Raw genomic sequence first — 72,089 nt, forward strand, 5'->3', positions numbered from 1 at the left:
TTCTTCCTATACATTTGTTTCAGAAAAATCATCAGTGTTTAATTTCTTGGGAGGGATTTAAATGGTCTCAGAGCATGCAGCTGAAGGAAAATGAATCAAACTAAACATTTAGGGTCCCCTATTTGTTCTGCTGAATAATCTTCCTCTTAGTGCTATCAGAAAGAAATTAAGAAACATTTTTTAGTTTCACAACTAAAAGTAGAAATCAATTATTCAGAGTTCTAGTTCTGAGCTGTTTTGAAAAATCTACCTTTTTGATATGCTTGAGATCATTTAAAGATATTAAGAAATATGGATGCGTGCACCAAATTAAAGGAAACATCAAAATATCAGATGTAAAATAAAAGCTTTAAAACAAATCTCCATAACCATCAGTGAAAACATTTGACAATTATTTATATTTCAAATAAAACAGGTGATTTTTTCAATTAAAATGGAGATGTAATCTTTCTTAAAAGTAATGAAAATGCAAATACTCCGTACTAGATAAATTAGTCTGGGAAAATGCATATATACAGAAAATAGGTCATGTTGCCCTGAGTGAAAGAGGGAGGGAAAAGCAGAAAATTGAAGGGAAAAGGCAAATTGAACTCAAGTTCTTATTTCTCAACAGCATCCTTTAACAAAACCCACTCTTCATGTTTTCTCTACAAACATTGAACCAACAAGGTAAAGGTCACTGGGATCTGACCTCCCTTTAATAATACATTGGCAGTTTTTCCTTTAGAGGGAAAAACATTTTGTAAGAGCAAAGACAAATAATCCCAACTAGATTAATAAATTACTTAAAGGAGAGAGCTGAAAAAGAAAGCCCCACAAATCAGGACAGTCCTTCTGCTTTTATTTTAGTACCTTTTGTTTCAGCACCTTTTCTTAAAAAAAAAAAAAAAAAAAAAAAAAAAAAAGGAAGAAAGAAATAAAGAAAAAAAGCTGCATAAAACAATATTTGGAAATAATATTTGGAATACCACAGGGTGTTAGGGAAAACAGAGGAGCTGAGTCCCACTGGGCAGCCAAACAAGGAGGCACTGAAGAGGCAAAAACACTGCAGGGAGAAAAGCCACTTTCCTCCTCTCCTTCTTGTTTTCACCCCAGTCTCAGAGGTCACTGGTTCATTTATTTAATTAACCAAGTGGCACCTCCAGGGCTGCAGGGTTTGCTCCCCTCTTGGTCATCCCACAGGAGAAGAGCTGCAGGAACATTCCACTGTGGTGTTTTTTGAGACCCCCATCATTGGAGGGAATGATGAACCTGACTCCATGTTCTCAGAAGGCTAATTTATTATTTTATCATCTATATTATATTAAGAATACTATACTAAAGAATACACAAAGGATACAGACAGAATGCTTAAAGATAATAATGAATTTCGTGACTCATTCCAGAGTCCAACACAGCTTGGCCACAATTGGTCATTAAGTCAAAGTAATTCACATGAAACCAACGAAACAATCCCCTGTGGGTAAACAATGTCCAAACACATTCCAAAGCAGCAAAACACAGGAGAAGCAAATCAGATAATTATTGTTTTCCTTTTTCTCTGAGGCTTTTCAGCTTCCCAGAAAGAAGAGAAATCCTAGGCAAAGGGATTTTTCCGGAAAATGTGATGGTGACATTCCACAGCTCTGGAACCACAGGACATCACCCAGATCTGCCTTTCTGGCAGGGATGAGACCAAACTAAAATAAACCTTCAAGGTTTTATGTCATGTTTTTGGAGGGAAATGGAAGGAAAATCCAGGTCAGAAAAGGGCATTGCTGTCAGATGGGTCAGACATCCCTGGCACAGGGGCATGTCCTGGCATCCCAGGGCACATTGTGGCTCTGTGACCTGCACCATCAATCCTCCAGCAGTCTGAATGAGGCAACACTTCTCACTAAAACACCAAAAATCTCCATTTTCAGCAGCAGTTTCACTCCTCAGAGAGGAGCTCTGCCCCAGCAATGTCCATCCTGGTATACACCAGAAGCAAGAGGAGAATGGAACACTCTGAGCTCAAGGGAACAGATTTAACCACAGACATGAACCATGAGATGAACCAGGCACAAAACTCCAGGGACAAGTTTCACCCTGGTCCCAGGAGAGCTGATCCTGCCCTGAGGTGGAGGCTGCAGCACCTTTGGCATCCCCTCTTCTCTAATTTTGTGCCCTTGCTATGAGTGTTTTGAAAACAAACAAAAAAAGAAATCCCAACCAACCAAAATGCAGAAATGAATTCTCACTGAAATTCTTTTCGTGATTACTGTGTAAACAATATTCCAATAAAATGAGAGATGCAAATCTCCTTTAAGGCCTCATTCACCAGACTCCTGCTCTTGCCTTTCAAACCTCAGCATCAGCAGCTCAGTCTTTCGTCTCCCACCCATCAATTGATACTTAAATAATGCATAAAACTGTCTTATTAAATGCATGTTGAATATTTATTTGGAAGCTCATCACAAGTTGAAAGATAACCTTCATTTTCAATTCTCTTTGGGATAATCAGCTAATTGGGTATCAGCTGAAGCTCAGCCTCTTCAGATACTGACAGTCAGCATGGGAGCCTCTCCCAACAATGCCTCAGCAGCCCTTGAGGGGCTGTGGGGCTTTGTCCAACCCCAGCTAAGCCACCAGTTCCACCTAAAATCAAAGATAATTCACATGGTCACTTTCCAAGCTGAGCTAAGCCACCAGTTCCACCTAAAATCAAAGATAATTCACATGGTCACTTTCCAAGCTGAGCTAAGCCACCAGTTCCACCTAAAATCAAAGATAATTCACATGGTCACTTTCCAAGCTGAGCTAAGCCACCAGTTCCACCTAAAATCAAAGATAATTCACATGGTCACTGTCTAACCTGAGCTAAGCCACCAGTTCCACCAAAAATCAAAGATAATTCACATGGTCACTGTCTAACCTGAGCTGAGCCACAAGTTCCATATAAAATCAAAGATAATTCACATGGTCACTGTCACCCACACCTTCAGTGCTGCCTGTGCTTTGTGTTTGGGCCAGACCCAGGACAGAGATGACAATTTCCTCGAGGTCACTGCTTGAACCATGTCCTCAAATCAATTCTGTGGGATCTCCTGGCAGAAATGCAGCAAGAGCTCAGGCTTGTTTGGTCCTCACACAGTTTGCATTAAAGCATCTTGTGATAAATTCAGATTTCAGAATTGCTTTAATACAGCCTGGGCTGTTTCTGGTCTGACCAGAGTTGTTTCCTGTTCGTCACCATCAGGTAAATATTAAGGAAGTCAGGAGCAAAGGCAGAAACAAACACTATTTTCTGTTGGAGAATCCTCTGTCCTCTCTGAAGAGCACACTAAGGTTTGGAGGGCTGCTCCAGACCCCCTGCCTCAGCCTCACCAGTGAAAGGCTGCTGGTAAATTGCCATTTATTCTGTTTTGGTATACTTTATTTTATTTTGTTTTATTTTAATATTTTATTTAATTTTTATATTTTATTTCCTTTTGTTTTGTTTTATTTTAATATCTTATTTATTTTTACTTTTCTATTTTATTTTATTAATATTTTATTTTATTTTTTATTTTAATATTTTCTTTTTAATTTTTAAATTTAATATTTTCTTTTTGAAATTTCTTTTTCCCTTATTTTATTTTATTTTAAATTTTATATTCTATTTAATATTTCATTTTATTTTTATTTTAATATTTTATTACATCCCATGGGACACAGGAACCCTGCTCAGCATCACCAGCTCCTACAGGACACCCCATGGGACACAGGAATCCTGCTCACTTGAGAAAGTGAAAGCTCATCCTTCCCCATATTTTAACTTTTTCTAAACTGCTCTGAGGAACCATTTCTCCCAGGCAGGCCGCAGGTAGCCTTTGGCACGTTTGAAAAACTCAATGCCTCTATATTCCTAATTCTGTATTTCCAGCACCAAAAGTGTGAGCTGGTTTTAAATAAAGCTGAGCCTGCAGCAGCTCCCAATACATTTCACATCCCTGCAAAAGTCCTGTTGTTGGGAGCTGCTTTCATCCTTTCATTTGCAAGTTGCCTTCATTACTCCCTTCCTTTCCACCACAGCAAGGCTGCTGGTGATATCTCCCATGCACCAGGTGCAGAACTATAAACTCAGAGTAACTCCACTAAATTTAATGTGCTTAACGTGGCTACTCTGGATTTGTGCTGCTGCAAATGAGATCAGAGCCCTCCCAGGCACAGGAGCCAGAGGGAGGTCAAATGTTTGCCATGCATTAGCTCCCTGTCAGCATGCTAATGCTCTGCAAGCCTCAAACGCTTCTCCCCAGACACCACAGTTCCAGGAATGGCACTAAAAGCACTCTGAGCTCAAGGCAGAGCTTACACCAGGGCTGCTGAAGCCTCCAGCTTCAACAAACCTCGAGAGCTGAGAGAGGAAAAGATGCAGCAGCTTCCAAAAGATGGCAACAAACCCATGCTTGCTGATGCCACCACCACGGAATCATGGAATATTTGGGTTGGAAGGGACCTCAAAGATAATCTAGTGTCTCAGATATATTTTCTGAAAAATCCTTTTGCTAGGATTTTTTCTCCTGAGAAGCTGAGAAGCCTCAGAGGAAAAGAAAAACAATAATTGTCTGCTGCTGTGGGATGCAACAGGTACATCTTTGATTGGTCTCATGTGGTTGTTTTTAATTAATGGACAATCCCAGTCCAGCTGGCTTGGACTCTCTGGTCAGTCACAAGATTTTATTATCATTCCATTCCTTTTCCTTTCAAGCCTTCTGATGAAATCCTTTCTTCTATTCTTTTAGTAGAGTTTTAGTATATAATTTTCTTTTAATGTAATATTCATCATAAAATAATAAATCAGACTTCTGAACATGGAGTCAAGGTTCTCATCTCTTCCCTCATCCTGGGACCCCTGTGAACATCACCACAATCTAGGAAAGCAAAACAGGGCCAGAGGTTTGGTCAGTGCATCTCAGTCTGTTATATTTAAGGCAATGAACTGGTGATGAACACTAAAAATGGTACTGATGCCTCAGGTTTTGGCTTTTCTCTTTTTCAGATTCTGTGCTGCTTTAGTGTGTGGGTCTGGGTTCACATGAGGGGATGTGAGCTCTGTGCACAGAGCAGGGAGACAAAACAATTCCTGCTCCAGCTGGGCACCAAGGACAAATGACCCAAATCTCAGCCCCAAGAGCACAAACACCGTGGGCTGGAGAGAGAAAAGGATGGGACTGGATGGGCTAAAGCTGGAATGGGACAATGAACTGCAAGGTGCAAATGGAGCAGAACTGATCACAGTGAGAGAGCCCGTGACTGGTTGTGCATTTTGGGGCCGTTTTGGTTCATCTTGGGTGCAGCCCTGGCTGGGCTCTGGTGCTGCCCAAGGTGGATCCATTGAGGAGATGCTTTGAATCAATCCCTGCTTTATTCTGTAACTCTGCCCAGCCTCTGTTCCAGGTCAGCCTTTCAAGGCATCAATACAAAAAAACCTCACAATACTCCTCTGCTTTGCCTTCTTATTAGCAAACATAGCTGTGAGGCATGATTATGGGTGCTCATCATTTCCATTGTAATTATGAAGAATTATTTGTAACACCATTTCAAATTTGCCTCTCAGTAATTCACTGAAGAAAATTTGACTTCTGTTCACTTCATTATTGTGTTCCTGGTGTCAGAAAATAACAGAATTGGTTGTTTTAACCAGTTTAGCAGACCTATTTTTTTTTTTTTGTGGGGCAAAAGGATTGCAATGACTGCGAAAAAAAGAGCAAGAAACAATTAAGGTTTTCAAAATTCATTAGGTCCAATATTAATTACACAATTTGGATTTTTTTTTTTTTTTTAAGCACAGACAGTTTATCAGATAAAGCTGCCTCTCACCTCTGCTCCTCTGAACTTCCAGGATTTCACCAAAATGTGAAAGAAGTTTCTTCAGGTCAGTTATGGGACAGCTTTGCTTTTGCAATGAATCACAGAGCTCCAGATCTCAGAGGTCCAAAACAAATACATTCTGAATTTTAGCATATATCTGGCTTATTACATTCCTGAGAAAGAGTCCCAAGATGCTACTGACAGTGAACTGTGGAGAGCTTCTCAGGGGCAGTATAAATATCTGATTTATTCAGGCTATTCCCCTCTTACCACTTAATGCTTGACAAGATTCTGATAGGGTATTTGAAGAAAAAAATAGTTGGTAACCATGAAATGAAAGGCAATCATATCTACATTTACACAAGGCACTAACTTAAATTCTGGCTTGTTCAAATCATAAATTTTCTTAATATTGGTTAAAACTTTTTATTTTGATGTGATGTAATTGCCTGTGAATATCTGCAGTACAGGATCAAGTTTTAAAGCTGCTGAATGTTTCTTAGCCTCAGTTGTTTACACAGCTTTGCCAAACTTTAATGATTTGAGATGAGATTTTACAGGTGAACAATCTGCCTTCAGCAATATTTTCTCTTTAATTTATATCTAAAACGACCTGCCTCTTTCTTGGATGAGGATAGAAACAAAAATAACTTTAAGCTGAGTTAAACAGTTCAAGCAATTTTTTCCTTAAAAATTCTCCCCTGCCTTTTCCAATTTGGACCAGGCCTTTTATTGGGGATGTCCTTTAAAAAATATGGGCAACCTACAAGGTTTTGTAAAGTGAGGGTTGGCATGAGCTCAGAAAAAAGTGAGTTTTTTCTGAGCTCAAAAAACCCCAAATGGGCTGAGATTTTTGCAGAAAAATATTTCTTATATTATAAGAAATGCTATACTAAAACTATACTAAAGAAACAGAAGGGAGACATCAGAAGGCTTAAAAAGAATGAATAATAAAAACCTGTGACTGAATCAGAGAATCTGACACAGCTGGCTGTGATTGGCCATTAATTAAAAATAATTCACATGCGGGTAAAAAATTCTCAAAATCACATTGCAGAGGAGCAAAACATGGAGAAGCTGAAGCTTCCCAGCTTCCCAGGAGAAGAAATGCTGGCAAAGGGATTTTTCATAAAATATCATGGTGACACATTAGTGTATAATTCTGAACTTTATATAAAGTGTCAGCAAGGTCTCCTCACAGCTCAGGCACACAGAACAATCCTTTTCCAGCCCCAGAACCAAGGACACCGCTGCAGCTCCAGCCCCAAAAAGTGCAAACAACAGGGAATGGAGGAGAGCAACCTGGGAGGGTGGGACTGCATCCCCTGGAGCTGGGACTGGACACTGAACCCAGCATGGAAATGGACCAGAACTCATCAAAGGGTGAAAACTCCTGACTCTGAGTCCATCCTGGGTCCATCTTGGGTGCAGCCCTGGCTGGGCTCTTGCACTGCCCAAGGTAGATCCTTTGAAGGCTTTTTAATAAATCTCTACTTTATTCGGATACCTCAGGTTTTGGCTTTTCTGTTTTTCAGGTTCTGTGCTGCTTTAGTGTGTGGGTCTGGGTTCACATCAGGGGATGTGAGCTCTGTGCACAGAGCAGGGAGACAAAACAATTCCTGCTCCAGCTGGGCACCAAGGAAAAATGATCCAAATCTCAGCCCCAAGATCACAAACACCGTGGGCTGGAGAGAGAAAAACAAGGATGGGACTGGATGGGCTAAAGCTGGAATGGGACAATGAACTGCAAGATGCAAATGGAGCAGAACTGATCACAGTGAGAGAGCCCGTGACTGGTTGTGCATTTTGGGGCCGTTTTGGTTCATCTTGGGTGCAGCCCTGGCTGGGCTCTGGTGCTGCCCAAGGTGGATCCATTGAGGAGATCCTTTTCACAAATCCCTGCCTTATTCTTTATCTCTGTCCAGCCTCTGTTCTAGAAGCCTCCCAAGGCATCTCTGCTAACACAGAAGTTTCTGTGGCCCAGTCCTGCTCTGAAGGGCACCAAGGTCAGGTAAAAGATAAATCAGTGCTGCACATCACTGGACACAAGGAGGAAAGATCTTTATGAAACCTGCACCAAATGAACCCTCCTTGCTCATGCTAATGAGAAAACCCAGGAAATGATTTCCATTGGATGAGGACATGAACTGTGGAGCTTCCAGGCTGTGGTGGGTTCATGTTGGCTAATCACTAGAGTACCCATTAGAATGAATTTCTTGTTGTGATATAGGATTAGGAGAAAAGTAAAGCAGGCTCAAAACTTTAAAAGGGAGAAAAGAAAATTTATTACAGTAACTAAAAGAAAGAGTAATAAGAATTAGGATAAAACATTTAGGACACTTCTCTCTACAACCTTTTCTTTCTTACTGACGATGTAAAGAGTGAAAACTTAAACGCCAAAAGCACCCAAGCACAGCATGGCCAGGAGCAGGAGCTGAGATATTCCTGTCCTGAACCACCCACCTGAATCCCTCAGAGGGAGATCAGCAGCCTCAAGCCCAGGCACTTCCCATAAGTCAGCCCCACTGACTGTGTCAGGGGTTTGGCACTGACGAAATCAGAATGCCTGGCTCAGAAACCCAGCTCAGCAAAGCCAAAAAGAACAGACTGACCTATTAAACCTCCTCCAAAGTGCTCCTCCTTGCAGCACTGCAAGAGCCTTTCCAATCCCTGAACGTCTGGCAGACCTTGAGCAAGCACTGGAGTCAGGCTGGATCCTAGAATCTGGCAGAACTGGGGGGCTCCTCCAACTCTGCACACACCCACAAGGACTTCTCATGGTATCTGAGACCATGGTCACTGAAAATAAAGCACACAGAAGGAGCTGATGGACTGGAAAGCAGCTGGTTTTCTGTTGCAAGGGAAAGCACTGAAGCATTTTTCCTTTTTTCTTCTGCCTTCCCTCTGCTTTTTCATTCCCCAATTGCCTCTGTTCTCAACCCAAATCCCTTAATCTCAGCGCTGATAATTGTAATTACTCTAATACCTCGCCATCTGAGCAGCTCAGAAATGTCCATCCTGGGCTGGTCCGTTCTGTGGTGAGGAAGAATGAATATGAAAAGCACATGGGCTCCTCCAGAATTTTAATTTAAAACAAATATGGAGTCAAGTCCAGATTAATGACATTTCCACCAAAGGCTGCATTTTTGGGGGCTTTCTCAATCCACGTTGCTCTTTAATCAAAGAAGGAAAATGATGATGGGGGGTGACAGTTGGAAAAGCTGATGGAGAAAAGCTGGATTTTCTCCAGGATCTACTGTTCTGACCCACACCCAGAACTGTGGTTAACAAATCAGGGACACGATTCCCCCCTTCAGCTGCTGGACTTTGCTAAAATGTTCAAGGATTGTGGGTGGTCAGCACAGAAATCCCTGCACAGCCTCTTCCAGGGAGAAATGGCACACAAAAAAGGCAGCTCAAAAAGTGACACTGAGAGCAGGGGCTGTGGGGTGGAACCTTCTTTCCCAGGGCAAAAGAAACCTGTTTCATAAGCAGCAGAGGGATGATGGGCCTTGGGAGGAGCTGATGGGCTCATTAATGCTTGGATTGGGTCGAAACTTTGAAGTCTTTGTTGGGCAAGCCAGGATGGGAATTAAAAAGCAGCGATTGCAATTTGAATTTGTGCTGCTCCACACCTCAGCTCCACAGGACATTGGCTTTCCAGTCATGTACCCAATTAGAGATTGTAATTTTTAATTAATTTCTTTAGCAGTTCTTGAAGGACCAGAAATTTGTCTAACAAGACAACCCACTTACTCTACAGCCCAGCATGTTTCTAACTGCAAATATTCGGGTCTGGCTCCCTTTTTCTGTCTCCACAGCAGTGATTCTGAGCCCCCCAAATGTACAATAGGTGAGACAGGTTTGGCTGGAAATGTCAGAGCCACAAGTGGAGCTGGCTGGTAGTTTTCCAACTTTCAAACATCAGCTTTCTAATTTACTTTACACCCAGTTTTCTGCACTGAGTTCTTTGCTCACTCCTACCAGATTTGGGGGGGGAAATGCTCTAATTGTTCTTTAACCATCAGTAAAGAGTCGCAGACATCTTTTCATGGAAATCCTTTCCTTAGGATTTTTTCCTCCTGAGAAGCTGGAGGCCTCAGGAACAAAATGTAAACAATGATTATCTGCTGCTGTGGAATGCAACAGGTGCATCTGTGATTGGTCTCATGTGGTTGTTTCTAATTAATGGCCAATCACAGTCAGCTGGCTCAGACAGAGAGTCTGAGGTAGCTGCCTTTGTTCTCATTCTTTTCCTTTCTATTCTTAGCTTAGCTAGCCTTCTGATGAAACCTTTTCTTCTATTCTTTTACTATAGTTTTAATGTAATATATATTATAAAATAATAAATCAGCCTTCTGAAACATAAAGTCAGATCCTCATCTCTTCCCTCATCCTCAGACCCCTGTGAACACTGTCACAGTCAAGCATTAGTGAGAGATGATTTATCAATAAAGGACTTTTAATTGAGTATGTAAGCCCAGGAAGGCAGCCATCAGTGGTACCCCACCCTGTCCAAGGAGTGGAGCAGCTTCACCTCCCCCAGCAGTGGGGACGTGGAGCCCACAGCTCATGGGAAAGCCAGAAGCACAAACAAATGAAAATCCAAAGCCTAAGAAAATCTGCAGCCCAGGATGAGAATGAGGTGACCCACTGCAGGAACAAGGTGACCTGTTTTTACCCCGTTTCTGATGGTTCTGATCCTCTGAGTCCCCATGCAGCTGCACTGTGAAATCCATTTGAAACATCACAGGGAGTTTGTGCATCAAACTAAAATGAATTCTTTTACCCAGCCAGCCCCTTACAGGCCAGCAAAGGGCTCCTGCTTTCTCTGCTCCACCATTTCACTGCCCTTTGCCTTGTCAGCTCACGTTCTCCACGGAAATCAAGCGAGCATTTGATTCCCTTGAAAGTCCAAATTGAGATGCTCGGGTTTATTTTATTCCATTTTCTTAAGCCCAGATAGAAAAAAAATAGCTTTATCCACATAAATAAAAAAATAATAAGCTGCCATTTAAATCCTGTTCAGTCAATTAGCTCAGTGCCTCGCTCTGAGCTAATGCAATCGTCTTTCTTTGTTTGCTCCTATTTATGCTGCTCTTTAAAGTTCATTAAAATCACTGCTGCTATCTCACACAGAACAACTGTTCAAAACATCAGTGTCATGCAGCTGAGAAATTTATGCTTTGAAGTTCCCTCCTTTACTCATTTTTATTCAGCTTTTTTCTCTTGTTTTTCTTTTTTCTTTCTTTCGCTGTATTTTTCCCCCCCTTAATGACTAAACCAGTTTTATGCTCTTCACAGTTATTCCAAAATCTGTTCCTCCTGACACAGAGCTGATACATCATTCCTTGCTCATAGCCCTTTTTTCTCATTTCCATCATTTCTCCCCTCGCTCGCTTTGGCTCTCTGCTAAGTCCATCACAGCTTTGTTTTTATCTCCTCCTCGCTGAATTTTACGGCCCAGTAAAACCTAGAAAGCTGCTTCAGAAAAAAACACCCACATGGCAGCCCTGGGATGGTTGGGTTTGTGTGGCAGCTTCCTGGAACGTGATGGAGACAAAACCCTGCAAAAGCACCAGCCCTGGATGCAGCAGCAGGGCAGGGACAGGGGGACAAGGGGACAGGGGGACAGGGGGACAGGGGGACAGGGGGACAAGGGGCAGGAGAACAAAGAGACAGGAGAACAGGGGACAGGGGGACAGGACAAAAAGGAACAGGAGAACAGGAGGACAGAGACGGGGGAAAGGAGAACAAGGGGACAAAACAAGGGGACAGGAGGAAAAGGGGACAGGGACAGGGGGACAGGAGAACAAGGAAACAGGAGAATTGAGGGACAGGAGAACAGGGGGACAGGGGGCAGGAGGAAAAGGGGACAGGAGAAGAGGAGACAGGACAGCAAAGGGAGAGGAGAACAGGGGACAGGAGAAAAAGGGGACAGGAGAACAGGGGACAGGAGAACAGGGGACAGAACTGGGGACAAGAGGAAAAGGGGCAGGAGAAGAGGGGGCAGGAAAAAAAGGGGACAGGAGAACAAGGTGACAATAGAACAAGGGATGGGAGAAAAAGGGGACAGGAGAACAAAGAGACAGGAGAACAGGGGACAAGAGAAAAAGGGGACAGGAGAAAAAGGGGGGACAGGAGAAAAAAGGGGGGACAGGAGAACAAGGGACAGGATAACAAAGAGACAGAAGAACAAGGGACAGGAGGACAGGGGGACAGGAGAACAGCCATTTCAGAGTGCTGCTGTACCTGGCAGGTAACACTGCCTCTCCTGGGACCTGCACAAATGTTCACAGATGATTGGGAGCAGAAATGTGGATTAATTCTCTATATAATCATCCAGTCCAGATCTCAGACTGCTCTGTTTTAACCAGCAGCCTACTCTCTCTTCTACTGGTCTTCAACAGATTTTTGAGGCTTATGAAGACAAAATAACCTGTTTGGTTATCAGCAACACATCAGTAGATCATTTTAGTCCAATATACTCCAATTTTGTTTTGAATAAAACAGTTTAAAACACTGTTCAAGCTGTACACAAGTTATACCACTCTGTAATTCTGTACCTATGTTCTTTACAAAGTGATATTTCCCACTCCCACAGAAGACCTGGAGAAACTTCTGTGCTGAGAATGAGCAGAAGAACTCTGGCAGGAGCCAGGGTTGGTTTTCATCCTGCAGCAATTAGTGAGTGCTGCAGACCATCACTTAATATGATACAAAGAGCACTGCCAAATCTCAGGATTATATCTGGAGCTTTACTCTCAGGTTCTCTGTGTCTGGAAACATGTGATCCCAAGAAAAATCTCTGTTTTATTTTGTTTATTTTTTTAAGTTCTTCTGAATTTTATGTCTGCAGAGAAAATCCTGAAAACATGAAGAGTAAAGGCCATCAAAAGCAGAACAAGGAGTTCTGTATTTAAATTTTCTGTATTTATATTATATAGTACATATTCTGTGTATATATATATTATATATTCAATATTATATATTCAATATTATATGTTATATGTTATATATTATATATTCAATGTTATATATTATATATTATATATTATATATTATATATTATATATTATATATTATATATTATATATTATATATTATATATTATATATTATATATTATATATTATATATTATTTTTCTTTATTTATATGAGTATTATTAATATATTCTGTATTTATAAACTTTTTCCTCTAAGCAGTCTCTGCAGGTGAGGACCTGTTTCATGATATTTTGGTGACCAGGGGATGCTGTGAGTTATCCTTTGGTAGTTTTAAAAAGAGTTCTGGCTGAAAGATCAGCAGGTGGCTGGGACACTTCACCCACCACCATGCACAGATGAGGCATCACCCAACTTTGCTCTGGCTTCTGAAAGATGAACTTTTTTCACCTCTAAAACATGGGTAACATGAACTGGGGGATTCTCTGATTTGTCTCAGCTGAACGCAGCAGGAATTAAACAGCTCCTGGTGCAGAGGTTCTGCCTGCAGCTCTCTCAGCTCGCTCATCTCAAATGATGTAAGAATTTAGAGGGCAAACTCCATTTCTGGAGAGCACAGGGACCCTGAGTGTTGGAACCCAGGAAATCCCTCTGGCTGCCCTGGATGGCTCCAGGCCCTGCTCAGGGGGCTCAGAGACCTTGGCACAGAGCTCAAGATCCCTGTGCCTTTAATTTTGACCCATGGAAAAAAATACCAACCTTTATATGAAGAATTACAAGCCACAAAAGTCTAAGTAGAATGATAGTGAATTTATCACTGGGTGGAAAATGGATTTTTTGGGTTTTTTAGAATGGGGATTCAGGAGGCAAGATGGAGGAATCAGGGCGTGTTCAGCCTTTCTCCTTCTTCTTCTTGGCCTCCATCTTCTGCTGTGATGGTGGCACTTTTGGATTGGTTTAGAGTAGAAGCTCAGTGTCTAACATAGGGGATAGGTATTGGGAAGTAATTGTAAATATTGTACACATAGTTTTTAGTATAATAAGAAGAGAGGGACAGGAGAGCAGAGGGAGACAGAGTGCCTCTGTCTGTCCTGCTGAACAGACCTCAGCAGGCCAGGAGAAAGAATTTTATAGATAAGAAACAATAAACAACCTTGAGAATGGGAACTGAAGTGTTCTGACTCCTCCTTCAACCACCAGGCTGGAAAAAGAGACTTTCTAACACATCTCAGTCAGTGACCAGCAGAAATTCTGAGACTGAGGAGCCTCCCTGCCCAGCAGGGCCACACTCAGCCCTCCCCATGAGCTGCTCTTGTCTCACTCCTCTGTTGACAGCTTGGGAGCAGCAGAGAAATCGAATTTCTCACCATCAGATTTACAGCTGGAGTGGGCCCCTCTGACAAGGGAGGGCATTGTGCTTATTCAAGCTGATCAAGAACCTGAGAGCAATTTCTATGGGGAATAAAAAAGGTCTGCTTTAATAGAAAGATATTGAAAGTGAGCTCACAAATTGCTTTGGGTTTCAGGTGAACAAAGCACATGAAGGATTTGATTTTCAGCTGCTTCCCCTTTCTTCTTTCCCCAAAAGCACACTGCTCTCAACAGGAGTGTGGTACACAAACAGCTCTGAGAGCCACAAGACACTGCCCAGACCTCTGTGCTCCTCATTTTCACACAACAGGGAAAGTTGCTGGAGTTTGATCCAGTTTGTACAGGAAAAAGCGTCTTCCACACAATGCTCAATAAAAACTCAGTGCCACCTATTACACCAGACTGCTAAAACACAGTGATACAGCAAGAAAGCAGCAAAACACATCTCCAGGAGCTCACATAGGCCAGCTCAGGCAGCAGCACCCTCCTCAGCAGTTTTGGAGGCCAAGAGCATCCAAAAACCCCAAAGACTTGGTGCCTTTTCCATACAAAACTCATCCCATCTCATTTTTCAGGCTGCCACAGACCCAGCAGGACAGAAAGGGTGAACATGGCCAGAGGTTTCTGATGACAAAAACCCTGCACTCTGACAGAAAATGGACTTAGATCTTTCATGGCAGTCCAGAGGAAAAAAGCCTCCCAATGCTGCTCATAAAAGGAACACGAAAACTGCTTTTCAACATAATTCTCCTATTTTTCCCCCTTTCACCTGTCATGCTCTGAAGAGTGAGTAAGTTCAGATTCAAGGGAAGAATGGAGAGAAGGACAGCAGGAATGACTCACTTACTGCTGCCATTCTTCCCACTGAGTTTTCCTCCCTTTTGAGCATGGTCCTGGCTGGTTTCCCAAGCCAGAACTGAGTGAGCTGACTGCTCATCCGTCTCTTTCTAAATTACTTATGCACTGCATTGAATAATTGTGCCTCCATTTTACTCCAGGGCTAAAGGTGACTAACTTAAAGGCGATTATCTTTTGTTAATAGCCTGCATTACTGTGAAAGATCTCAGAATTACCTTTGTAATCCTTCCCCACACTTTAATGTTGCTATTATTATTAATACTGCTCTTTAAAACATTTTTCTCCTGTCATGTGAAAGCAGCAAGTGCTGCTTGTCTGGTGGAAAGGCTGCCTGATACTATCAAGCAGAAAGAATCCAGAGCATCACATCACTTTTTCCTCTTAAAAGTGGTGGGATTCAAGTCTAGTCATGAACTAGAGGCATCGTTTGATCAAATTGATGCAGAATGGCTGCAGCCAGGTTTCCACAGTCAGTATGGCTAACACTGACCTGGCTCAGCATGGTGGATTTGTACAGTACATTTTACCTCTTAAATAAGCCCATTTATTATTATTTTATCTCTTAAATAAACCCATTTTCATGCTGCTGCCCCACTGACAGCCCTGAGAGCACTGGTAGCTTTTCTTTCACCTGCTCCACACATTCCCATTTGGGAATGCCATCCCAAATCAAGAGTTTGCAATCCCAGCTTCAGAGGCAGCATCAGTAACTGCAGGTTTTCCTCTCCTCGGGTTTCAGAGCTCACCAGCATTGCTCCAGGAGCTCCTTACCCAGGCCAGGTCACCCAGGACTCCTCAAACACGCCATCAGGAAATCCCAGCACACCATGAATAATCGGTATTAGGCTTACATTTTTCATGGCCCTGACTTTCTGCAGTGTCTGCTCTAACAAATCTCATTTGTCAAGCTTTCTCCGCATTGTCTGCAGAGCACTGAGCCCCAGCATTGCTGGATTGGTGTTTGTGAGCACTCAAAGGGAGGCTCTGCAAGGACTCTCTGCCCAGAACCAGCCTTCCTGTGAAGAAATCTAAAATCTAAACTGTCGCAGACATCTTTTATGGAAAATCCTTTCCTTAGGAGTTTTCCTCCTGAGAAGCTGAGAAGCCTCAGGAACAAAATGTAAACACTGATTATCTGCTGCTGTGGAATGCAACAGGTGCATCTGGGATTGGTCTCATGTGGTTGTTTCTAATTAATGGCCAATCACAGTCAGCTGGCTCAGACACAGAGCCCGAGCCACAAACCCTTGTTATCATTCTTTGCTATTCTATTTTTAGCCAGCCTTCTGATGAAATCCTTTCTTCTGTTCCTTTAGTATAGTTTTAATATAATATATATCATAAAATAATAAATCAGCCTTCTGAAACATGGAGTCAGAGCCTCATCTCTCACCTTGTCCTAAGGACCCTCACAAACACCACAGCAGAGCCCCAGTCCAGGCTGGGAGCAGCTTCCCCTGCCTGATGAGTTGTGCAGTTATTTAACAGCTCATGTCTGTCACTGCTATCACTTTACTCACATCCACAACTTCCCCAGTCTGCTGTGGTCATCCTGGCCATGCTGCCAGCAAACCAATGGCCATGGCTGATGGCCTCATTTCTAAGCAGAAATTCCACTCTGGGACTGACTAGAGAATTTTTAAGAATAATCATTGCACTTGTCAGATGATTAAATCCACTCAGCATTTGGCCTCTCATCTTGTCATACCCATTTATATTAAAATCATCAGGGCTTGCCCTGCCCAAAGCACTGGATCATCCAGCAGAGGCTGGGCTCAGGTGGATAAAGTGCTGCTATATATCTCAGCCCTGAAAATAACCTTTCAGCTGCCTTCCACGGTGAAAGCTGCATTTTTGTGGCTGCAGTCAGGCCAGAGAACTCTCCAGGATGTTTGTTAAACTGCCCAAAACAGTGAGCCAGGCAGCAGAGCCAGTAACACAAAACCCTATTTCTCACACTGGTTTTCAAGTAGGGTTAAACAAGTCAAGGGAAATGGTCTGAGAGGCAAGAGGGAAGAAAAATATGAGAAACAAAATGTAAAAATGTTTCTTTGAGAAAACAGTGCTTAGTTCTGAGAATAAAAGTCTTACTAGAGTCAGAATAGTCCTTCCCTGAAGCAGAAATTTTTCCAGTGTTCCCATAAAAATGAAAGCCATAAAACAGATTTTCAATTCCAAAACATACACATTTTCAACTGAAAAGCTTTCAAATGTAAATAGTTCTGTTGAGCCATGATGTTCTGGCTTTGAGTTACTGCTAAGGCATGGATGCTTTTTGAAAGCAGCAGATATATTCCACAGAAACTTGTATTTAATTAAAATACTTCTTTTATTTTATATTTTTTTAATTGAAAAAAAGTTTTGGCAGGGAAGTTAGAACAGGCTTAGCTGTGGTAAGGACATTTGAGTGTGTCCAGGACTGATTTTTCTCCTCTGAATGATATCTGTCCTTTGGCTTTAATGGGACATTGCCCTGCACAAAAGTGGTTTTAACCCACAAAAAACCCATTATCTCCAAGTTTAACACCCAAATATATTATTAGTGCCAGGAAATCTTCAAGTAGTTTCACTAATTCAGTTCCACATCCACATTTTGATAAGTTGTCTAAAGCTGCAGGAGCTAGAAAGCAAGACTGAAAATCTCGAGAAATATTCCACATGACTTCCCCTGAAGCTTGTAGCAAAACCACAAGAACAGATTTTCTTCAAGGTATTTGGAAACCTCAGCTCCCAGCTGGATTGGAGAAGGGCAGAGGATGAAGGAAATGAAAATCATCTGGGGAAATGTCAATGTTATATCTGCTTAAGGCCTGGTGGAAGCCTCTGTCTGGATTTGGGTGGGAGAAAGAGGCAAGGGCAGGTTCAGGAAAGGAATGAGATCAGAGGGGAAAATGCTGTTTGCATTTCAGCAGAAAGCTTCAGCAATCTCGAATTTCAAAATGGCTGAGAAAGGTGAAATTAGACCAAAGATTGTCCCACCAGCAGCTGTAATGGTCTGAACTGGTAAAAGCTCTAAAGCAGCTGAGTTTGAGGTGGATGAAGAAGGATTCCCAGCTCTATTCCTCAGTCTCACGTCCAGTCTTTAACCTCAGCACAACAAACTGAACAAATGAGCAAAATTCTCTCTGAATGGGGTGCAAAAGGAGAGTTGAGTGTCACTGCCACATTTTCTGGAAAAACCCTTTTCCCAGGACTTCTCTCCTGGGAAGCTGAGAGGCCTCAGAGAAAAAGGAAAACAATATTTATCTCATTTGCTTCTCCTGTGTTTTGCTGCTTTGGAATGTGGTTGGAGATTTTTTATCCAACATGTGAATTGTTTTGACTTAATGACCAATCACAGCCAGCTGTGTTAGGATTCTGGAAAGTCACGAGTTTTTCATTAGTATCTTGTTAAGCCTTCTGTAAATATCCTTTCTCTATTCTTTAGTATAGTTTAGTATAGTATTCTTTAATATAATATAGTATCATAAAATAATAAATTAGCCTTCTGAGAACACGGAGCCAGATTCATCATTCCTCCCTGCCACGAGGGTCCCTGCAAATACAACACTCAACAATGATGGGAGGCCACAGACTGTCCCCAAAGTGCTGGCAAAGTCCATCAGCTCCCATGGAACCATCCCAGCTCACACTGGGTCAGGTCTAACTTTGCTCCTGCACAAGACAGAGTAGAAAAATATGAGAGCCTTGCTCATAAATCAGTGTCAGCCTGTGATGAGGCTTGTCCAGGCTGCAGAGAGATTAATTGCTGCAGTCGTGATTCCCTCTCCAATCCCCTTCCTGCCCTCTCCAGAAGTTGAAGGATTTGGAAGCCATAATCCAGCAAACGTGGCTTTTCCTTTCCTTTAACCTGATGGTATTTCATGTGGATCAGCTGCAAAAACATTTCAACCCCCTGCACAATCTTTCAGAAACTCATGGAGGGGGCTCAGGGTCTCCTGGGGAACAAATCCTAATTATGGAGACAAAGTTGTCGTGCAACACCATGACCAACTCACTGTTATGTGGTGGGCACCCCTCACAAATGACTCCTGCTGCTGATTTTTATATTTTTCTCTGTCTAATCACCACATGCAGCCTAAAAGAGAGCAGCATGTAAAAAAATCAATGCTGTGGAGGAGCACTAAGACTTCTCATCAGGGCAGGAACTCACATGGGGAATGGAGAAAATACTGCAAAGTTCATCAATAGTAAAAATCAGCCCACTGTGATTACTTTTTGACTTTAAATTATTTAATATACACCTTAACATTCTAAAACCACATCCAGTTGTTGCAATGAAAAGAGAAGAGTTGAGATTTCCCTTGTGGATAATATTCCATGTCCTTTTTCTGCTTTCCAGGAGACAGGTAACCTGCCCTGAACTGCATCTGTGACTGTCTTAAAACAACCTGTAAGAGATGACAAGCTGGAAACAACTCAAATGCATCTCAATAAGTGAGATAAAATCTGATCTGCTTCAACCTGAGCCCAGGTGTGACAAAGCTTTGAGCAGGAACCAAGGTGAGGATCTAAAATGCAGCACTGTACAGTGATGTACCACAAACATTTGAATTTATTGTTGTTTCAGCCATTCCTTCTCTTCCCAAACCAACAGCTCAGCTGTTTCCCAGTGATTTTTGGCGTACAATGATTTTAGACTGCAACTAGAAACATCTGATGGCACCAAAGGTGGGGAAATTCCAGGTACAGACCAGTATGAGAGAGCCACAACTTCTGTCCTTGCACAAGGAGACACCAGCTCCTCAGAGCCCCAGGTTTGGGAATGATGCTTCAGGGGTCCCCTCCATTTTCCACAGCCACACAAAACTGCAGCTGGCAGGCAAGCAGACAAAACTCCAAACCCAACAGAAAATGTGATCCCCTCCGAGGAAAATTTTACCTTCTCAGCCAAAAAAGAGCAAACTGTGTCCCAGAGTGCTTTGAGTTTAATAAGGCATGTTATTTTTAGCTTTTATAGATGAAAATGTCATTAAAAGCAAACATATTTCTGGGGGTGGAGGGGAAAAAAGCTAAATTCCTTGCAGTTTGGAGTCTTTTGAAGGCCACATCTACTTTCATGTTGGGTTATAATAATAATAATAATAATAATAAAGCTAAACACATTGGGCACGTTTTTCCTTTCCACACAGAGTGCTGCAACATTGCTTCCAAATAGGTAACAATATCATTTCCTCCCATTTAAAAATCCATTTATTGCCAGTTTTTGAGAACCTGTCCTCCTGGCAGAAGGACCATCTGAGGTCAGGCAGCACGTGGAATCCCAGCACCAGGCAGATGGATCTGAACCCACTCAGGCACAACAATGACCAGCCCAAATCCACACTCAGAAATTGAGATAAAGGGAAAACTCTCTATCACCAAGGAGGTCAGTTCATTCTGGGGTCATTTATTTGTCCTAAGGGCAACTGGCACAGAGGGTAAATAGGAAATTTGAACTCAATCTTCATAGAAACCTTTCACAGGTCGTGAAAACATCCATGAGCAATGTAGTTTGCAGAAAAAAAATCATTTGGTGCCTGGGTTTCAGTTGTAGGAGCACAAAGCTCTGACTCCATCTCTGGCACCCAGGCTCTCAGCAGCACTCACAATTCAGAGATGCAGCTCTTCTGTGCCAGTAGAAATCAGTTTTCTCTCATGACAGGACCTAAAGCTGGGTTTAGGAACCATTCTGGGAGCCACATGGTGAAGGTTTTTGCTCAATTCCTTGTCAATCTGGAAATCTTCCAACACTCCTCAAGAAATATCTGTCCAAGCAGTGGTCTAAAGACTTTATCCATGTGGGCCTTGCCACCTCCTTGCTCTGGTAAATTTGGGTTCTCAGGACTCACAAGGCGAGGAATGTGGAATTTCCTCCAGGATAAACACATCCCAGCAGGTCAGGGGAATGTGACTCAGCTGTGACATTAACAAAGCCTCTCTTGGACAGGTGTGAAGGTGGATAATCAGTGTTCTTCCCTGGGTCCAATCTGCTGTGCTGATCCAGAATCCACCCCAGCAAGGTCATTGCATGAGATGCAGCTGGAGGAGGGTGAGAGGCTGCAGCTCTGCCTGGCAAACCTCTCACTACAGGAGCTGAAACCCCTCACAACCAAAAAATTCCAGATTCTGCTGTCCGTCAGCCCCCCACATCCCTGGAGGATATAATTCAGAGTTTACTTTACTGCAAAATTAAAAATATCACTGGGAAACCTTTAAACCAAGCCCACATTGCATTCTCAGGTGTTTACAGTGAGGGCTCCATTATCTGGTTGGTCTTTGCAACCAAAATATCCAGGATCCAAATATTTATCCAGGATAAACCAAATGGGAGGGTTGGAAAGAGCAGCAATTCAAAAACTCACAGAACCTATACATCCATGTTTATGGCTTTCTCCTGAAAAAGCCATGCAATGCAATCTGCTCAATATGAACTCAGGAAAGTATAATTTTTGACAAGGGTGGGCTCTAAACCAGAGCATTAACACTATTAATTTTAATCTCTGCCTCTCTGGGCTGTCTTCATGAATTTATTCTAAACATCACAATAGATTCCCAAATGGTGCCAACCAGCTTTCCTTGGAGGGCAGTGGACCTTTGCCAATCTATGCTGACTTCATATTTACAAGGTTCTTCAATAGACAGAATTCAGATTTGTTGAGAGGTCCAAATAACAAAAAATAGCCCTGAACTAGGGGGCTGAAAAAGGGGACAATGGGCTGAGAGATTTCAGAAGCCCATTCATGAGCCTTTGCTTTGAAAGAATGTGGGCCAGAGTCAGAACAAAACCCGCATGTTCCCACAGCCCAATTCAGAGAAACCACAGTGAGGTGACAGATCTGATTTATCAGTGTCAGCAGCAGATGAAGATCCAGGGGATGCTTCAAGAGACAAAACTCTCTGATGTTAGAAGGGAAACTGCCCTCAATTTCCACTTGTAGCATTCACATTCTCTGAAAAATTCCTTCACCCAGGATTTTTCTCCTGGGAAGCTAAGAAGCCTCAGAGAAAAAGGAAAACAATTCTTATCTCATTTGCTTCTCCTGTGTTGTGCTCATGTGGAATGTGTTTGGAGATTGTTTACCCACAGGCGATTGTTTCATTGGATTCTGCTGTGAGTTGTTTTCACTCTTTGGCCAATCAGGGCCAAGCTGTGTCAGGACTCTGGAAAGAGTCATGGGTTTTCATTATTATCTTTTTAGCACTAAGTATCCTTTCTGTATTGTTTAATATAGTTTAGTATAGCATTCTATGTAATATTATTATGTTATATTATATTATATTATATTATATTATATTATATTATATTATATTATATTATATTATATTATATTACATTACATTACATTATATTATATTATCATAAAGTAATAAATTAGCCTTCTGAGAACATGGAGTCAGATTCATCAATCCTCCCTGCCACGGGGTCCCTGCAAATGCAATATTCCACCCTCTGTGGATCAGAGGAATAATTTTTTAGGAGTACTAAAAGGGATAAGGAGCAGGCAGGTTGTCAGATCAAGCAGCTCCATGTCTGCAGGATTGATGGGCAGTTGTGGAAAACCTTTTCCCTTGCCCAGAGTGGTACCAGGCAGCCAGAAATGGCTGAGAAAAGGTCCCAGAGCACCCAGCCTGCTTCTGCTGCCACTCAGCTCCTTCACAAACCCTGACCTCCACCACAGCCAAGGGAGAGGCAGCTCTACCCCTGGACAGCCTTTGTTTGGCCACACAAATAGGACAGGAGAAATTTCAGCCCCTAACTACCTTGCTAAATAGCATGTAATGGGTGGAAACAGCTCAACTCACTTTTCAGTCTGCTTTCAGTGCAGATTAACTCACAAATTCTCTCTCTGAGCATCCCAGCATGTCCCAAGCTTTACTGCAGGCAGGGTGAGATCAGCATTTGCTTGATGTGGTTTTCCAGAAGTGAGGAAAAATATACATTTAAGGATTCTATTCAAAAAGGGGTCAACAATACAACAAAATAGGTCATGTCATGTTAATTGGGAAATCATAAATTTGGGGCTGTCCCCATCGTGGTAACACAGCAAGGATCTTTGTTCCAAGCATGAGGCAAAGGCCAGCACCCTTAGCCAAAATAACTTTTCAAGCAAACTCTCATTGAATAAATCTTTCACACCGAAGGGAACATTTTTCAGTACTCTGGTTTTTAACACCATTAACTTTAACTGTCAAGCCTGACAAGTATGGAAAACTGTTTTCTTACAAAAGTTAACACAAAAAACATTTTCCACTAAAATGAGCTTTATTCACTACACATTAATTCTCCATTTTACCATTAAACTCTAATTGCTATTTTTCTCCATTCCGAATTTCTTTTCCCCTCCAAGATCTGGACTTTAAAGAGTCCAAGCAGCCAGACATCAGCACTTGTTTATAGAAGTTCTGTGACATGGCTGAGCTGTAATGAAGTAATTATATTAAAAAGAAAGATCTGGGAATAACCATGACCCGTTAATCACATTCATTCACATGCTGCTGTTCTTTTTTTCCCTACTGTTTCCAAGTGTCTAGGTGAATTCTTGAAAATATTTAGGAGATTAAAAACTTTTGGTCACTTTCAGAGCTGAATCAGAACGTGGATTAACAACCACATGGGCTGTAAAATTCCATTAGAGGAGCAGTGGGGTGTGGACACAAGTTTTCTTCACTTCTGAACATTTCATTTAGTCTTGGGCATCTCCTCAGTCACTGGAAAGCATCAGCACCTCCTGGGGAGGGAGTGGAGCTGTCTTTTCCCTGTGGATCCAAAAAGGGGAAGGAATCAATAAGCTGAGTGAATTAATCTGTATCCACAATGCTTTAGTAAGTAACAAGATTTTCAGAAAATTCCATCAGGTTCATTGCTTATTTTCTTAAAAACTTCATCTAAGCTGGTAAGGAACAAGTAAAACTCCTGAATTTCTTCTACATCTGGTTTTGTGAGCCATCCCTTGTGCTGAACACATCTAAGCTGGAGCACACCTCATGTCAGAGGCCCTTGGAGAAATCAATGACAAAACCACTGAGATTTTGACTTCTGACCCCTTGGATAACGCAGGTCACCAGACTTCCCAGAACTGATTCCTTCTAAAACCAGAGCAGAAGCTCCAGGATGAGAAAAACCATGTAAAAACTTCCGATGAAACAGAGAGCTCCATATTTCTCAGTGTGCTGTTGTGAGCAGTGAATTGCTCTCCCTGCTGAGTGAGGTTTATGTCCAGTCTGAGTTCCTCTACCTTTGGTTTCTCTCCACTGGGGTTTATTGCCTTTATTTCCTGGACTGAATTCAGCTTTTTCACTGTATTTATGTTTCTGTCCACCAGAGTGATCAAAACTCTCTGTTGGATGATGCAAATTGTCTCCTCAGGTCTCCAGAGGGTGGATGTGCCTTCCAACCATTTAACAAATCCTTGTTCTCCATTCTTTCCAACTGCAGATGACATTTTCCTTGAACTGCCAAAGTTATAACTGGAACCTGCAGGAGGAGTCCCTTCCTCCTTGTCTCAAATTTCCTGGTTTATACCCCCCAAAATGACATTTTTCTTTTCTGTCACCCACACCTCCACATGTCTTTTTCAGTGTCATCAGCTCCCTGGACATGGCTCAGCCCCACCTAGGTCCTACTAAAACATGTTCCTTGTTTTAATTTAGGTTATAAACATGTTCCTTGTTTTAATTTAGGTTCTAATGGGACCCAAAAACATGCTCCTTGTTCTCATTTAGGTTACTAATGGGATCCAAATCATTCTGCTCTTTTGATCTGTCTTTTATTTCAGCAATCTTCAGATTCTGAGCTCACCACAGAGGCGGATCTGTGATAACCCCCAGGACTCCATTAGAAGCATGTCCATTCACTGATGAATTTCCATTTTAAAACTGGAGAGTGCAGTGGTTTCTTATCAATTCCTGTGGTGCCTAATTGGTTTTTATCATCCCAGACTTGTGTAAGAAGTTATTTGTAGCCAAAGGCAATTCTAACAAGGGACCATTGGGTGTTCCAGGGTGGAAGAGCCTCTGGAGGTCACCTAGTCCAACCTGACATCAGATCAGGGTCCTCAGCCTTCCCACAAGTTTATCATATCAATACTCATACATTTATTAACACAATTTGTAATCTTCCCCCCAAAAAAAGAAAAACTAATTAGACAAGAACTATATTCTATAAGCCCATGCTGATTGACACTACTTGCATTAATCCCTTTAATTCTTTACTAATTACATGCCCTATCAGGAATTCCATTATTTTGTCTAGGATTAATGTCAGGCAGGAAAATCTGTAGTTCTGTGAGCCACCTTGTTTATCCCTCAAAAAATAATGGCACACAGCTAAAATTCTTGCACAGAGATGTAACTTGCTGGTATTTATTATCTCTAATTAAGAGCTGCTACACAATTCTCATTCAGTATAAAAGGTGTTTTATTGTTAAAGGACATGATCACACAGTCTCTCTTTTTCCCTTGTAAGGAACAGAAATATTTATTGAACTCTTCAAAATTCTGTTCAAGATTACTAACAACACTATCATTTTCATGTAGCACTGAGCTGTTGTAAACACAGTTATTCCACTCAAGAAAGAGAGCTGCATTTCTATGGGGATTTCATTTTGAAAGCCATATGTTGGAGCCTTGTGCTGCAAATACTAAAAATGTGCTCAGAATTCCTAAAATTATACTTGAAAATATCCAGACACAAAACCAATTGCATCTAACATAGAAGAAATTCTATATTAGACCTCATTTTTGCAGATCAAGGGGAACTGATGACAGAATGTAAAAATATAGCAGCAGCTTAGGTACAAGAGACTGATTTGATTACATTTGTTATGTGCAAATAGAATAAAGTCCAAACGAGTAATGTATCTACTTGATGATTTCCAATGCCAGCTTAACAAAGCTGAAAATAATTACAAAGCAAAACAATTGAAAGAAAGAATTTGAGCAGGAATGTGTGACTGATAATTGGGAACTGTTTAAGATAATTTTCTTCCCTACACAGAGGAACCACAATCCCATGGAAAAGAAAGAAGGCTGAGATGGAAAAAAGCTGCTCTGGTTTGGAGGACAAGCAAAAGCCAAATCTTGATATAGAAAGAAAATGAGAAATTCTTTTCCATAGAAAACAAGAAACTCTAATGGGAATGAATAGAAGTCAGCAGTAAGAAATTTCACAAAACATATAAGGATGCATGGGTGTGACCGTGTTCACAGGGTTCTTGGATGAGGGAAGAGACAAGGATCTGACTCTGTGTTTCAGAAGGCTGATTTATTATTTTATGATATATATTACATTAAAACTATACTAAAAGAATAGAAGAAAAGGTTTCATCAGAAGGCTAGCTAAGAATAGAATAGGAAAGAATGATTACAAAGGTTTGTGGCTTGGGCTCTCTGTCCAAGCCAGCTGAGTGTGATTGGCCATTATTTAGAAACAACCACATGAGACCAATCACAGATGCACCTGTTGCATTCCACAGCAGCAGATAATCACTGTTTACATTTTGTTCCTGAGGCTTCTCAGCTTCTCAGGAGGAAAAATCCAAAGGAAAGGCTTTTCCATAAAAGATGTCTGTGACAGAAGGGAGGGTGGAAAGCTGGCTCCCCAGGATGCAACTGCTCAGCAGCACTTCTGACCTACTGCAGCTCCAGTTACCACAGAGAACCCCCTGGGATGGGACAGAGCCATTCTGGAGAGCCCAAAGGGAAGGTTCAAGCTCTCCAGCATCTCAGCCAAAATCCTCGTAGATGAAAAGACTGCATTAAACTCCTCAAATTACTGCTTTAGAGAGTCCTTCTTGCCTTTTCCAAGAAGCAGGGGGGGAATTTAGGTCCACATGAAGTTTAAATACAGGGCTTGGAATCAAGTGACTTGTTTGCATTTAGATTCACAGATTCTTATCTCTTCAGTTGTGGTAGCCTGAGCTCCTGCATCATCCAGGTCATGCAATTACATTTTTAAAAATCTGCTTTGAGCCCCTTAACTTCTGTTTGAGCTATGAAGTATTTGAAGAAATACTCCATACTGCAGTCTTGATTTGAAGACATCAAACCATGCAGAATCCATCACATAATAAATCCTGATAAACCGTTCCAGAGTTTAATTACTCTCACTGTTAAAAATTTGTACCTTATTTCCAATTTGGATTTTTCTGGCTTCAGTTTCCAGCCATTGGGCCTTGTCATGCCTTGGAGAGCTCAATTAAACAATGCTAAAGCATCAGATACCATTTCCATCTGTCAGTGCTTAAACAGAGAAACCTCAGTAGCTGATTCTCATGAGGTTTTTTGGCAGGATGTGAACTACCAGCAGTAACTTATCTGCCTGTCCTCAGGACTGACTTGGAAGCCAAGTAAAAATGGTGAATGAAATTTGTTTTTCATAATTAGTGATTCTTGAGAAAGCTGGGAAATGCATAGATCTGATTAGAACATCTTGAATGAATCTTGATTTTTTCAGAATTCACTATTTTCTTTGCTGAAGTGTTTCTGGAAGAGCTGGAAGAGCTCAGCTCCAAAGGAGGGCATTGAAGGCTTCACTGCACCCTGGGAGCTGAGTGTGCCATGGAGCCCAAACCCCTGTGGCACTCACACTGGGAATGAGAGAATGAGAGAGAGACAGACATGTGGTGTGGCTCAAAAGCTGGAGTTGGACAATTAACCCAGAATGCAAATGGACCAGAACTTATAAAAGTGAGAGACCTTGTGTCCATTTTGGGACCATTTTCATTCATCTTAGGTGCAGCCCCAGCTTGGCTCTTGTGCTGCCCAAGGTGGATCCATTGAGGAGATCCTTTAATAAATCTCTGCTTTATTCTGTAACTGTGCTAGGTCAGCCTAGGCATCACCACCACAGCTCCTGCAAGTGAGATGTTTGTTTTTTGCTCCTCCAAAATGCTGCTCAGAGGCGGCTCTTGGGTTGAACTTCCTGCAGAATGGAACTTCCCTGCTGGAGGCAAAGGGAGCACACTCTGCCACTGAATTAATCTGCACATGATCTTGGGATTTCTGCTGCTCAGAGTGACCCCAAGATGTGTTAGAAAGTCTCTTTTCCCAGCCCAGCAGTTGAAGAAGGAGTCAGAGCTCTTCAGTTCTCCTTCTCAAAGTTGTTTATTGTTTCTTATCTATAAAATTCTTTCTCCTGGCCTGCTGAGGTCTGCTCAGCAGATCAGACAGAGGCACTGTGCCTGCCTCCAGGGCTGTGTTATCTTTTTATACTAAAAACTACATGTACAATATTTACAATAATTTCCCAATACCTATCACCTATGTTAGACAGTGAGCTTCTACTCTAAATCAATCCGAAAGTGCCACCATCACAGCAGAAGATGGAGGCCAAGAAGAAGAAGGAGAAAGGCTGAACACGCCCAGTTCCCTCCATCTTGCCTCCTGAACCCCCATTCTGAAACCCAAAAAAAATCAATTTTTCACCCCGTGACAAGCTAATTTTTATTCTACTTAGACTTTTGCGGCTTGCAGATCCTCATATAAGGCTGGTCATTTTTTCCATGGGTCATAATCAAAGGCACAGGGGTCCTGGGCTCTGTGCCAGGGTCTCTGAGCCCCCTGGCAGGGGTTTGGGCAATCCAGGACAGCCAGAGGGATGCCCTGAATTCTGACAATATGACAGGCAGACAGAGCACAGAATACACCCAGAGCCCAGTGAATTTGGCTCTCTGTCACCAGGAGTGTTTCTTCTATGCAAGCAGCCTCCAGCATGATCAGGGAAAAAAGGAACCAAGTTTATATGCTAGACAAATACATATTTGCCAGCCTGCCAGCAAATTATTACCTCAGCCTGAGCTATTACCTTCCCCACTGCTTTTCTTATTGAGCCTGAAAGCACAAGGTACAATCACAAAGAACAGGACTCTCGGGTGAGGCTGTGTGTCTGAACTTGGATAAATAGTGCAGCAAATACTCCAAGTGTGTTCAGTTCAGCTACAGACACTTTTTGTCATGGTAAGTGTTCAGAAAATGAAAACAGCTCACAAAGGTCTATTCTCTGCTACAAAACACTAAATGCTCACCTGAGGGAAACTGATTCCTGCACCTGACATTTCCTTCTATAGGGCCAATCCAAAATGCTGCAGGGAAGAGGCTCAGGAAGGAGCCGAGAGGAATTTTTGGAGGATGATAACTCATTAAAAATCCACTGCAAAACCAGAGACACATCTAGAAATGGAAAAGACCTCACAAGTCCTCTCACCTTTCCTGTGGCCAGCACAGGGCTGATCCCAAACCTTCCTCTGTGCTCAGAAGGGAACCCCACAAAAGGCACTTTTGTGACCCAAATCGGGTCCAGCCCACCTTTGCCTGCTGCAAGCTGCGACCTCTCTCAGAGTCAGATTTTCCAAAAAAACCAAATATCAAACAGAAAATCAGACAGCAGGAGGTCAGGCTCTTCTCCCACACTCTTCAGGTCATCTGTCCCACAGATTCCTGTTACTATTTTTGACCCTGTAACTTTGGGCAACTTAAACTTTCTATTATCAGGAGGAAATAGTGATAGTTTTTATTACATCTACCTGTCTTAGATTTATGGTACCCAGAAGGATGCCTGTGTTTTCTATTAAGGAGTATCTTTATTTTACCATATCACTAAAAGAGAGAGGTATGCAGGTCATGAAACCTGTTCAGCCCAACCATCTGACACCTAATATTTTTCTTTGCTAAAAAAAAAATGGCAGGAGTTACTAAGGCCCTAAATTAGCAAAACTCCTAAGTATAAATGTAGCTTAAAAATACATGCTTAATTTCCATTTAGATCATGGGAAATTACAGCCCAATCTCAGCAGGCACCTCCAGTTTTTTATATATACATTTATAGATATATAATTACAGGTTAGTGGAATAAGTACACCTCAAAGCACGTGCCTGAATGCGTTGCTGAATCAAATCTCCAACACCTTCCACACCAACCCTGCAGCAAAACATTATAGGAAACACCATTAGCAGCAAGCACGTCCCAATAAAATGCAATTTTAATGCTAGGAAACATCCTGTGTTATCAATAAAATGCAATTTTAATGCTAGGAAACATCCTGTGTTATCAATAAAATTCAATTTTAATGCTAGGAAACATCCTGTGTTATCCAACCCAACCAAAGCACCAGTGGCTGCTGCATGACAAGACCTGCATTTGATCTTGCCTTTACACAGAAAGCAGCTCATAAACAGGTTAGGAAACACATTTAACCAACAACCCACAACTTACTTGCAACGAGCTCACCGATGTCAACACGCAGGATAAAATTAGCCCGTTGGAGTCTGTGATTTTGGCATGATTATCTGCTAATTACCCTCTGTAAGCTGAGAGGGGTGGGCTGAGCAGCTCGCCGGGGGCTGCTGGCTGCCTGTCTTCCCACAAAATTTGCTCACAAGGCATCTAAAAATAACTTTATAGACAAATCCTGCTCCAGAGGGAGAGGCAGGGCAAAACAAAAGAGTGTAGACAGTTTAACCTCTTCATGCCTGTGAAAAATGCGTGTATGTTATGATTGGCTTTTGGCAAATATTGAAATTAATATTATACGTGTCGTGTTAGAAAGTGATGCTGTATTAATTCTCTTAAGTACTGTGTTAAATACAGTCTTAGGTTATAAAAACTGTTACAATTGAAACGATGCTATGTAGGATACTTTTTTTAAAGAAAGGACCACAGGACACTTCAATTTTTCAGAGAAAAAGAATTTATTGCTCACTTATCAGAAGAAATGAACTTCTTCCCGCCTTGAAGGTGCTGTTAGGATTCGGAGGAAGAAGCTGATGATGACCAGACAGAATCCTGCGTTTGAATGGAATTTATGCATCATGTATGAGGTGCATGAATATGCAACAGGCTATTTTTTTAAGGGTTAATCCTCTGTTAAGGTGGATCCTTTTTTGGGCTCATGCTGCCCAGAAAAAAGTACCCAGACCATCCGTAACTCTTTGTCTCTATTGTCTCATATTCTCCTAATTCAAATTGTCCAAATTATTATTACTCTAATTGTATTCTATTTTTATAACCATTTTATTACTATTAAACTTTTAAAACTTTACAAACAAGCGATTGGCGTTTTTCACAATGCCCAAACATCCACACGTGTGAGCAACACCCACCTCAGAACGGAATCCTTTGGCAGCTTCACATCAAGGACCCAAGGTGTAAACCCTGCTGGGGTTTTTCTCATTTCCTCCAAATTCTGTTTCCAATATCCTCACATCTGTCCCTATGGCATCTCACACATGCTCATTGCCTCTGTCCCACCAGCTGGATGCTCTCAACCCCTCGTGGAGCTTTAGGGCTCTGCTACAGCATCCCTGTGAGCTGAGGATGCCCAGGGTGACAGGGTGAGGTGGCAGAGGTGACAGGGTGTCCTGTGCTGGTGGCAGCACTCAGAAAATACCAGCAGAGCTTTCTTTCCCCTTCCCAGCCTTCCCTGCCCTGCTTCAGCTGCTGATTCCCACCCAACTCTTTATTTTATGCACATCCATCCCAATTCTCATCAAAGCTGGGAATATCTCCTTGCTGGAGTACAGGGGGGAAAATATGATGATGTTTATTGTCACGGGCATATGACAAGCATGTGATCATTTTCACTGGCTCTCCTGATGGAGCAAATCTATCAGAAGGCTGAAATAAGCTAAGTGGATGAAACACATGCAGAATTTTATCCACTAAGCAATTCTATTAGGTCACAGACCAAAGGAGGTTATTGATTCAAAGAGCACAGCGTGAGGGACTAAATACTTATGAGCATCAAAGCCCCACTGCAGTCAATTACTGCTCACAGCCAGTGCCTGGAGCTCCACATCAGGAAAGGATGTGTTCTTGCAACAGCAGTGATTTGGTGGAAAATCTGCTGTTAGGGCTAAATATGATAGAGCAGATATAAGGACTAGAGACAATGATTATACAGGGGATGTTTAAGCTGCTCGACAAACTAATTGTGCTGCTGGTGAAAAGCAAGGCAGGAAAAAGCACAGAAACCCAAATACGGGCTGCACACAGCACTGGCCTTTATGCAAAGGTCAAATTCCCACTTTTTAACACAAAATTCATGAGAGGCCAAGCTTAAACTGGTTTAGAGTAAAGACAGACTGTCTAACATGACCACTTGTTGGTCATGTTTTTCATTGCAGGTTCATCTCCACATTCAGTCTGATGAATTTTTATGTTGGTCCAACAGCTGTTAGGGTTGGACTCTCCCTGACACAGCAGCTGGGTGACAGCCCCAAACAATTCACAGGTAAAAGCAGAGTTACAAGGGGCAAAATGCTGTCAGCTTCCAAAAAATAAGAGCAACCCCAGAGAAGCAGTGTTAGAGGCAAAAGCTGGAGCTAAACTGTCGCAGACATCTTTCATGAAAAATCTTTTCCTTTGGATTTTGTTATTCATTCTTTCTTTTCTATTCTTAGCCAGCCTTCTGATGAGAACCTTTTCTTCTATTCTTTTAGTATAGTTTTAATGTAATATATATCATAAAATAACAAATCAAGCCTTCTGAAACATGGAGTCAGATCCTCGTCTCTTCCCTCATCCAAGAACCCCTGTGAACACCGTCACACTAAATCTCAACAAGGATCCTAAACTTTAAAAATTCCTTCCTACTGCCATGCAGACAAGATGTATTTCTTTAAAGGCTTCGTTTTTTGGCAATTGTTGAAAAAGAAATGAAGAATTTGTACATCTTGTTCCTTTCTTCTGTCTTTTGAGCCAGAATGAAGACATTATGCATTAAACCAGAGAAACACACTTGCAAGTCTCCTGATGTTTGCCCATCATTATGTTTCCACTCCTAAGGCTAAGCTCCAGAAGAACCTCAGCTCTGCTGAGGGAAATGCACAATATTGCTGGCAGAATTGAAGGACCACTTCTCTTTTCCCTCAATAATCCCCCCTTCTCTGTATAGCTCCTCTGTGAATAGATTAAATTATTTTTTAAAGCTAGTTTTTCTTCCAATAGTGTCACCACTGCTTTCCACTAGAAGGAAACACACATAAATAGGAATTCCATGAGTTCAAGCTGATTTAACAAATCCCCCTGTTCTCCAGCCCCATTATTGCTCAGCCAGGCTGGCTAACATCAGCTTCCAGCAGTCACAAGGAGTTGCCCCCTCCCCACAGCGTGGGACGCACCAGGAGCTTTGCTTTCAAAGTGTGTGGTTTGTATTCCTCTTTAATCCTCAGATGCTAAAAATGAGTTGAGGAACCAGGACAGCTGCTGGCGGCTGTGGTGAGGTGGTAATTTAGAAGGGTTTATGAAGGCAGGCACCCTGCCTTCTACAGAAAACATTGTGTTCCACAGAGACATTTTAAAATAACAGGCTAGGAGAGGATGCAGCTCTAATATTTCCTCATGTAAATTGCTTTCCTTCACCCCTTTTTTTACCCTGTTGGCTGATGCCAAGGATTAAAAGTGTCAGCATGTGGAAATCATGCAGACAAACCCTCAATAAACCATTTTCACCCAACCTGCAGATCCTCAGGCCTTAGTCTGTGAGCTGACACAGAAACCAGTGGGTGCTCTGTGACCCGAGCTGTTAGAAACATAAAATGCCACAAAAATAGGAGCCAGCTTCTGTGATTGATATGGGATTGATATTGGGATTATTGGCATCCAGTTCTTTCCCAGGCAGCTGGTTTGGAGCAGGGGTGAGGCTGCTGTGTGTGGACACTCAGAGCCACACAAAGCCAGCTGTGTCCTCCTGGACCCTGTCCTGCCCAGTTCCAGGCTGTGGGAATGCATTTCCATCTTCAGAGAGGTGAGCAGGGACACAGTTCATGCTGTCACATCTTGCATGGCTGGACATGACACAAATCTGCCTCATCAGGAGCCTGATCAGGAGTTAATTTTCTGTGCAAACGTTCCACTGGGAAAGGAAAGCCCCTGGTGCACACAGTGGAGCTGCACTTTCACCTCCAGCTCCACCAGCCCTGCAGAGCTCCCTCCTTCCACCCCGCTGCCCAGCAGAATTCCAGAATTCCATCTCTGTGCCATGGCCAAGAGGAGGAGAGGACAAGAGGACAAGAGAAGGAGAGGACAAGAGGAGGACAATTCTGCCCAGCAGAATTCCATTCTGGATTCCATTCTGAATTCCATTCTGAATTCCATTCTGAATTCCAGCAGAAGCCATCTCTGTGCCTTGCCCAAGAGGAGGAGAGAACAAGGCACCATCATCTCGTTGCTCTCTTGCTTGCAGGTTTTGCAGTGGACATCACCTACCAATTCTCTTAAAAAAGAAAATAAATAAAAGGTTAAAAGTTGCAAAGGCCGTGGCTTTGTGGGGTACAAAGCCCATCAGGTCATGAGTTTTTTGAAACCATCCTTTTTCTGCCCAATGGAGGGGTGTGGGTGATGAATCACAGACACAGCAAATTAGAAAAAACAACACATTTTGTTGTCAGCAAAAATCTGAATGCTTGATCCAATCCAGCCCAAGTTTAGCTGAAGAATTGCCATGATCTAGGCAGGATTCCCTTCCAGAAGCTCTAGATTTAGAGCAAAGTTATCCTGCATGGGCTGGATGCTCTTATTACCCACAATATAAAATATCCTGAGGTCTAAGACCCGCCAAGGACTTGCTGAAGCCCAGGACACCACAGTCATGCCTGAGGATCCCATAGAGCCCATGCCCACACCTGGGCAGCCACTGAAACTCAATTTGTCACAGCCACTGCTGTCACTGTCAGGAAGGCCATTCTCCCCAAGGTTCAAAATTAATTTTGCACCATAAATACTTTGTTCAGAACAGATCAAATTGAATATTTAAGGAACTGAATAAAAATTCTTCCCAGGGGAGAGGGGCAGATCAGGATAAAGGAGACAACTTGTACAGCCCTTCATTGACCCCTGATGTGGTTCTGGGTCCCAGCTGGTTTGATATCACCCCTTTCCATGTGTTTCCTTCCACAGCCTGACTGAGCACAATGTGCATGACACATCCAAAGCATTCCTCACCCACGTGGCATTGCAGGAGTCTGCAGAGTCCCAAGCCAATTGTCCTCCTGCTGGCAATTTCACAGTGTCTAGACTTCATTTTCTCCACTATTTCACTCACTCATCAACACCCAAAGTCCTTCTTCCCTCAAAACAAGTGGTTTATTTTATTTAAAAAGACAAATTCAGCCTGCTGATGGTTTGGTACCAATTCCACAGAACGATCCTCTACGTGTACAAATTTATATTTCCATTAATCAATACTTACTCATAGATGAAATGAAGGAGCAGCTGTCTGGGCACATATGTTTAGCATCAGCTCATGACTATAAGCTAAATATACCTCCCATGGCTCCCAAAACCTCAGACAAAGAGCTGCTGTTCTCCTGAGATGCACAGCCAGGGTCAGGTAAAGGTTATGAGCTATCCCTATCTCAAGGTTACTTACACAGAACATAAACTCCAGGATCAAGTTGCAGAGTCAGCAGCGATTGCTCACTCAAAGTCAATCACCTTCAGCAGAGAGCAAGCAAAAGCAGAGGCCTTTGGGTCTGCCCAGCTTGCAGGAGTGAACTTGGCTGTTATCAGCTTTCCTCCTCCAGGGAGCCCCATGGATGTCAGGGCTCCTGCTGCAGCAGACTCCAAACAGCATCACTGCTATCACATTTCCTGGCACATTTTGGGGTGGGCTCAAATTCATCAGAGCAGGAGAAGAGAGGTGAGGTGGGGATGGGAGGTGTCAGAGGGTTCTGGGAGGGTCTGACTGGCCAGACAGGGTACAAGACATTATTTCACCCCACTGCCCAAGGGTCCTTCAGTATGAAAATGCCTGTCCTGGAGAAATATACTGTAAATTAGTCTGAGGCAAGGGAATTTGGAGCCAGCAGGATCTCCAAAGCTCACTTAATATCAACTCCAGAAACATTACACTAATGGATTTTTAAATATGATTTACAGGATGCTCTATCTGGGAGCATGGAATGAATGGAGGAAAATGAAGAGCTGCCCTGGCATGAGTGATGTGCTCTGGGATGTGCTCCTCTGCTGAGGAGGAAAAGTTGGATGGAAGGAAAGAGAAGTATTTTGAGGGCAGCACAGCTTGCAGGTTTGTGGCCACTCCTGCACCTTGGAAATGCCACTCCAAGTCCCCAATCTGCAGATCAGAGCAGTGGGGATTTAGGCACACACTTCCCCTCAGCAAACACAGTTTGAATATTTGGAAACCTGTGCCGCATGGAGTTTTAATGACCTGAACCCTACACACAACCTAACTGCAAGGGACAAAGTCCTAAACTTCTTTTGGGGTGTGTGATATTGAACCACAGACACCTCTGTGCAGGAATGCAATTGCGCATGGGCTTCTGTGCTCCCTGATAAAATCCCCAGCTTTTCTCCAGGACAAAACCCCCTAAATACATTAAACATCTCTATCAGGATGAATCCCAAGTGGTTCAAAGGGGGAAGATGAAGAAGGGCTCTGCACAGGCTGAATCCCCTCAGAGGGATGGAGGAAAATCCCCTCCCAGCAGCACAAGGTGCTCCTTTACAGGTATTGGAAGGGAATTTTGGATGGAGAGCAAAAATCTAGCAAAGCCCTTACACCTGGGAAGAATAAGAGACTGGCAAGGGTTTGGAATTGAGGTGTTTGTGGTTCAATCTCATACATGTCAAGAGAAGTTTAGGATTTTGTCCGTTGAACTGGGACAAAATCCCTTGGATTTTGTGTGGGGTCCAGGTCATTAAAACTCCATGGCCGCTGATAGACATGGCCAGGATGCTGTCATTCCAGTAATGTTCACCTGCCCAGACTTCTTGTTTTTAATAGTTCATTTTTTAATTAAAATGTTCTTCTAGAGAGAAAATAAATACTTGCTCAGATTCATGCTCTGTTTCTAATCTGGGTCGATTAAAAGGGTAACCAAATAAAACAAACACAAATAACACCTCTGTAACAATCTCCTACAGCATCATCATGTGATTCTGACAATGTATTTCAAATTATTAACAGCTCTTAGCAGCTCTATTCATCATCATCTTCGGTGTCAAGGTACTTCAAGAATCAAGTGAGCTTTTAATGAGCTCTCAGAATGAAAGAGGAAAGGAAACATATATCCAGTGCATAGAGCTTTAATGATCACCTAATTCCTTTTATTGTATCTCCTGTTATGATTTATGAATTAGGCAGAGAGAGCAGAGACATTTGAAAAACATTTGTGTACACAACATCCAGAATAAGACAAACTTGCATTTATATAGATTGACATGTATTATATGTATTTTTATATATATATATATTTCTATATGCATATATAATGTAATAGATAAAATTATATATTATACTACACATGCATATAGAAATATTTATAAAATATATATATTTATATATTTTATTATATATGCATAAATAAAATATATATTTATATGTATTTCTATATATTTTATATATGCATATATAATATAATATACAAATATATGTATATTTTATATTTTATAGAGAAATATTATATAGAAATATATATAAAATATACATGTATTATTATATTATATTATATTATATTATATTATATTATATTATATTATATTATATTATATTATATTTACATATATAAAATATATTTTATATATTTCTATATGCATTTATATTATATCATATATCATATCATATCACTTTTTATATATAATATATATGTTATATATATGAATATATACTCTATATTTTTAATACAAAAATATATAAAATATATATTTTTAATATATATGTTTGGATTTTATATATAACACTGGAGATTCATGCTGAGATTTGTTTTCCCTCATAAGCCCAAGATGTTCTCGCTGCACAAGTGGCTGTGTAACTGTGGATTTGTCATATTGATTTAAACTCCTCCAGCCTTTGTGTTTTACACCAGCACAAAGAAAACAGCTCAGAACGGTGGTTCTTTGGCTCTGGGGGTATTAATGAGCTGTTCCTAGTGGGCTCTGCCTCTCTCCCTCCCTGACCCCAGCTCACACCCCCCAGTGAAATGATTTCCATCTGTTGGCAGCACAGGGGACAAGAGGCACTGGATGTTTCACAAATGCAGCTGACCCCTCTGACCCTCTCGGTGTAAGCACTTAAAACTTGCTCTCACTTTTTATTTCCCCCGCAGTCATATCCCATGAATAAAGGGAACAATTTCCTTTCTGAGGCGGTGGTATCACCCCGAGTTAGGTGGATATTCCCTGCAGATGCCTGTGGCAGGGTTTGAGGAGTGATTGGTGATTTCTCAGTGTCCTCCTGGAGACCCTGCACAGAGCCTGGAGCTGCAGTGCAGCACCACACTGGGCTCAGTGGAACACCAGGGCTCAGGAATCCAGCACAGGGAATAAAACAAAGAGCCACAGCCTCAGCTCGGCACACATCTGAAATAAAACCTTCCCTTTGTAGAGAATAACACAGACTGAGGCTTTGTGGATGTGCTGGGATGCAGGGAACAGATGTGTGGGGTCACATCTTGCAGGGCAGGAGCTGGCTGGAGGGCAGGGAGAAGCCAGGGGTGAGTGTGCTGTGGGCAGCACCTGCCCAAAAAACTGATCCTTTGGCCAGAAAATCTGCCCTTGTGTCCTCATGATGTGGGGAGAGCAAAAGCAGGGGGATGGACACCCCCAAGATGTCTCTGGAGAGACTTTCCCCAACAGAATGTGCCTCCCAAAACCTGATCCCTTGGTCAGGAAACCTGCCCTTGTGTCCCCATGACATGGGGAGAGCAAAAGGGGCAATGGGCACCCCATGCATGTCTTTGGGGAGACCTTCCCCAGCAAACTGTGGCTCCCAACCCTGAAAGCTTGGCCAGGAAACCTGCCCTTGTGTCCTCGTGATGTGGGGAGAGCAAAAGCAGGGCAATAGGCACCCCCAAGATGTCTCTGCAGGGACTTTCCCCAACAGAATGTGCCTCCCAAAACCTGATCCCTTGGCCAGGAAACCTGCCCTTGTGTCCCCATGACATGGGGAGAGCAAAAGCAGGAGGATGGACACCGCCAGGATGTTTCTGGAAAGACCTTCCCCCACAAAATGTGGCTCTCAAAACCTACCAAAAGCCTCCCAAAACGTCCCAAATCTCACCTCATTCTAACCCACTCCCACACCTTCCACTAAACCATTTTATGAAGACTCCTGTTTGCCATTACCTTTTGAAGAGAGTTTATCCTTTCAGCTCCAATATTAATTCCCCAGTTAGAAAAACTGCTGGACAATTTCACTAACCAACACTTCTTCATGTCACTGAAGTACTTGTTGACCACCTGCCACCAGCTGCTGTCAAAAGGACATAAATGTCCCAAATAAATAAATTCATGGTGACCACAGGGACTGGAATCCCTCCAGGGTAGATTGTGGTGATTCTCCCACAGGCTGGATTCTCCCCAGGTGGTGTCTGATGTCAGCTTGCAGATGATAAATTAAATTTCCTCTCTCATCCCAAACATAAATTGTGGATTCAACAAATTGAAATCAATTTTTACATTATTATATTATATATGTATATATAAATATATAAAATTAAAAATACATAACATATATAATTATATTTTTATATTATAATAAATGTAATAATATGTTATAATTACATTATATGTGTGTACATATATATTATATATATATAATTATATATATATATTATATATATATATAAAATTTACATTCTTATATAAGCTACATATCTGTTATGTTTTTCCAATGGCCTGGAAGTAACAGCAAATGTCCTTTCACCTTTACCTTCCAAATGGCAGCCCCAGCAGAACAGTCTAGAATTATTTGTTTCTTCCCACCAAGCACTATAATTTCTCCAAAATTCAGTCCAGCACCTTCACAAGTGCAGTTACACTCCTCTTATCAGGAATAACCTACCCAGCAGTAAAATTTGTTATAGTTTCAAGCCTAAAGGAACACTTTGAAGTGCTTTATGTGGGTCATTTTTATCTGTGCCCTGCTCTGGTACCTGGCAATGAGGGAGACATTTCCCACTGCTTCCATCCCTTCTGTTTTACCTGGTGTTTATTCACAGCTCTCTCTGCAAATATTCTCTGAAAGAAATAAAATATAAATAAAATTATGGACTTTGCTGATTGTGCAGGAATCAAACCGCACCTGAAACACCCTGAAGTAATAGGAACATCTAGAAAACCCACCCCAAATGGAGCTCTCTGAGGCAGACACAGCTGGATGGAGTTTGGACATGATCCCTTGGAAAACAGCAAGGAAAATCAGCAGGACTGTTCAAAATGATCACTTATCCTGGCTCTGCTCTCATGTGAAAAATCTGAAAGATATATTGATGCCTGATAATCAGAATCCTCACTGCAAATATTCTCTGACAGAAGTAAAATATAAATAAAATTATGGACTTTGCTGATTGTTCAGGAATCAAACCGCACCTGAAACACCCCTGAAGTAATGGGTGCATTTAGAAAACCCACCCCAAAAAGGAGCTTTTTGAGGCAGACACAGCTGGATGGACTTTGGACATGATCCCTTGGAAAACAGCAAGGAAAATCAGCAGGACTGTTCAAAGTGATCAGTTATCCTGGCACTGCTCTCACATGAAAAATCTGAAAGATATATTGATGCCTGGTAATCAGCCAATTCAATGAAATTCTGTCCAAGAGAAGAGGCACACAAAGTATTGAAACTACCACAGCAACCCTCTGATGGTCAAGCATAATTCAAGGCATGTGAAGTAAATGATAGAAGCGAAATTAATGCCACCATCAGCTGGTTCCTGAGATGAAAAAGACACACATGGGGAAATTAAAACCATCCTTCACATCACTGACAAACCAGAGTTTCAGCAGCCACTGGTTGTGTTTTTTACGGGCTAAATACATCCCTCTGTGTCATTAGACAAAGGAACTCCAGAGCACCTCACCAAATTCAGTGTGATTTTATCAGAAACAGAACCCATCCCCAGGAAGAACAGCAGTGACCAAGAGGGTTTGAAGTGACACACACATTCTGCCACCTCTGCAGCCTGTGCAGCAAATTCATCCCACAGCAAGCCTGGATAAAGTGGAAGCAGCTGGTGATTGCCCTGGCAGACACCTATTAACCTACATCACACACAGCAATGACAGCCATAGCTCACTGCTGCAGCCCTCAGGAATACCAGTGTCCAAAAAAAAGAGAGAAAAGAAAAGGTTATTGATGAGGATGGGCTGCCCTCAGGCATGGTGAGAACAGGTGTGTGTGCATGTGGGCCCAAGCTGTCAATATATTAAAGGAACTGATGACTTTGATTATATGAGACCGCAGAGGCAGTTCCCAAAAAATCCAGAGCTCATTAGGAACAGCTTCCATAGCTGTGGCCTCCCTCCTGAAAATGTGAAATAACTGTGCAGTCTCAAAATATTTAAGAGTTTGATGAAAAGTTTAATTTTTCCCCGTAGCAATTTATGGATATGAATCATGGGGAAAGAATGCTGCTGACAGGGGGAAAAAACTGAAGCTTTAGTGATGTGGTCCTGACATATCTTTTAGATTGAAAAGAAGATGAATGCTGATGCTAGAAATATTACTGGAGAACAAGCAGACTCTGCTGTCAGAAATCAATAGATTCAGAATTATGTACTTTGGTCACATCAGACACCGAGATGAAAATAAACCTCAAGAAAGTAATTAGAGGGGGGGAAGGCAGAGGATGACTGCAGAAGAAAATGAGCAGTGGGAAGATGGAGGGGACAGCGCTGCCAGGGGTGTTCACACATGGAGAAAAGGACTGGGCTTTGCTCAGGTCCCAGAGCAGCAACGGGACAAGCAGGGAAAGAGCCAGGGCAGGAAAGCAGAGCAGAGAGAGCCAGAAAGGTGAGAAAAGGAGAGGTTGTAATACAATGTGTCCACTTAAAACAAGATTTTTGGGCTTTATCCTGAATAAATTTTTATTTATATAAAGAAAAAATATAATTTTTTTTCTTTAACCCTTTCCAGAGGACCATCATAACCCTTTCCTTGCCATAACTTCGCAAGGAAGGTGGAGGAAAAAACCAAAAGGTTTTAATTTTGTTTAAGTGGCTCTTTCCCATATCCCTCTTACCCTACCATCACCAAACACAAAAGGTGATCACCAGCACAGGGTCTGTGTGCTGCAGAACTGATCAGACTGTGGGGGATGCCCAGATTGGCCTTCAAAGAAATTCTTCAAGAGTCTCTGCCCCGTGCACAGGCAGGGAGCAACAACACAGAGCTGGACCCCTGAGCTTTGCACTCCAAAAGGAAAAGAAAATGTCAGGACAAGACTTCATCTTGCTAGAGAGAGCAGGATTTGTGTCTGTTTGTGTCTGATTTGTGCACAGAGCCACCTGAGATGCGTGACTTGGAGTGACACGTGGCACCCAAAGCTGTCACCAAGGCAAGCCAGCCCCTCCTGATGTTGGGAAGGATGAAATTTTGACAAGAAATTCTCACAGATATGTGTGTGCTTAGCTGAAAGATTTTTGGATGTAGAGTCTGAAGAAGGAATAGAGATGGAAGCAAGTTTTGATATAGAAGAAAATTGCTGAGTCAATCTCACTGGATAACCAAGGGGGCAAAGGGTGTGTGAGTTAGAAGGGGTTTTTATGGCTTAGAGCAAAGGATAAACCCAACCCAAACAAGAAGATGTTTGTACCAAGGAGAAAGATAGCACAGGCAAACAAGGCTGCAAATGCTGCAAGTAGAAAAAAGGTCTCAGAATTTTCCACTGCAAGAAAACTGAAAAACAATTTCTAGCTTAAACTGTAATGTACAGACTTTTAGTGATTGGAGAACAGTAACATGAATATGGTAATTATAGTAGTTATAATAGACTATAGGTAAAAGTTAAGGGATAGATTGGTTCTGCTGTATTAAGATGCTCAGCAAAGAAAATAATATAATGCATTGTAACCAAAATAAAAGTCTAAAATGCAATGTAACCAAAACCAAAGGGTCTCCAGGCCTGACTGCAGCTGGAGCTGACAGCTATGGGCACAGCTCTGTCACCCATGACCCCAGACTGCTGTGACATCCTGGGCACAATAAACTGCATTTTGGAGAGCAGCCTGGAGTCCCACATCCCTCATTTCAGCTCTTACATCCTGCCTTTCCTCCCATCCCTTCCCAGTGCCACTGCAGGTCTCCTCACCTTCCTTTGAACCCAGCCCTGGTTTTTCTCCCAGTTCAGGAGCCTCCCCATCGTGCCTGGCTGTGGGGATGGAGCAGAGCACGCTGCTGTGAGCTGTGTGCTCTGTGCATGCATCCTCCAATCCCACACTCTCAGCCTTGCAAATTGCTTCTTGTTTGCTTTTATCGTGGAAAGGATTTGGATTCTTGTCAAAATATTTTGGTGCTTCAGAGCTTCCCGACAGAGGGTGGGTTTTAGGCAAGTGGGTACTTGGTGCTTCCTTCTCACAGAGCTGCTCCTGGCAGGGCTCTGGGAGCAGCAGAGATCTGGAAATGCACGTTGGGTTCATGGTCTCCCTTTCCAGCAGCAGGTCCTGAAATGGAAGTTGCCTAAACTGGATTAGGCTCCCCTCTCTGTCACCTGTGCTGTTGACCACGCTTTTAAACCACAGTTTCAAGAGCCTGTGTCAGAGATTTCCTCTCTGAAAATCCACGAGGAGCTGCTGCCTGTTGTGCAGGGGTGATTTTGTGACAGCCCCAGTGCAATCCCGGTGCCCTGCAGTGTGTCTGGTTTCTTCTGGTCACAGTGTGTGCAAACAACACCAGTTCCTTAAATCAAGACAATTCAAGGTAAGACTGAGCCAAGTCCCAAGGCAGCAGGTCAGGGAGGGGATGCCCATTTCCGCAGGGCCTTTGATCTTTGCTGCTTGACCTTGCTTTTGGCAACCTGGGGAGGTCAGGGAATTGTTTGGGGAGCCCCAGAGCCCATTGATTTCCTCACCAGGGCCATTGTCATGGTAATATCAGAGCCCCGAGGGCTTGTGAGGTGTTGCAGCCCTCTGAGATGCGCACAGGCAAGGGCACGCCTGGCTCCTTTGATTGTTGGCTTCTTTGGAGGCCAACAATCTGCCAATCAGTTCCACCCCATGAAAACTAAGGTGAATGTGAGGAGACCTCACCACCTGTATTATAATCTGCAGCTGTATTGAAATTTTCCTGGCAGAGCTGGAATTTTAATGTTTAATTTACTTGAACTAATGTGTCACAAAATTCCCATCTAGGCTGAAAACTCTAATGAACCTCTGGGTGGACGAAGAGACCTCCAAACTTTGATCCTTTTCATCGCTGTATTTTAAAACAAGCAGCTCCTTAAGAAGGTTAAGGAAGCAATAATAAAGACTTTTCAGTGTGCACACATGATCATTCCATACTGATGCACTTCAGCTTTAATAATATTGTATTAAATTTTATTGTAACCTCGCTGACATTTACTGCAAGGGAAAGTGCATAAGCTTAACAGCCTTATAAAATACAGCCCAGTAATGTACCTATAAAGCATAATATTTCTATACAAATGATGAGCTATTGCAATTGCATCCAATTTAGTGGCTCATTATTAACGAGAGCAATCACCTTCTCAGTCACATGCTCTGAAACACAGCCTGGTGTGTCGGTGCCATTTCACATTTTACAAGGCAGCTGCTCCAATTTCCCCCAGCAGCACAATGATCTGACAGTGGAAATTCTCCTCTTGTTATGAATCAGCTGCAAAATGCACCTGATGATGAAGAGGTGAGTCCTGCACACCACCATGACAAGAGTTTATTCAAAGGAGGGAAACTGCTTTGCACTGCCTGGGATCAGGGTCATTTAAGCTGATGGGACTCCCTCCACTCCCAAAGATAGCTTTTCACTAAAAACCTCTTCTGGTAGCAAATATTGGTGGAATTTAAGTTGGACTTTGGTGGAATTTAGCAGCTTCTTTCACAAAAGCACATCTGAAAGTCCCTGCATCCACAACCACTTGTTCCTACAAGCCCTTAAAACTCTCCACTGAGCTCTCTGTGCCTGTTCCTTTCCTAACAGAAGTTCCCAGGCATTCCCAGACAATTCTGATGGGCCAAGGACCTGCTGGGATCCAGAGACCTGGCAAAAAAAAAATAGATTAACTGTCCTTATAATGCCAAAAGAGGTCTCCTAAGCAAATCCTCTGGATCTTTCTCAAAGGCACTGAGGACAGGGTGATGCTTGAAGTCAGAACAGTTGTTCTTAGTAAAGAAAAGATGGACAAGGATATTGGCCCATTCTGATGGGCCAAGGACCTGCTGGGATCCAGAGAGAGACCTGGCACAAAAAAAATTAGCTTAACTGTCCTTATAATGCCAAAAGAGGTCTCCTAAGCAAGTCCTCTGCATGTTTCCCAAAGGCACTGAGGACAGGGTGATGCTTGAAGTCAGAACAGTTGTTCTTAGTAAAGAAAAGATGGACAAGGATACAAATTTCAGCAGAAGCAGCAGGCTCAGTTAATCAGCACAAACACCTCCAATAGGCACAATTTGGCTTTTCTTCAACAACCCTTTCAAAGCTGAGCAAGGCTTGGTGATTTCACTGTCAAGCTGCAGATTTGCACCATTCAAAGACTAAATCCTGAAGGAGAAATCTTTAAAATAGGCACCTGATACACCCACAAGCTCCATGACTCTGGATTCCACATCTCCTTCAGCTGCACTGAGACAAACCACAACAAATAGAGGTTGGGACAAGACTCTACAAGATGTGAGGGGTGCCCCTGGCATGACCCAAGTTCAGAATGTCTGAGGACCTCTATCAGACAGGAAAAATCCAATGCAGTGAGGTCCTGACGAGCAGCTGGGGATTTTCTGAGCTGTCAAGGTGACACAGCCTCAAAGCCATCAGCTGCAGCTCAGCAGGATGAGACAAACACAGCTGGTACCTGGGAGAGATTAATTCAGGGAGTCATCCTGGCTGGAAGACAGGCAAAGATTTGGAGACAGTGTGGATGTGGTGTAAAGAAAATAAGTAGTTCATTTTCTTGGAGCATTAAGCTGTAATGGCTGTCAGGGGGGATTACTGATATTGTTATGCCAGTGTCAGCACATGTTGTAGAGCAGCTATATTTTGAATTTCCATACTTGCTTAATTTAATGTTCAGATAATCTGGCAAATGAAAGACGAGCCTCAAAGAGTCTTTCTCCCCCCCCTCTCTCTCTCTTTAAAAAAAATCATTCTATTAAGAATGTTAAATTCTTGGGAGCAAGAGCTGGCATACATGGAGGGCACATACTAATCTCATTTATGCTGAGATTTGCTTTCTGTTAAGCAACAGAAAAACAGCTAATCAAGCATAATTCAATAATACATCATCTGCAGATGCAAAGCCTCAGAAGATTGCTATGGAGCTTTGCCCATTTACATGGGCTGATGATCTAGGCCAGGTGCAATTAATTGCATGTGGGGTGTGGGTGCACACCTGAAAACCTCCTCTGGTGGCTCCTCCTCAGCTTTGGGTTCACTGGAATCTGGGAGAGCTGCCAGCACATGACTGAATAGGAGCTGTGCTTCTCTCCATGTGCCTTTGCTCTGTGGCAGCCAAGAGAGCCCAGCTCCAGTGTCCCCACTGTCCCCAGTGCCACCAGAGGCACTCATTGCTTACGGAAAACATCAGGTGGGACCTGGGATCAATGGGCAATGGCACATTGGATGGCGACCTGTGTCACCTGGTGACACTGGCCTGTCCTCTCCACCACACCACAGTGTCACCATGATATTTTCTGAAAAATCCCTTCACCAGGATTTCTTCTCCTGGCAAGATGAGAAGCCTCAGCTTCTCCATGTTTTGCTGCTCTGGAGATTGTTTATCCAAACATGTGAATTGTTTTTAATTGATGGCCAATCACCATCAGCTGTGTGGGACTCTGAGGAGTCAGTCAAGAGCTTTCATTATCATGCTTTTCTAGCCTTCTGTCTGTATCCTTTATCTTTCTTTAGTATAGTTTTAGTATATTGTGTTATATCGTGTTATGATTATATTATACTATATTATATTATATTATATACCATATTATATTAAATACCATATTATATATTATGTATTACAATAAAATAATATATTGTATTATAATGATATAATATCATATCATATCATATCACCCTTCTGAGAACATGGAGTCAATTCCTCATCTCTCACCTCATCCTGGGGACCCTCGCAACACCGCACCACAGAACATTTCCAGACATCCTCAGAACTTTCTGCTCCTTGCAGAAAAGCAAAAAGGCCAAGCAGGGCCAGCTCAGCCTCTGCTGGGTGGGTCAGTGTGCATTTCCCCCCTTCCATGCCTGCAGCCACCACCCAGCAGGAGCTCAAGAGAGGTGACCCACTGTGTCAACACAGAGAACTTTTTGCTGTTTTCTGGATAATTTTGATGCTCCTTTTCTTTGCTTCATTCATATTCAAGCAGAAATGAAAAGTGTTTGAAATTCCCTACCTAAGGGAGCAGAGTTGTAGCCCAGGGAGAGCTGCTGGGTGCTGGAGACAGGCCTGGAGCCCTGGGCTCAGAGACACTGAGCCAAGAGCTGACAGACAGGTCCCTTCAAACCTCTGAAATCAAAAACATCCTCACTAAACAGCCTGTTTGGCAAGCTGGCAAATTCTAATCTCTAAATACTTTTTCTGTGGTGTTACTATTATGCAACTTCACAGATCACAATGCTACACAATAGGGCAAAAGCCTCATATTTCAGAATAACTCACAGGAGTCCAGGTTACGCCTTTTGCCAGTAGTAACTAGTATCTGATATATAAAGAAAAAGCATTTTGGGAGCTTTTGGAATGTAAAACCTAGCAATACTATTAAAGAGTAGCAGAGAGAGCGCTGTGCACGAGGGCCACAGGCAGACACACCAACAGAAACCCACACAAACAGCAGAGAGGCCAAGAAATATTTCTCTTTGTTTCCTATCCCCTGTTTTGTTGTTGAGGCTCTGTGCTAATTTCCATGGAATTGCTACAGCACATTTGTAAACACACTCGAAAGGCAGCCAGCTCTGCAGCCACTGCTGCCTTGCACTATTAAGTGCAATATTTAGCTCAGCCAGATGCCACCAGGAGTTTGCCAAGGCCATAAAACAAGCTTGATCACATCTTTTGGAAAATGATGTTGTGAAGCCATTCTGGGAGAGTTTACATGTATGTTTGTGGATTTGTTTCCTTCCATCTGGCAAATTCCCTCCCCAGGCAGCGAGGGAAGCCCAAGGGAGGAAATGTTTGTGTTCAGTCACCTCTCAGCAACACCCTCTGAAAGAGGATTGTCATGACAATCCCATTGTCTCCATTCTCTTCTCTGGATACTCTTCAACCCCTCAGTGCCTTTTTCAGTTTTCTCCCCTTCATCCTCAAAAAGAATAAACTTTGTCCCTCAAAAATGACATAGCAGAGCAAAAGGAAAACACCCCACACCGAAATGTTTGTGTTCAGTCACCTCTCAGCAACACCCTCTGAAAGAGGATTGTCATGACAATCCCATTGTCTCCATTCTCTTCTCTGGATACTCTTCAACCCCTCAGTGCCTTTTTCAGTTTTCTCCCCTTCATCCTCAAAAAGAATAAACTTTGTCCCTCAAAAATGACATAGCAGAGCAAAAGGAAAACACCCCACACCGTATCTGGGTACCCAGATGAGTGGCCAGAGCACAGGACCTCCCTGACCCACTGATGCCTTAAGATTTAACTTTTATATTTTTCAGATCCTGTACTCCATCAGTGCCTAATTCTGAGCTCCATGTAGAGTGTTAGTTAATTCTCTTCTCATTTTGGTCAGACAAAACAATCCTTCCAGGCCAGAGAACCAAGGACACCCAAAAAGTACAAACAAAAGTGAATTGGGGAGAAGCAAACTGGAGGGAATGTGACTTCATTACCTGAAGCTGTAATTGGACAATTAACCCCAATATGTAAATGAACAAACTTATATCTGTCAGAAAATCTCATGACCATCGTCCATATTGGGATGTGACTTCATTTCCTGAAGCTGTAACTGGACAATTAACCCCTGATATGCAGATAGACCAAACTTATATCTCTCTGAAAAACTGGTGACCATTTTGAGTGTAGCCCCTTGGGGAGGTTTTTTCTGCCCTTAATATACCTGAAGGCCATTAAATAAATTAAAATAATTAAATTTTATTCTTTTAAATTTGTCTGGCTTCTGTCTCTGAAAGACAGAAGGCTGAAAAAGGCATCACCAGGACCAGCACGTCCCTGTCCCATGGCCAGCCCTGTGCACTCCTGTTCCACTCTAAAATAACCAGAGATTGGTTGCTAAGCTCAAAGTTTACCCACAGGGTTGGAAGCCTGAGGTGCTTGGCCCTGCCCAGAGCCAGAACACATGTTTGTGGGATATACAAAGTGCTTGAAATAGAGGCCACAGAGGACCCATTAGAAATTCAATATTAGCTTTGTAAAATTGCTAATAATTAGCTACAGCTCTTTTCTCCATCACAGCAGCTGGTGACATGAAAGTGATTAAGTTTCTAATGAATAGATTAGGGTTACTGAATATATTAAATAACAAGGTTTTTAATCAACTGTTTATTGATTCCAGCAAGACAGTTCTGACGGCAAAAAAACCACTGGGTAGCAGTGGAATTTATTTATGGGCCAGTGTTCTACATCAGAAATAATTAAAAATAGATTATTTTTCACCAAATCTAGAGCTTTTTTCTCTTTGAGGCAGGTCAATATGGATTAAATTAACTGCAAATAATAAATTAAGGGAGAATTGAAAGCTAAATTCAGAGCAGAGAGGTGCTTGCAGCTTGGCAGTCAATCTTTGTTTGCAGTTGCTGGGGCAGAACCAGCCACATATTTATTGTCTGGTTTCAGCCAGGAGAGACAAAAAAGGTTGGATTTCTTGGGCAAAGGGTTTCTGAGACATTGCCCCTGTTGTCCAGTCTCATGGGAAGGATCCATAAGGATCCCATCCCAAAAGCCGTCAGGGGGTAGAACCGTGTTAAATAACCAGAAAACAAATATTTATTTCTTTATTCAGTTCACTGGGTGCCATTGGGAACCAAGTGAGCTCCCCTAGGAAATTCTCAGGGAGCCAAAAAACAATCTGAGACTTTTTTATTTTGGATTAAGACAGCAATCTCACCTTGTAGCCTGGTGGGTGTTCACAGGGGTCTTAGGGTGAGGGAAGAGATGAGGATCTGACTCCATGTTTCAGAAGGCTTGATTTATTATTTTGTGATATATATTACATTGAAACTATACTAAAGGAATAGAAGAAAAGGTTTCATCAGATGGCTAGCTATGAATAGAATAGCTGAGAATGATAACAAAGGTTTGTGGCTCGGCTCTCTGTCCAAGCCAGCTAGGCTGAGATTGGCCATTAATTACAAACATCCAACGTGGGCCAATCACAGATGCACCTGTTGCATTCCACAGCAGCAGATAACCATTGTTTTTATTTTGTTCTTGAGGTTTCTCAGCTTCTCAGGAGGAAAACTCCTGAGAAAAATCAGGAGGAAAAAGATGTCTGTGACCGTTTGGGATGTAGCAAACACAGTCTGGTGGAAAAAAAACCCAGCTTTTCAGCATCCCCAGTCAGGTATCAGGGGTTCTGTGAACCAAAGCACCATCTGGGGGGTCACTGTGAACCTGCCAGCCACATCCCAGGCCCCAGCCCTTGGAAACAAAGCTCAAGAGCAATTTCTCTCTGCTCATATTTCTCTCATATTATCCAGGGCATCTCACTGATCTCCAAGGCCAGCCAGGAGACAAGCAGCACATTCCACATTCTCTGTAAACAATTTCCATTCCTGCTTCTGTCAGGTTCAGAGGCCCATGGCAGCACCCCTCCATGCAGCAGGATCCAGGATGTCCTGCAGTTTTGAATACTCACAGTGGAAACTGTAGGAAAAAGAAGAAATCTTTAGGAGCTCAAATTTTTCCACAGCTCCAAAGCACAGAAAAACTTTCTGCCAGTATATATAGCTACCTTGGGGTCTATTACTTTATTAAGGGATATTTGAAGTGCTCCATGACATAAGCAAATCCATAATGTATATATATTTACAGTGCGTATGCATATGGAGCCATTTATAGAGCAAATCTTTCTAGCTCTGATAGTTTATAAGGTAGAAGACCTTTAGTCTGGCATTGAACCAAAGCCAAAAGCTTCATGTGCTCTTTAAACCAGCATAACACAGAGAAGATGTTTTCTTTGGAGCCTCAGTGGAAGCAGGATTTCATGGAAGGTTTTGCTCTCAAAATGGCATCTGTGTGAAGGGTTTGGATTAGTGTGAGCAGTACCTGTAAAAATGTGTGCAGAGGGGCTCTGGAGGTCATCAAAGGGCCATGATAAATCAGATTACTGTGTTTGTCTCTGGGGAGCTATGGAGTTACCCCCGCTGCACAGGGATGAGGGCTGGATTTGGGGACAGAGCGTGGGAAAACAGGATTGATCCTTGTGGCCTTCTCAAGGAGCACAGCCATGCAATGGCAGGGCTGCAATCCCTGTCGCAGACATCTTTTCATGAAAAATCTTTCTTTAGGATTTTTCCTCCTGAGAAGCTGAGAGGCCTCAGGAGCAAAATGTAAACAATGATTATCTGCTGCTGTGGAATGCAACAGGTGCATCTGGGATTGGTCTCATGTGGAGAACTTTTCCTTCTATTCCTTTAGTATAGTTTTAATGTAATATATACCATAAAATAATAAATCAGCCTTCTGAAACATAAAGTCAGATCCTCATCTCTTCCCTCATCCTAAGACCCCTGTGAACACCGTCACAATCCCCTCTTCCTCCTGTCCTGTCTGCTGAGTCATCTTTCCCTCAAGAAAATTATCATCCCTACCAGCTCTCCTTGCACTAATGTCTCAGTTTTAAAACCAATAAGATGTGAATTGCAATATTAATATTGATGCTGGTACCAACATTGCAATTACAAATTTATACCCTGTAATTGATGCCTTGACAAGGCTGGGCTAGAACAGAGGATGGACAGAGTCAAAGAATAAAGCAGGGATTTATTTAAAGGATCTCCTCCATGGATCCACCTTAGGCAGCACCAGAGCCCAGCCAGGGCTGCACCCAAGATGAACCAAAATGGTCCCAAAATGCACAACCAGTCACAGGGTCTCTCACTGTGATCAGTTCTGCTCCATTTGCATCTTGCAGTTCATTGTCCCATTCCAGCTTTAGCCCATCCAGTCCCATCCTTGTTTTTCTCTCTCCAGCCCACGGTGTTTGTGCTCTTGGGCTGAGATTTGGATCATTTGTCCTTGGTGCCCAGCTGGAGCAGGAATTGTTTTGTCTCCCTGCTCTGTGCACAGAGCTCACATCCCCTGATGTGAACCCAGACCCACACACTAAAGCAGCACAGAATCTGAAAATAGAAAAGCCAAAACCTGAGGCATTATAATCATTAGACACAAAGATCATCTACATCCCAAAGTTCTAATGCAATTCCATCAAATTTTCCCTTTATTTTCATTTTTTTTTCATTCTGCTGTCAGTCTCTCAGCTCCTAAATGCAGGAACTGTGGCCCTTTGGAGGAAGGGAGGAACTCTGGATCATGGTTTGTCAACAGGGACTCCCTGAGGGATGCAGGGACATCCCTGGCTCGTGCCCCAGTCTCAAACACCCTGGACAGGGGAAGCTGGACAAGGTGATTAGAGCCAATTTTCCACACCACCACCAAAGAGCACCCAGAGCTGATCTGCAGTCAACACCCAGGTGTAGAGAGCAGAAAAACTTCATCAGAAAAGAGAACAAAGCCCAGAGGAGGAGGCAGCATCTCCTCTGTGTGCCAGGAGAGCTGCAGGAAGCAAGTCCCAGCTGGCACCAGCAGCACTGAGAGATAAATGAAGGTGCCCTCAAGGCTTCCTTTTCCATCCCAGCATCAGCCTGGCTTTTCTCTCTAAATAATAAAGCTGCTCCTAAGCAGCTATCTGAGCACTCTTTCCCAGAGGTGGCTGGAAAATCAGCAGGAAGGTCTGGAAACTCTCACACATCCAAGTCTGGAAAGAATCCTCAGCGTGTTCCAGCAGGACCCAGCCATGCTGGCACCTGCCTGCACCTTTCTGTTCAGTCCCTGGGCTGGATGGGGACCAGGGACTGGGTCTGTAGGAGATGTGGGGCACATGAGCTGTGGATTCAGTATCTGAGGTTGTAGGGTCACTCCTAGAAGCCTTTAAGCCTGGAGCTGAGCTTGGTGGGACCAGGTCAGATGCCAAAGGTTCACCACAGGAACCATCATGAAACCCCTCTCTGATAATTTACCCCCTTTTCCTTCCTTTCACCACTTCCATCTGATGAGTTCCTGCAAAGTGCAAGGTCAAAAATGAAGAAAGCAGTAAATATTTCCAGGGAGACCCTGCAGGGCAGAAAGATACTGAGAATAAATCCATCTTGGTGCAGCATCTGGTGCAGCATTCCCTCAAACACACCCCTTGAGGGGATTAGCCTGTCACCTTCAAGCTCAAATTACAATTTATTAAGAAACTACAGGAAAATATCACATCAAAGCTCTTCAGAGAGTGCAAGCATCACTGGGCTGCCCCAGGAAAAATCTGCTCTGCCTTTTCCTCCCCACTGTGCAGCATCAGAAAGGTGCCAGGCATTCATCCACAGGCACATCCCACCACCCATGCACCTGGGTGCCCATCCCTGCTCCAGGCTGCCCTCATTGCACCTCACCTGCATGAATCCCCGAGAGCCCCTGGCAATCTGAGCTTTGTAAGCATTTCCCATCTCCCATTTCCCACTGGAAATCCCTCCAGCAGAGGAGATGCTGTAATGGATCCTGCTTGGCAAGTTAATTAAACCCACATGTAATTGTCAGAGAGGTACTGACACATCAGGACTCTGAGATGTGCATTTGGCCTCTTTGCAGTTTATTTCTGCTGCAGGGAGGGCAAGCAGGCAGCATTTAACACCCCTGCAGCTGTGTCACCTTCCCTCCTACCTGCCTGGAAATCTGCTTTAACATGGCACAAGGAGCCCACTCAGCCCTTGTCATTCCCACCTGCTGCTAAAGTTGGGACCATCCTAAATATTTTTATAATCTGCAAAATCTGTCACTTCACCCTTCATTTTGGGAACTCCAGTAATGACCATTCTCCAGCAAGAAAGCTGAGCATTTATTATATGGATGATGGATGGATTGATGGGTGGATGATGGATGGATGGATGGATGGACGGATGGATGGATGGATGGATGGATGGATGGATGGATGGATGGATGGATGGATGGATGGATGGATGGATGGATGGACGGATTGATGGGTGGATGATGGATGGATGGATGGATGGATGGATGGATGGATGGATGGATGGACAGATGGACGGATGAGCTGCTAAGCTGTTGGTCCTGTAGCAAATACCTCAGGCTAGCTGAAATCAGCAACAATTCAACAAATTTTCACTGACAGTTAATGTGTTGCAAAGCAAGGAGAAAAAAAATAAATAAATAACCAACAACAGGTCAAGCCCAGAGAAGGATGTGTCTTCATCTCCCACCCTACCTTAGTGTAAAGAACCTTGGTGAGAGCACTCCAGTAAGGATTTTTGAAATCCAAGTAGATTCTGCAGTTTTGTTTGCCAAAAATATAAATTCTGTGCAATCAGCTAAAGCACATTTTCCACAGGCGGAGCAGGAATGTCCCTTGGTGGAGGGAGAGCCAAACCCACCACATGGATCTCTACATCCAAGGCCCATGGTTCAGGCCAAGGTGTGGCTTTAAAGGAGATCCTCTGACTTTCTGTAGAAGCTTCTTGAAGTGTGAACACACCTCCAGACAACCACAGCACATTTGGGACGGGATGATCATCTGGAAATCATTACAGAGCACAGAGCTGCCCATGGGATTTCCTGCCCTTCCTGCCTGATGTGGGAACAGCCTGTTCCTCATCTGGGGCTGCCCCTGCTCCTGCACACAGCACTGCAGGCAGGAGAGGCACAGCAAGAGTCTCCACACCATGAGCAGCCTGCTCCTCCTGCCATTTTGGATCATTCCTTTGTCCCTTTTGGATCATTCCTTTGTCCCTTTTGGATCATTCCTTTGTCCCTGTTGGATCATTCCTTTGTCCCTATTAGATCATTCCTTTGTCCCATTGGAATCATTCCTTTGTCTCTTTTGGATCATTCCTTTGTCCTAATCTCCCAGCACAGCAATTTCCCTCTGGCATTCTGTGAGCAGAGTCCCTCTTGCTGAACAGGGAGATGTCCCAGAGGGACTGGGGCACTTTCCAAGGCCTAAAACCAAATGGAATTGAGAGGTTTGGCTTTCCAGGTCTTTTTTTTTTTCTTTTTTTTTCTTTTTTTCTTTTTTTTTTTTTTTTTTGACATATTTTGCTAAGCACAGAACAGTGCAGGAATAGCACAGAATATAAACTTCTTTCCTTTTTCAATTAATTTCACAAACTAAACAGGATCCATAGCCTTCCTGAGCTACCTCAGGGACTCCCTAGAGTGTCTCATGTGTTCATATTTCAGCCTCTTTGCTGTCTGCATTTTATACATTCCTCCTCCCAAAATTCTGAGCTCCCTCTTCTCTCTCTTCCCTGCTTTTAGACAGATTTTTACAGGCATTAAGAGGCTTCAGATGAAACACAAAGAGCCAAATACTCTATTGGTGTACAATTTTTGCAGTCACTTCCACTGCTGAAAAGCAAAATATAATGTCAGTAAAGGCATTTCTGATTTATACACACTTTCTGTTAACTAATGGAGATCAAAAATTGCTATTCAGCTGCATATTCTGAGTGGTTCTCCTGATTTGGTCACACATTGAAGGTGGAGAAGCAGCAGGTCATGTTCTAACAGCTTTGATAATTATCAGATGACCTCCCAGTCCTACACTGCAGGAGCGAAATGTGACAAAGCAGGAACATCTGGACAGAGCCAGAGCAGTTTGTGCATAATTACTGAACAAGCTTATTTACCATCCAATTGTTTCCAAGCAGTTTAATGTTCTTAATGCCGTGTCAAGAGCACAGACAGAGCACTCTACATATTTAATAACTGACTTAAAACCCCCCTATCAGGAGTCACCCAATTGCAAGAAACAATGGTATTCTCTGAGCTTCCAGCCAAGCAGAAAACACCTCCAGAGAACTTTCTGCAATGAGTAAGAAGCTTGAAAATGGAGACCAGAAAGCTGAGGGCCAATGAAAGACAGAGAAATGACATTTTTTAAGAACTCATCTGTTGGGGAAGATGAAACAGGAAAGTCTTATAAATATATTGCCTGGCAAAAGATTTTGGGAATATGAAAACTATTGAAATGAAAGCAAGTTTTGAGATCCCTCAGTTACTGAACAAATGGAAAACAATGGTGTGGCCAGCTGAAGGTAATCCCCTTTTGATGGAACAACACCCTCTGCTTGCAGACAGGCCCAGAGCAGACCCTACAGCTTGGCAGAAGGGGCCCAAAGAGGAGTTTTAGGGTTTAAAACCACTGCAAAGAGTGGTTTTTAGGGTTTCCAAAGAGTAGTTATTAGGCTTAGAAGAAAAGGTCTAAAGAGGAGTTTTTAGGGTTTTTTAGGGTAACACAGAATGGTAATGTAATGATTCTTATAGGCTGTATGTAAATGCTATGGGATTTGTATCTTGTACTAGACTGGTTAGTGAGAATGAGAATATTCAACACAGAAGAAGATTTATGGTATTGTAACGGGGACCTCGACCTCTTTCTCTCTTATGCTCTTATCCTCTTTTACTGTCTCTCTCTCTCATCTTTACCTCTCCCTTTACTTCTCTGGGGCCTGCTCTGAGCTGTGGCTGGCAGCTCCCAGCAGGGCCCTGCACCCAGGCCCTTTGCAATAAACCCCAAATTCCAGACCTGGCTGCAGAGATCTCTCATCTCCATCCATCCCCACCGTCCTACCCCCATCGCTCCTACACTCATCATTATTCACCAAACTCCTGAGTGGGTTTTGCTGAAGGAGGGTTTGGCTCATGCCATAAGCAGTGGTGGAAGTGGCTGCTCTGCCCCACACACTGAGCAGTTGTATCTGGATGGAGGCCTGGGTGGGAGTTTATAGAAATGGAAAGTGACTTTTGACACAGGCACGGACGACAGGGTTTGAAATAGGACATGGTATTAAGCTAAAAGAGGGGAGACTCAGACTAGAAGAAATTTTAGAAGAAATTCTTCACTCTGTGCCCTGGCAGCCCAGAGAAGCTGTGGCTGCCCCTGGATCCCTGGAAGTGTCCAAGACCAGGTTGGATGGGGATTGGAGCAACCTGAGATAGGTGAAGATGTCCCTGGCCAAGGCAGGAGGTGAAATGAGGTAAGCTTTAGGATCCCTTCCAACCCAAACCATTGTGTGATTCTAAAGAGGATGGATGGATGGATGGATGGATGGATGGATGGATGGATGGATGGATGGATGGATGGATGGATGATGGATGGATGGGTGGGTGGATGGATGGGTGGGTGGATGGATGGATGGATGGATGGATGGATGGATGGATGGATGGATGGATGGACGGATGAGCTGCTAAGCTGTTGGTCCTGTAGCAAATACCTCGGACCAGCTAAAACCAGCAACAATTCAACAATTTTTCACTGACAGCTAATGTGTTGCAAAGCAAGGAGAAAAAAAAAAAATAACCAACAACAACCAGCCACATTTTATTGCCACTTGAATGTCAGCTGGCACACTCTGCCTTGGGAAAATTATAATCCCTAATTATACAGCCAGCCTTCCAAACACACTCCTCAGCTCTCCCACATGTGGCATTTACAGTTGCAGTAATAGCCCAGCAGCCAGCCAAGAAGCAGAGGCTCAGCACACCTCTGACCTGCAAGTGACCCTCTAATTAGTGGGTGCACGGGGTTAACGAAGGCAGCGCTTCTTCCTGGAAGCAGTGTTAGCAGCCTGAACCCCAGCCCCAGGAAACTGGGAAATCTCTGCCAGCAGGTGTTTACACATTCATTAATGGCCTTGGCAAAACAAAACGCAGCAGAAAAACCCTTTCCTGGGCATATTTTGCTCACAGTAAAATGAGAAGGGTTTTTATTTCCCTGCTCACAACAATTCCTGCAGAGGCAGAAGGGTAACAATGGAATGAGGTGTGGTGGTGTTTGAGGGTCCCCAGGACGAGGGAAGAGATGAGAATCTTGACTCCATGATTCAGAAGGCTGATTTATGTTTTTATGATATATATTAAAAGAAAATTATATACTAAAACTACACTAAAGAAAGAAAAAAGAGACATCAGAAAGCTGTAAAGAAAGAAATTAATAATAAAATCTTGTGATTGCTCACAGCCTCGACACAGCTGGCTGTCATTGGTGATCAAGTAAAAACAATTCACATGCTGGGTAAACCATTCTCCAAATCACATTCTAAAGTAACAAAACATGGAGAAGCTGAAGCTTCCCACCTTCTCAGAAGAAAAGATCCTAGTGAAAGGATTTTTCAGAAAATATGTCTGTGACAATGAGGTGTTGTGTTTGGGAGCTGCAGGCAATCAGTCCCCAGTTGGCCCTGGGTACTTTGCCAGGGTTTGCCTGCCATCACTACCAAGTCACAAATCCCTGGTTTTATTCCCTTTGTTGGCAGTAAAACGGTTCTGGATGCTTGAGATTTCAAGTGGATTAGCACTTCCAGAGAGCTGGGAGCATTTTGACTTGGATTAGGAGGGCACATCTGGCCCACGACAATGGGCAGGGCAGGGACTTGGTCTGCACTGGGGCAGGCAGAGCAGTGCTTCTGGAGCATCCCCCAGACCCAGGAGGCTGCAATTCCACCCTCACTCCTCCTCTCCTCCCAGAGGCAGAATTATATCCCAATAATCCAGAAAATCAGCACATCTGATTTCTCCCCAGTGCTGGATGGGTGGAGACAGCTCAGCCCCAGACAAAGAGCTGTAACTCAAGCCCCCAAAGCAGAAGCTTCAGTGTAAATGGGGTGAGATTTTCCAACTTGCTCCTATCAGGGCAGGCTGCTGCTGTCTCCAGTCAGATTTATCAAAGCACCTCCCAGCCCTGTACTTGTAGCAAATCAATAGCAGGGTTATTACTACAAACTGCTGATCCCAGTTTCCATCAAACAATGACATGGGCATGTCCCAAAATGTGCTCAATCCTCAGTTAAACCTCCTAAGGCATGATCTAGAGCTGACAGGAAATATAACAGGTGAAAATTGCAGGGAAACTGATGGGAGTGGAGGCATCCCAGCACTGGGCAATCACACGTGGGGGAGGGATGGAGCATGAGCAGCTTGTTATTAGCAAAGTGGAGTTTGTTATTAACAAAAAAAAACAAGAAAAACAAGAAACAGCTATTTTGGTCAAAAGAGTAATTTTGGTGGGAAAGTAATTGTTTTTTTACAGAACACCAGAAATCTGGAAGCCATTCTTGAATTTTCTTTTTAATGAAGAATAACGTAAATACTTCCAGCCTCGATCATCAAACCCCAGTGGGCTCTGAGGATCTCTCATTTGAGAAAGGGAGTATCAGCTCTGTTGAAAAAAGTGATCATCTAAAGTTCTGTTAATATTTTCCCTGCAGAAATGAGACATTTCATGAGCAGCCCATCCCTCCCAGAGCTGCTTTGGTGCTGCTGGAGCAGCACAGCCCAGCAAGGGAGCAGTGCCAGGTGTCCTGGCTAAAACCTGAGAGGAGGATTTTACACTTGAGAATCCTCTCTTCTTCAGGAGAGAGAAAAAGAAAAGTCTGGTTTTTCTGGCAAATCCATGAGCTGTGTCTGAGAAGTCAATCTCTCTGTTGCTGCCAATGTAAGGAAAGAATTCCTGTATTTCTCCTGTGCTGTTTTGTTTAAGTTTTTCTAAGTTTTATGATGAACATTTTTGTAATGGAGTTTCTCATGCACTTTTTATGTAAATAATAATTGTTTTGCATTCTTTTTTAGAAGGAGAAAAATTTGATAGACTGTTAGTTTGATGAGTGTAGCTAGAGAAGTGGTAATTTTATTTTTTAATCCATGATCACTTTTAAAAGTCTATGAATATTAGAGTTCAAAAATAAACCACTCTCTTTTTACCTTAGAAGTTTCAGTGTGTGTGTGTATATTGTTCATTTCATGTCCTATTGTGACACTCCTGCAAAAACCTCAAAAATATCTATATATTGATAACATTGTGTGAGGAAAAAACAACAGCAAAAATGTTTGAGAAAAGAGAGAAAATCGTCCAAATTCTCCTAAAAACCAACTTCACCATCAAAAAGAACAAAGTCAGAGCAGTTTGGAAGGAGGGGTGACAGCCAGCAAATATAACCCAATGTAGTTTGCCACTCTCCTGACCCAAACAAGAATAAAGCAGCTGAGTGGTTTTCCCTGGTCAGGACAGAGATAATACACCTAAAACCAACTACCCCAAGAATAAAAACACATCCCTACCATCTGCCATAAACTAATCCAGGCTACACCAAAAAAAAAAAATAAAACTCCAAAAAACACCTATAATACATTGATATCATTATTGTGTGAGTAAAAACAACAGCAAAAGTGTTTGAGAAAAGAGAGAAAATCATCCAAATTCTCCTAAAAACCAACTTCACCATCAAAAAGAACAAAGTCAAAGAACCTATTCAAAAAATCCAGTTTCTGAGAGTGAAGTAGCAAAATAAACAGCATCAAATTCTGACCAATATCATCAACAAAATCACAGCAATGTCTCCGCCATCCAACAAAATGTAGTTTGCCACTCTCCTGATACCAAATGAGAATAAAGCAGCTGAGTGGTTTTTCCTGGTCAGAGCAGAGATAATACACCTAAAACCAACTACCCCAAGAGTAAAAACACATCCCCACCATCTGCCATAAACTAATTCAGAGTACACTAAAAAAAACAAAAACAAAACCAAAAACAAAACTCCAAAACATCTACAATACATTGATACCATTACTGTGTGAGAAAAACACCAGAAAAAAGTGTTTGAGAAAAGAGAGAAAATCAAACAAATTCTCCTAAAAACCAACTTCACCATCAAAAAGAACAAAGTCAAAGAACACACACACAAAAAAAATCCAGTTTCTAAGAGTGAAAATAATAAAGAAAATAATGAGTGAAATAAGCAAAATAAACAGCATCAAATAGCCACCAACATTATCAACAAAATCACAACAACGTCTCCACCATCGAACAAAATGTAGTTTGCCACTGTCCTGATCCCAAACAAGAGTAAAGCAGCTGAGTGGTTTTCCCTGGAGAGGTTGGAGTTCAGTTCCTGTGACTGTGCTTTATTGACTCCACTCCAGCCCAGCAGGCACAGAGCAGCCTCTAGAGGGGGAAAAAACACAAAGAGCTTTTCCCCCCCTCCCCGTTGGAAGATGAGGGGATTTTTGTCTAATCCCTAAACAAACCCATTTAATGCCATTAAAGACTCTCTGGCATTACTGGCAGGGATCATTCTCATGCTGCTGCATGCAGAGCACAGGCTGGATTTGTTGCATTGCATTCACAACCCGTCCCCAGTGGTAAAAGCAGCTCCTGTGTCACTGTGCACTAGAAACAGGAGGAAAGTGGGAAGTTAACTTCAGGGAAATGGATGATTTTAAAGATTTTATGGCCCAATATCTCTAATTAATTTCAAACCAGCGCAAATCTCAAACCAAACTAACTCTCTCTTCTTTACCTTCTTGTTCTTTCTCTCCTTTATCCCAGTTTGACTCTGTTCTTCTTCTCAACAATTAGTCCAGCTCAGAAAAGAGCATCTCTTCTCTTGTAGGGCAAAAAGGAAGGGAAGCACAAGGAAAAGGATGACAGCTGAACAGGATATCTCCCAGCTCCTGACACTTCAATACAAAATATTTTCTTCTTCCCATCTTAAAACTCACACACAAAAGCCCAAAAGCTCTATGAAGCTGCCCAAGCCAATATAATTAAATTGAGCAGAAGTCAATATATATTTTTTTAATAATGACACTAAAATTGTTTGCTTCTTCTTTTTATTTTTTTTAATATGAACCTGTATTTTTTTTATTAAAAATTAGTAATAATGCCAAAGCAACACAGCATTTAGATGAAAAGAGAAGTCCCTGCTGAAGCCGGGAGTATTTCACTCTGTAACACAATAAAAGTCTAATTATCCTTTAAAATGATCCCCTTCTCATTAAGGGCTATTTCAAAAACTGGATTTCAGGACTTATATTTCCCAGACATTCCTGACCAGCTCTTCTCTGAGCTGCATGGATAGGGATGATTCTGCGGTTAGGAATTCAGATCATTGACATGATGGGTTGGACAGGGGTGGCCCAGCTCCAGCTCGCACTCAGAGCCTGCTCCCACTTGACTCCTGCTCATGGCCCGAGGGCACAATGAGCTCTGCAGATGCTCATCCCCTGCCCATCACTGTGGTGGGTCCTGTGCAGGCTCCAGGTGAGCCTGTGATACTCACAGTGATAAATACCTGCAGAAAACTGATTTTGGAAGAGATCTGAAATGACATTTTACCAGATTTCATGCAACACCTCCGCACAAAGGGCATCGCTACCCCTGTTCACCATCTCTGAAATGACATTTTACCAGGCTTAACCCAACACCTCTGCACAAAGGGCATCTCTACCCCTGTTCACCATCTCTGAAATGACATTTTACCAGGCTTAACCCAACACCTCTGCACAAAGGGCATCGCTACCTCTGTTCACCATCTCTGAAGCACATGGGCATGGATCCACTGGGCAATTCCAGCCTTCATGGGAAGGCAAACACGAAATTTTCCCTCTAGGACAAAAAACTACAGTGCACCTTCCCCTCCCTGGCTCCTGAGGACTGTGCCCATCCCTCACCCTCCTCCTGCTGCTGCAGTCTTTGCTCCTCACCAAATCCTGCCCCTCTCCCCTCCCTGATTTCATCAGCACAAAGAGCAATTTGTGTATTAACAGCACAAACAGCAATTCCTCCCTGGGCAGAGCAGTTCCAGCCCTGCCAGGTCAGGGAGCAGTTACCAGAGCAGCTCTGCTGATGGATGGACAAACAGCCATCAGGAGAAATAACCAGTGTTGGCAGCACAGCTGAGGACAGATCCCCAGCCCTACAAACACCCTCTGGTTTAGGGCACAGACACTTTCTTTAGGGAGTCTGGTGGATTCTGGCTCTGTCTTCTCACCCAGGGACCTGCAGAGGTGAAGGAGGTGCCAGTTCCTCCAACCCCAGCAGCTTCAGGCACAGGAATTTCTGCAGCCAAATAAAACACAACGAACCTGTGGCATCGCTGCAGCGCCCCTGCCACTCACCTGAGCAAAGTAAAGCCACAACCCTCCCTTCAGAGGAGGAAGAAAACGGTTTTGTAGGACTGTAAAGATGGTGAGGAGTTCAAATCTAACCACGTATATAAAACTTTAAAACTCTCATAAACAGATTTTGAAAGGGAGCCAGAGGCACTGGTGCAAATGTGAGCAGCTCCAGCACAAAGCAATATCAAAGAGACAACGAAAAACCTGGGCAAGGAGAAAGAATCAGCAAAGGGTTTTCCATTTTTCTGTGCGCAGAAATAGCTTGAAAACAGGATATTTTATAAGCAGGGAGAGGTCAGGTTTATTTTCTTATTTTATTTGATTTTTTGCACCCCTGATTAATTGGTAAGCACAGCCAGAGCACAGACACATGCCAAATGCAGATGTGTCAGGTTCTTCAGGTGGCCCCGAGCCAGGTAAACATTTGACCACAAAGCCCAGCTAATTTTAGAGGGCTGAAGTCTGGAAAAGTGATTAACTACAGAAAGGCCAGTGTATTGCTTTGTACCTGGGGAATGAGGGAGCAAAGCAAAGGCTCTCAGGTCCTAATTAAGAAAATGCCTTTTCACTCTGTGGAAAGCCGTGAAACGAAGGAAGCTGGTGCTTTTCCAACAGTGCTCATAAAGCTGTCAATAAGTGAAGAAAGTGGCCTTGATGGCGTGAAAAGCCATCTCCAAGAAAAAAAGGGAGGGGGAAAAAAACCCTCTTTGCTGTCCAATAAGGCCCAACAAATCATCTCTGAACATATAAATGGCAAATTTAACTGCAAATTAGCGGTGTTTAGGAAATCCAGACAGCCAGCTAGAAAATATGAAAAATCAAGAGCAGGATATTCAAATTCAGCAAATACGTTTGGGGTTTTTTTCATCCTGGGCTTCTCTATTGGTGCTCAAGACATCAGGGAGCTTCCATGTTTTGGAAGGAAAATGTTCCTTTTGGGAACACGATGCCAACAGCAAAGCTCCCAGGCATGGCCAAGGTGTGCATGGGGGAAAGGGGAAACTTCACTAGATGCATGAAAATGGGGGAATGTTTTGTTTCATCTTTATGTGGCTTGTTTGTCTTTAGTCAAGATGCAATTTTCAGCCCAAACCAGATTTTATAAACCTGTTTTAGGAGATGTTGTTTCTTAAGCCATTTAGGAAGATAACCAAACACGGGAGGACAAGAAGGAAAGTTCTTGCAAGGATAAACCCTGTTTAAAAGGCAGGAAACTGGGGATGGTGAGATGGATCAGACCCTGGATCAGCCCCTCTCCAAAGGATCCCACCCTGGGGACATTTCTCCAGCAGGAGGAGGTTTTGAGGGGATTTTTAAGGTTTTTTAGGGGTTTCCTACAGATCCATGGCATGGCACAGACCTGGATTCCAGATGCAGCTCTCCCAGCTGTGGGAAAAGTCCATCCCCTTATCTTTACAGACTCCAGAGCTTGCAGAGGACTCAGATGGCTACTTCTCTTCATAAAATTAATGGTGTGCTTTTTATGGATTTCAGCTACAGCTGGGAGCCTGATTCTGCTCAGGAGGGGCTGTTAATACAATTACCAGGCTGCTTTTGCACTGTAAATTCTCTCTCTGTTGTTTTCTTTGCGCTGTTTAGGAGTTTCATTTAGAAGTGCTGTGGAAATCAGCTTGGGTTGTTACCACAGCTGGGCTGAAGGCTCTGCTGGCACTTAAATTATAAAAAGCATATTTTCAAGGTTTATAATAGCAATGAAAATTTCCCCTCTCGCCAAAACTTGGCATTGACACTTGAGCAGAGCTCCAGAGGACACTTTTTTGGGTAATTTTGAAGAAAATAGGCACACACCCCATGCAGTCTTCAAGTCCAGAGGTTTTAGGGGGCAGACAGGACTTGGGGATTGTAATTGGGGTCTGAGGCCATTTCTACAGTGTCCACAGCACAGGTTACCCTGCCAAGCACAGGCAAGCCCAAAAGGGACTTGAATCATTTATCTTCCATTAGGAAGTGGTACCACATTAATTTAATTGCAAGCTGATAAATCTCCTGATGTGAATACAGTAATAAATGGGGGGTTTTGAGGTGTTTTTCATCTTTTTAAACTCTATTTCCTCACAGGAAAAGTAAATTTTACCAGTGTAAATTATAATTATCCCAACACAATTTTGAACATGCAGTTGTTATAAAAAAATCACAGTTTTGTCCAGTGTGGCCATATTAAATATTAAATATAAGCCACACTTAATCAAATGAGCAAGGAAGGGGGAGAGAGGAAGCACAGCTCAATTTAAGCTTATTTATTTACCACTAGAAAAACAATCAGGAAACAATTTTCTCCTCCCAGAAGAGTTTGAGATTCCCAGGCAAAATCAGATGAAAAGTTAATCTCAAGAATATTCAGGTGTTGAAAGACAGGAAGGAAAGGGGAAACTTCACTAGATGCATGAAAATGGGGGAATGTTTCGTTTCATCTTTATGTGGCTTGTTTGTCTTGAGTCAAGATGCAATTTTCAGCCCAAATCAGATTTTTTTAAATCTATTTTAGGAGATGTTGCTCTTAAGCCATTTAGGAAGGTAACCAAACACAAGAGGACAAGAAGAAAAGTTCTTGCAAGGGTAAACCCTATTTAAAAGGCAGGAAACTGGGGATGGTCAGATGGATCAGACCTTGCAAGGAGCAGAGCTGACATGGAGCCCTGGAGAGATTTGTGCCATTAAAAATTCATGCTCATAAATGATCCAGAAAAGGGCATGAGCACTGAGCTGGGAAAGTTTGCTGACAATACTAATTTTGAGAGCATCATAACGAACTCCTAAACAATTTTATGATATATTGCCAGGTAATTAAATGGCAGATGAAATTCGACACACATAAATGTAAAGGGAGTCACCTGGGGAAATAAACAATCCAAACCTGCTGGGTGAAATGATGGGCTCTAAGTTGCCAGAACCACACAGGAGCAAAGCCTTGGGTTGTGAGAGATGGATTTGTGGAACATCAACCAATGGGTCAGCAGGATTTTTTTTTAAAGCATCACTGGAAATTACTAATTTTAATAATATTATAATAATAGATACTTGTTATTAATAATATTATAATTGTATAATATATCATTATAATTATACTAATATATAATTATTATGAATAATAATTATTAATTTAGTACTAAATTATTAGGACTAAAGAACAAAGCAGGGAATAAATAAATCCCTTTATACCCCTGTATAAGTTTGGGCTTCACCTGCAGGTTCTTCACCACGTCCAGGTGTTGTTCCCTGGAACAACAGACAAAGAGATTGTCCAGTTCAACCCCTTCCACCATTACTGGTGTAAGGTTTGGGGTTTTGTAACCTGTTATGCAGCAGGTCAGAATTTCCCAAATACTGGGAGTTTCCCTGAATTTCCCTGAATTTTGAACTTCAGGACGAAGATCAGCATAACAAATCTACAATAACAACCCTGTGTCCATGATTGCACCGCATTCTGCCCAGGACAGCACATGGTGGTGAAGAACAGCTGGGCAGAGTTCAGAACTGCCCTGGATGGGGCCACTGCAGAGAAAGACCCCAGAAAACCAGACCAGAGGGCTCTGCATGGGAAAAAGCCACAGCCATGTCTGCTCTGTTCTTTCAATATTTTTTTTCCCTTACTGTGATTTTTCCTTCTCATTTAGCTCAATCAATCTCTTCTCATTTCCAGGCCAAAGACAATTCCCAAAGGGTTCATTGCAGTTGTTATTTTCACGGGACAGCAGCCACGCCGAGTGCTAAATTAATTAGCCATCACCTTCCACTTCCTCTGCTTAGGGCAGATTGGAACAATTACTCCTTTTTTAAAGCCCACCTTCACCCCTGCCATCACCAACCTGCTCAGAGGAGACCCAGCCAGTCCGGCAGGAAGGAAGGGTGAACCCTGCAAAGTCTTTGCCATGGTATTTTTAGGATCCAGACGCCTACATTCAGAATATGCAGCCCCTGTGTGTCCATTGATCATCAGGTTTGGAGTTTAAATTAGAGTGTGAGAGCTTTTGCCAGCATTGACACAGTGAAGGAAGAGGTGGATGTGATCTCCCAGGTTAATGAAGGACATTCTTTCCTGTACGTTGTGGTTTAACGACATAGCTAGGAGATTTCTATCCCTGTTCTAGGCTTTTTTACCCCTCAGAGATGAGTGAGAGAAGTGTCTGGTTTGCACAGGCAGTTCCACAATGGAAAGGAGAGGATTTGTGGGGCAGCCCTGAGGCTGGACAGTGTTGGAACAGCAGCAGCACCTCTGATCCCTCACTGGATGAACTTTCCACCTGTATCAAAACCTGGCACTTCTGAGTGAAATCTGAGCTTCAGTGTGCCCAAAGACCCTTCTCCTGAACCACTCTAAACTTCTCTGTGCCCAAAGTCCTTCTCCTGGCCCCAGTCCAAGCTTCACTGTGCCCAGAGATCCTTCTCCTGACACCACCCTGATCTTCAGTGTGCCCAGAGATCCCTCCCTGATGCTTTCTCCGTTCTCTCCACCTTCCTGCTCTGCTGTAAGTTGATCCCTGGGCCAAGCTCTGCTCTCATTCACATCCCATCACTCCAGCAATGCTAATTTGGGCACGCTGTTACCCACATCTGCCAGCTTTTTGGGATAAGTGTATTTCTGATCATTGCAGTTCTCCTCTATCCGCAGCCAAGGAAACGCCTCCAGCAACATCTCCACCAAGTCTGGTCCGTATGTTTGGGGTTTTATTTTAGCTGGTAGCTGTTAATAGAACAAGGGATAGCTTGGGCTGACAGAGACCCTGCAGAGTCACCTGCAGAGTGTCAGATCGACATAACAATGAGAGTTATAACTCAATTTTAGAGAAGAAGGAAAGCTCCAGAGCTGAGGTGTCCAGCACTGGAAACACCTGTGCCACCTCCCCATCACTCCTGGCAGAAGTCCCAGGTACTGCAGCCTGGATGAAGAGAAGCACTGAAATGCATTTCTGTTCCAGAGGGAGCAGCAGGACATGGCCTGTTCCTGTGGGGAGAGCAGGGCACTCTCCTACACCAAGGAGGCTCTTTCTGCTCCTCACAGGGAAGATTCAGGGCAGGTCTATTATATTTGTGGGTTCCCAGACAAAGGAAGGAATTATGAATCTGATTCCATGTTCTCAGAAGGCTAATTTATTATTTTATTATACTATATTATATTAAAAGAATACTATACTAAATGATACTGAAAGATACAGCAAAGATACTGACAGAAGGCGAAAAAGATAATAATGAAAATTCATAATATAATATAATACAATATGTGATACAGAAGATTATATATAATATATTCTATACATTATAATTTAATATATTATGTATTTATTATATTAATATATTAATATATTAAAGTAATAAATATATTTAATATGCTACATTATATATTTAATATATATTAATATATATATATATTATAATACATAAGATTATATATATTATAATAATATAATAATATAATGATTCCTTCCAGAGCCCCAAAACAGCTTGGCCCTGATTGGCCAAAGAGTCAAAATAATTCACGTGAAACCAATGAAACAATCATCTGTTGGTAAAACAATCTCCAAATCCATTCCAAAGCAGCAAAACACAGGAGAAGCAAATCAGATAATTATTGTTTTCCTTTTTTCTCTGAGACTTCTCAGCTTCCCAGGAGAAGAATCCTGGGCAAAGGAATTTTTCAGAAAATATGACAGTGAATCACATCAAGGCATCCTTCTGCAAAGCTGAAAGCAGATCTTTCAGGGCTGCTCTGTCTCTCCCAGGAATAGATTCCTAACCTGACCTTACCTTACGGCAGAGACCACTGCTGGGAAATAAAACATGACTTTTGGAGTTGTGTTTTTATGATCTATGAAATCACCCAGACCTTTTGGGTAAATAAATCCTGGCTATGAAGCTGACCTCTTAGCTTCTAGCAGATCACTAAAGCCTTAGGGTTTTTCATTAGGCTTCAATAACATCCACAAATCCCTCTTTTCTAGTCTTTCTTTAAAATCCTTAGGAGATAATGCCTCATGGCAAATTTTGCTTCCAATATCAGCTAGAGATACAAGCTCAATAAGTGTAATATCTTAACTGCAGAGTGCCAGAGGCAAGCAGTGTTAATCACACAGGGCTTTTGTGAGGTTATTTCACTGTGCTGCCTATGTTTTTTCTAAAATACTCGGTCTTCAAGGTTGGCTTCACAGCTCCAGCTGATTTATGCCACCAAGCAAGTGTGAGGAGCAGCCTAATCCAGAGAAAAGCATCAGGTTTTCTTCCTCAGCATCCTCTGTTGGTGGTCACCAAAGCCCAACTTGGCATCAAGGGGGCCACAAACAGAACCAGGAATGGATTAAGGACACAGAGAGAAAGGGCAAGGGTGAAAATTAGATGCTGAAGAAGTCACCCAATGAAGAATGCCTTCAGTCATAAGGAAAAGAAATATATCAATCTGCATTTCTTGCGGGCAATAATTCCAACATGCTAGAAGGTGCAAAATTGAAATCCAAAGAATCATGCATTTAAGCTGCAAAATTGACTAATTCAAGAAGTTCTTCAGGTTACAGACCCAGCATGAATCAATATAATTCCTATATTGCTTATTAGCATTAAAAAGAAATCATGTAAGAATACTAGAGCAGATCAAACCCACCTAGACATTTTTCTCAGTAACCTTGAGGCACAATCCTGTCCCCAAGACTGGATACAAAACCATACAGGTCTGACTAGCCCAACACAATCAACTTTGGCATGAGGTCTTCAAAAAAGACTTGATTACAGTGAGAAGTCTAGTGACAGGCAAGACCAGAAAGAGCATTCCATGATCAAGGGACTGAAACTGCAAATATACTCTGCAGACCAATTTCTAGCTCCTCTCTATCTTCAGAAAATGGATAACATTATTCGTAGAGAAAAAGTCCAGCTGTTGGCAATTATAACCCAGCGTATCTGTCTCTTCCAAAAAAATGTGTGGTTGAATACCTCATATAAATCATGGCTTTCCTGAAGTCAGTGCCAATTTGCTGCTGCCCAAACTGAACTGAGCTGTATTTTGGTCTGGTCAGATTACAGTAGGTGTTGTCCCTGTGCTCCTCAAGCCCTTTGGAATTCAAACACATTGAGAGGAACTAAGAAAACTCTTTTTTACTTCCCTTGTGCTTGAATCAGCCTCCACATCTCCCTCTATTGCATTCACATTCTCTGAAAAATCCTTTCACCCAGGATTTTTCTCCTGGGAAGTTGAGAAGCCTCAGAGAAAAAGGAAAACAATAATTATCTGATTTGCTTCTCCTGTGTTTTGCTCCTTTGGAATGTGTTTAGAGATTGTTTACCCACAGGTGATTGTTTCATTAGTTTCTAGTGCGAATTATTTTGTCTCATTGATCAATCAGGACCAAGTTGTGTCGAGAGTCTGGAGAGAGTCACAATTTTTCATTATTATCTTTTTAGCATTGTGTAAGTATCCTTTCTGTATTCTTTAATATAATATAGTATCATAAAATGATAAATTAACCTTCTGAGAACACGAAATCAGATTCATCATTCCTCCCTGCCATGGGCATCCCTGTAAATACAATTCCCTGCTGATGGAAAGGGGGCAATCCCTTTCCCCTCCCTACACGAGCACTTGGTTCAAATTAACTGTAAAACCCACATAAGATTACATAGGAATGATTCATGGGGAAAGGCAGAGGAGGAGGAATGGCAGCAAAGTCTTTATTAGGAGATTTGGGGTGAGGAGCTTGTCTGGAACACACCCAGACCTCGTGGATCCTCTTTCAGCGCGATGTAACCAAGCACACCCATCTGCTGCCAGCTGGTTTGTGTCAAGGCCCTGCTGCTGCCCTCCAGCCATTCCCCCAGCCCCTGGTGTGACACCTTCCCAGCCTGCTGAGCTCACTTCCCCTTGGAAGCAGGAGTTTTGATGAAGTGGAGCAATGGTAACCACATGGCATCATTCACCCTCACCAAGTCATCTGCTCCAGCAGGCTTCTGCTCAGGGCATGCAGGATTTCACACATTGGCTCATAAGGCCCCAGCAGAAAAATAATAGACACGTGGGATGGAGTGAGTGCACCTTGCTGCCTGCATGATTTTGGGGGTTGGTTGTTTTTTTTCCCCTGAAGATCTTCATAGTCAATTTTCCTTCTGTTTTCATTTGTTGACTCAGCTGCACTCACAGCCCAAGGCGATGGGTCTGGCCTGGCAGAACCTTCATTCCTGCAGTTCCCATGCTGGAAACAGCTGGGATCACTGCAGCTCTGAGGGGCTGCAGTGTATAGGTTCTAATTTAAGCATTAAAAAAAAAAAAAAATCCCCAGACTGCAGGCTAAAACCTCTCAGCCACGTAACATTTGCCTTGTCTAGGATTTCCACTTTTCCTCCACCCATCTCTGTTCTTTAAGTCATCAAAGTTTGTTCAGCCTAAAGAAGAGGGGAATGAGGGGAGACCTCATTGTCATCTTCAGTGTCCTCATGAGGGGCAGTGGAAGGGCAGATACTCTCCTGACCATAGGATGGCCTGAAGCTGATTTAAGGGAGGTTTAAATTGATAAGCAGGAAAAAGTTTTTCACCCAGAGGATGTTGAGCACTGGAACAGTGGTGACAGCCCCAAGGCTGCCAGAGCACCAGGAGCATTTAGACAATGGCTTCAGGAAAAGGGTGGGATTGTTGAGGTGTCCTGTGCAGGGCCAGAAGATGGACTGGATGATCCTGATGGGTCCCAACCAATTCAGCCTCTTCCATGATTAAAAAGTAAATTCTATTATTAAAAAGACTTTGTTTTATGATTAAAAAGAATGATGAGGAGATGGTTGATAGCCTAACCAGAGCTATGCTGTGGAACTAAGGAACAGTTATTAGGGTAAAAGAGCTATTTTTTTATTAATTAATAGGTAATCTGCTGTTATCTGCCTGATCAATGACTCATTCTGGGCATTACTCTAACCATGCCTTACTATCACCTTATATTTTTGAGACATATCCTCACCCCAAATAAAACTTGACTGAAAGTGTTATATGAAGCTATTCTCTGTACACTCTTTAGCTGTAAATTATTTCCATCCTGATCCATTATCTTAATTTAAGAAGGGCTGCAGATTCCAAGAGTATTTTCTGGG

The sequence above is a fragment of the Ammospiza nelsoni genome, chromosome 19, assembly GCF_027579445.1.
Source record: "Ammospiza nelsoni isolate bAmmNel1 chromosome 19, bAmmNel1.pri, whole genome shotgun sequence".
Taxonomy (NCBI): domain Eukaryota; kingdom Metazoa; phylum Chordata; class Aves; order Passeriformes; family Passerellidae; genus Ammospiza; species Ammospiza nelsoni.